General features: G+C 40.5%; 1 protein-coding gene across 4 annotated transcripts; it reads left to right on the top strand.

Annotated features, from left to right (window-relative positions):
• The first annotated feature begins 18386 nt into the window (after nucleotides 1-18386).
• Nucleotides 18387-71596, top strand: CDK1 (cyclin dependent kinase 1). 4 transcript variants are annotated; one of them, XM_004323921.4, is made up of 8 exons: nucleotides 18388-18490; nucleotides 20577-20638; nucleotides 22958-23114; nucleotides 23927-24050; nucleotides 26787-26957; nucleotides 28136-28299; nucleotides 28410-28551; nucleotides 31288-35674. In XM_004323921.4, exons 2-8 carry the CDS (start codon nucleotides 20602-20604, stop codon nucleotides 31384-31386), a joined length of 894 nt encoding a protein of 297 aa, XP_004323969.1. In that variant the 5' UTR covers nucleotides 18388-18490; nucleotides 20577-20601; the 3' UTR covers nucleotides 31387-35674. The 4 variants fall into 4 exon arrangements, with proteins under 4 accessions (XP_073649668.1, XP_004323969.1, XP_073649666.1 ...); XM_073793565.1 differs by lacking the exons at nucleotides 26787-26957; nucleotides 31288-35674 and adding an exon at nucleotides 35686-36455 and having other exon boundaries at nucleotides 18389-18490; XM_073793566.1 differs by lacking the exons at nucleotides 26787-26957; nucleotides 31288-35674 and adding an exon at nucleotides 71540-71596 and having other exon boundaries at nucleotides 18390-18490.
• Nucleotides 71597-72089: the final 493 nt, after the last annotated feature.

Below are 72089 nucleotides of genomic sequence, written 5' to 3'. Positions count from 1 at the left end.
TGAACTTCTCCATGACCTTGTGTGGTGTGAGATCCAAGAGGCTAGTATTTTGCACTTAATGTGTTCCAAGAATGCACCGTGTATTCAACATAAAGATCTATCTACTTCCTGTCCAGAATCACCCAAAGCCACCAGATGTTCAGTTAGGAGACCTTTGGAGCTTCCCTGGTGGCGTAGTGGTTGAGAGTGCGCCTGCCGTTGCAGGGGACACGGGTTCGTGCCCCGGTCCGGAAGGATCCCACATGCCGCGGAGCGGCTGGGCCCGTGAGCCATGGCCACTGAGCTTGCGCGTCCTGAGCCTGTGCTCCGCAGCGCTAAAAAAAAAAAAAAAAAAGAGAGAGCTTTGAATACAATTCACTAAAGGTACAGAAGAAATAGAAATCTGATTTTACTCATCTCTGGTATCTCTCCCACAAATTGTTCATGCTCAAATATAATCCCTTCCCTCCCCCGCCCCCTGTTTTTTTGGTCCACTTAATTAGGTGATGTATAAGTTTGCAGGTAAAATATAGGTTTATTGGATGACTTTGTTGATTTTTACTGCTCTTCTAAGTAGAGCTGGGTAACATTTCTAAGTTTGTCTTAATTAGTTTTTAACCCCTTAATTAAATTGCCTGGATTTTAATTGACTTCTAATTAATTCCTCTACTTCCTCCACTTCACAAGCAAAGTGGTTGAGATGAAGAAATCTGGGGTACAGTTTTCAATATATAAGTTGAAATTAAAGCAGTTGTCTTTTTTTTTTTTTTAATTGGGTGATTTGACTATATAAGCTCAGTCTTCTTTCAGGACATTTTTCCTGGGTCCCCACCTAGTTACCTATTGAAGTACCTGGAGAAATTTTGCTTTGGCCTCTGGGCTTCTGGAGATCATGAAGGATGAGCCCGCTTACTTTCCTAGTCTTTAAAAAAGTTTTTAGAGTTAGAAAGAAGAAATGCCATGAATATATTTGGCCATTTATTTATTTGGGCTGATAAAATCATAAGAGTTAAAATTCTCTCTGGATAAAAAATTGACATACTTTGAAGCTTGTTAATTTCTTCCTAGTCACCGAGTTACCAGTAATAATGAGGAAATCACTCTGACTCTGCCTCAGGCTACTGGAATCAGAGAAAGGAATTCACAGTGCTCAAGCCAAGGTACAGGAGACTGGCCTAGTCACAATTACTGCAGTTACTGTTGAGAATGTCAGAAAACAGAGATGTGATCTGAAACAAGATCTAGTTTTCTCCTAAATGTAAACTCCCTTTCACCCTGATCTTGCACAATCACACAGGCTCGCCTGTGCACACACACGCACACATACACTTCTCCTTGCACGCAATTTCTAAATCTCCACTCTTCCTACTTTAATTGACACATCCACATATAAATTATTAGTATTCTTATCAGAGAAGTCTTTTCTCAAAATTGTAAAAGGGCTTGCCTTAACATCAAGCTCCTGTTAAAAGTATTGCCCAGGGCTTCCCTGGTGGCGCAGTGGTTGAGAGTCTGCCTGCCGATGCAGGGGACACGGGTTCGTGCCCCGGTCCGGGAGGATCCCACATGCCACGGAGCGGCTGGGCCCGTGAGCCATGGCCGCTGAGCCTGCGCGTCCGGAGCCTGTGCTCCGCAACCGGAGAGGCCACGACAGTGAGAGGCCCGCATACCGCAAAAACAAACAAACAAACAAAAAAACCAGTATTGCCCATCCACTCCTTACTGTTAGCCTCATTCCCACTCATCCTGTAAAACTCAGCTCAGTCGCTGCCACCTCCTCTGGGAAGTCTTCCGGGATGCTCCACTCCCAGTTGGAGGGAGCTGTTCTTCCTCTGGGCTGTCTGGTTTTGTGTGCTTTCCTCTCTATTGTAAAGGTGTGATGACTGGGGAAACCCCTCCCCCACCGTCTGCCTCTGCCTATGAGTTCATTACAACTGAGTTTTTTGTTTGTTTAAGTATAGTTAATTTACAAAGTTGTGTTATTTTCAAGTGTACAGCAAAGTGATTCAGATATACACATATATTCTTTTACAGATTCTTTTCATTATAGGTTATTACAGGATATTGACTATAGTTCCCTGTGCTATACAGTAGGTCCTTATTGTTTACCTATTTTATATATGGCAGTGTGTATATGTTAATCCCAAACTCCTAATTTATCCCTCCTCTCCCACTCCTTTGAAAACCATAAGTTTGTTTTCTATGTCTGTGAGTCTATTTCTGTTTTATAAATAAGTTCATTTGTATCATATTTTTAGATTCCACATATAAGTGATATCATATGATGTTTGTCTTTCTCTGACAGCAGACTTTCTTATTATCTTTGTACATCTGGTGCGCAGGACCAAGCCTGTTACATACTAGGTACCCGGTACATGTTTTATCAATTTTCCTCGACAGGCTTATTGATAGAACGAAAAAATTACTCCTCAGCTACACAGTACAGGAATGCATGACTATCAGAAACATGGAATTCACAGTGATGTGTCTGGATAGAGAGATATTCCTGAGAAGCAACCAACCAATATGATTAGGAACCACCACACTCTGTAATACCCAGAGACGTGCTAAGCTGAACGACTTCTACTCTGGCTTAAAACCAATTCATTCATTCAGCCAACAAACACTTAGTTGTGTGTTAAAATCCTGGCGGTGAGCTGCTTTGTAGGGACAGAAAGGTAAAAGAAATCTTGGGGAGCCAAGATTGTACGGTTATAACAAAGTGAGATAAGAGCCCAACAAAGGTATAGATAATGTAATAGTACAATGATGAGGTCATAAGCTCTAGAGTCAGACTAAGTTCAAGACCCTCACCACTGATTATTATCAATGTGACTTGGGCTAGGGACTTACCCTCACTAAGCCTCAGGATCCTTGCCTGTAGAATGGAAATATAATAACTCATACTTCAGAACCTTATAATGATGTTTTGACTATTAACTTATATAATCCTTATGAAGCCCTTACAGCAATGCCTGGGACTTGGGGAACACCCAGTAAATGTCAGCACTTCTACTACCACTTCTTTAATAGTACAAAATATGGAAGAATGCCCTACTTAATGAGTAGAGAGAGGGACAGTGAGAGGTGGTATTTTTTAAACTTTTATTTATTTAATACATAATAAAATGTTTTTATTTGTCAACTTTACTTATTTAAATTGAAGTATACTTAATCTATAATATTTTGTTAGTGTACAGCAAAGTGATTCAGTTATACATATGTATGTATCTATTCTTTTTCAGATTCTTTTCCATTATCGGTTATTACAAGATATTGAGTAGAGTTCCCTGTGCTATACAGTACGCCCTTGTTGTTTACCTATTTTATATATGGTAGTGTGTATATGTTAATCCCAAATTCCCAATTTATCTCTCCCCCCCCTCTTTAATACATAAAAAATTAACTCATTACTTAACCACATTAGAAAACAGAGATTAAACATAACTCACCTGTATTCTCAAATGAACACTTTGGTGCATATCGTTCCAGTTTTTTATTTGCATATAGAGAGATCATACTACACATACTATTTGGTATCATATTTTCCCACTATTACTCTCAATAATGCATCTATATCATAATTTATAGCTCCCTGTATTCATTACATAATTGCATGCTATTGTGTTTGGTCGATTGCCTGTCAGAGTTCTTTTGCTTCTATTAGAATCGACACTGTGATGAACATCTCTCCCTCTCTATCTCTCCCTGTCAATTGTCTAATAATCATCTGATAATTTCTTTCTGACTCATTTCTAGAAGGTAGCAAAAACTCATCAACAGTTAAACTTAGATATTTTTTTTTTAATGAGAAAATTCTTAAATATAATGACGAGTACAGAGGTGGGCAGAGGCAGAAGCAAAATTGTGTTCGGCATTTGATCTTTTTTTTTTTTTTTGCTGGAACCAAATTGTGAGTTCTTTATTATATCTTTTATTCTCTTTTATTTTATTTTATGTTTTTTATAATTTTTCAATTTATTTTTGTTACAATAGGTTCTTGTTGGTTATCTATTTTAAATATAGCAGTGGGTACATGTCAATCCCAAATTTCCAGTCTATCCCTTCCGCCCTCTTCCCCCCGTGGTAACCATAAGTTCCATAAACTTACTTTTATCATCTTTTATTTTCAGTAGATAAAACATTTGCATATTTCAAATATCAAAACAATATAAAAAATCATAATTAAGATACCTTGCTAACACTCTCCATCTTGTTTCCTAATTTCTCCCACCATAGAAAACCATTTTTATTAGGTTATTGTGTAAGTTTATAGTGTTGTTATGCAAATATTAACAAATGCTCCATGTATATTCTTATTTTTCCCATTTCTTACCCAAAAGCTAGCATAGTATACTCATGTTCTGCATCTTATTTTTTTAAATTTATTTGTATATTGGGGATGATACCATTTTGATACATAAGAAACTATCTCTTTTCCACACCCTTCCCTCCTAGGCTTCTTTTTATTTATTTATTTATTTATTTATTTTGATACGCGGGCCTCTCACTGTTGTGGCCTCTCCCGTTGCGGAGCACAGGCTCCGGACGCTCAGGCTCAGCGGCCATGGCTCACGGGCCCAGCCGCTCCGCGGCATGTGGGATCTTCCCGGACCGGGGCACGAACCCGTGTCCCCTGCATCGACAGGTGGACTCTCAACCAACCATTGCGCCACCAGGGAAGCCCTAGGCTTCTTTTTTCTTAATAGTTTAGGATTACAATTTGGGGAGATATCATTTATTTAACAAGTTCCTTATAGATTGTCTCCTTGCTCTAATCCCCAGGATAGGTTTGGATAAATTTGTCTCTGCCCTCTACACCCCTCCCCACCTTCCTCATTTAGTAATGGCAGGACCAGAAGGGCAAGCCAATGCCCAAACTGCCTAAATTGTTCCAAACCTTTGGGAGACAGCAAGTGTCCACCATTTCTCCAGTCTAGCTTCTTGATTTCTAGGGTTTCCTTCCAAACAGAAACAGGTGAATAGACTATGAGAGACATTTATAACCACATGCTTTATTCCTTTACACTGACTGACAAAAACAGTGGGGAAAACACAGATGTATGGTACCAGGAAGCTCTCCCAAGCACAGGCTCAGGTTAATCCTGTAAATACATAAACATTTCCCTCCCCTCCATGACTTCATTCTTTCTTTATAGCACAGACACCTCCCCAAATCATCCCCTGACTTTCTTCCAAGGAATGCTTACTAGGCCAAGATCCCTAATGACTATTTACTTTATTTGCACATAGGTTTTCTCGTTATGGTATAATGACCGTAAAATGATGATCCCACAGCCAAGGTAAACCAGAACCTGATAATGGACAATGAAACTTTAGCTAATAGTTCTGTTTCCTCGTTTTGCTTTCCACTCTCTAAGGCTGCTGCCTCTTGTGTTCTGGTTGACCTTCAATTTCTCTTGAAATTACTGAATTCATTCCTTCACTACCAGCTAAAATTGAGGCCTTTCTCTTCCTCTTAGCCAGAAAATTACAGACCAATTCACTCAACAAAGTACAGATAAAGCAGATAGTCATTCCAGAGAGAGAGAATGCAATATGATGTGACTGAAGAATCACAAGTTGCTTGAAGCTACTGGGTGTAGCACAGAATGAAGCGTCAGGGCTATAAGGAGGTGTGATAGGTTAGGTAGACTGGAATTGTACTGTAAAGAAAGGAGAAAGCCATGCTAATCGGTTTAGGCCCTATCATCTCTGTGATGGAGAGCGACTGAATAATTTTAAAGAAAGTACTAACCTGGCTGTAGAGATTGAGAAGACACTGAAGGGAGGACAACCAGGTAGGCAGTTATTGAAACCGTAACCAAGAAGTGATGATGACAAACTACAGGAGTAGCAGTTGGAATGGAGAGAAAAGAAAAGGTAGAATGGACGTATCAGATTAAGAGTGGTTGGGGAGAACAGTGGACCAGTGCAACTCCGGGAGTGGGTGAAATGGAGAGACTATATTTGGTTGGGGAAGGTATTAGAGGTTAAGATGCCAGTGGGAAATCCAGGAGGAGTAACCCTGGAGCTCGAAAGAGAGGTGAGGATTGGAATAAGCATTTAGTCATCACCGTTCTGTAGATGGTAGCTATCACCTTGGGGTTCAATGAGACGGTCTATGCAAGGAAAGAGAACAGAGTGAGAAGTGAACACCCAGGGTGGAATCTTGGCAATCATGATGGAGAGAAAGGAAATCAGCCAGTGAAGGAGACTGGGAAGCAGAAACCAGTGGTAAGAGGAAAACCACAAGACAGGCTGGTGTGAGAAAGATGTGCCTTTTATTTTTTTATTTTATTTCATTTATTTCTGAAAGATGTGTCTTCTAAAACAGAGTTTCAAAAGCCAAAGTTTTTTGCAAAAATACTGAATGCCTCATAGAGTTCATACAAACTTATGTACGTATAGCAAATAAATGCTTCTTGTCTGACTTTTCTATCTGTATGAATAACAAACCAAATAATTTTTACTTCTGTAAAATAACCCAATGAACTTACCTTTTTTTTCAAATTCTTTATATACCCTTACCTTTGATATTGTTAAATAGCCAATATGTGTTTGTCATCAATATGTAAATACCATTGTTGTCCCACCCTCATCTCATTTATCACTATTTCACTACAGAATTATTTATTGGTCCATTACCATGTGCTAAACCCTGTCCAGTTCCTGTGGGGCCAGAGGTAACCAGTCTCTGCCTCCAGGCCCTCATAGTTTGCATTCTTGTCATCTTAAACTAAACAACTGGAAGTCACTAGGAGACTGACAGAAATTGCTGGACCAGGGGGCGGCACGGGAAAGCTGTGCAGGTGAAGGGCAGGGAAAACAACCGCAGACCAACAAGTCTTCTTTTTTTGGCATGCAGGATCCTAGTTTCCCGACCAGGGATTGAACCTGTGCCCCTGCAGTGAGTGGAAGCTCAGAGTCTTAACTACTGGACCACCAGGGAAGTCCCCAGACCAGCAAGTCTTGACTGGTGCTTCCCTACTCCTTCCCTTGACATTTCCTGGGCTCAGTTACATAGTCTAAGGATGGAGGGAGGTAGGGGTGAAGGGAGGGAGAAGACAAGATAAAACAAGTTTGGCAAAATGGTGATCATCAGTGAATCTAGGTGAAGGCATAGTGGTTTTACTGTTATTACTGTCAACTTTTTGGTCGGTTAAAAATTTTTTTAATAAAAAGTCGCGGGGAAACATATACACACACACACTTTAAGACTGTACAGGCAAGGTAAAATTACACAAAAATACAAGCAAAGGAATGATGATTCAGGATAGCAGTTACCCGAGGCTGGGGGTGATTGTGGAATGATATGGTACAAAAAGGATCACACACATGTAAGCCATTGTTAAGGTCCCAGTTTTGATGTCGGGTTATGGTTTCGTGGGTGCTTATTATATTATTTCTATAAACTAATAATTGTATGAATAAAGGGGGTCAAAAATGCACCAATGATGAAAGTGTGTCACAAACCATTAATTCACTTCTGTGTTCTTAAGGCACCACCAGCCTACACCCACAAAAACAGTGAAAATAACCAGATATCCTGAGTGGAAAATTCTAGTACTGAGAGAAAAGCTGGACCAACAGCTATTTGAGAATGAGTTCTGAATTTTTTCATCCCTTTCATCTGAAGCTAATTATGTGGTGTTCCAAGAATAATGAACAACTATTTTAAATACTCTACTATTAACCTATGATTCAACCTTGTTTAATCATATTCTTATTTAAAGAAAATGATACACTTCTACTGTTCTTTAAGGAGACACTAGTGAGAATGAAATTGTCCTTAAGATATGCAGTATAAGGGATAAACGTATAATTCCTATTTACCAAAATTAGTGTTAATAACATTTCCAATAATTTATCATCTTAGAGGGTCAGATTTATTTGATCACACATAAGTGGAAGATTGCATGGTAGTGGAGAAGCTGGGCTTTGGAGTCAGAAAATCCTGGGTTCAAGGCTCCATTCTACCTCTTGTCAGCTGACACTGGACAAATTATTTACCCTCTCTAGATCTTAGTTTCCTCCTTCGAAGCTGAATCTGCGCCAATAGGACTGTTGCATTTTTAAAGATAGACCATGTAAAGTTCTTAGCGCAATTTATAACGTAAGTCTAAATGGTCTAAAAGGTAGCTATTATTATCGTCCCAAAACATTTAAACTGATTTATTTTATCTATTTTACTATGCACACATATACATATATTAATACATGTTTGCATTATTTCCTGCTTACTAACAGAGTTACACTGTTTATTACCTGGAACTTAAATAACAATACAAATAAGTCCGTGGAGCTCTGAAAATAGGGGAAATGTAAAAACTTATCTCCTTAACACTCTCTTCGTTCCTCATAAGATGATCTCTAAGGCTCCACAGCTTTAACATTTTTTATCTTACAAATTCTATGATTATTGCCTTTGCAAGTGTTTAGAAGGCATTGAAATGAAGGTGAGTTTATTTGTAGTTTGGGAGTTTTATCATGTTTTTACCGATGGAAGAGGGTGGTCAACACAGACATTTTCATGACTGAACAAGTTTACGGAAGCATCTACTCCTACACTAGGACGTGCCTATTTGATATTTAGTAACACACAGTACTGCTGCAATACCGACTCATTTCATTTGAAGTTACCGTTTGCTCTGCCGGCTCCTTTGCATTCCTTTTCTTAAGCTGCTGGGGAAGGTATTTATAAATCTTCTCAAATAGTATATTTTACTCCAGAGATATATTGATTGTAGACATATTCATTCTAGATGTCTCAATTTAGTTTCTTCCTTTCCTCCGTACCTTCCTTCCTTTTTTTTTTTTAAACAAGGTGAGGTCATTGAAGAGAGTTATTGTGATGAGAAGTTTAATATATAGTGATATTTGCACCGTGCAGCCTTGAAAAATGTAAGTTAAATGACAAAATCTTGAAATTGTAAGTAAAATGTTAGTGGCAGTACATTCCCTTTTAGTGTGTGGTCATTGTAAAAACACCATAAAACTAGTTGGATGGAAATGTGTTTAAATGACCACACATCCCATCACACTAAGAGAACAATTCTGTGTCTTTTTCATTCTACAATAAATTCATACTTTTATAAACTTGCAATCATAACGTATGTGTTTGGGTGTGTGGTAACTGCTTAAGGGGGGGAATATCATAATTTGCTTATTTAACTATTTGCCTATTAGACTTCTAGGTTGGCTCTAAATTTTTGTTATTATGGAAAATGTTGTAATAAGCTTTTTCAAATATATGACTTTTATTCATTTAAAAAGTTTTACTTATGATAAAATAATGTTGGAGGAAATACTAAGTTTACCAAAAAAAAAAGAGTATGGGTATTATAGCTCTTCAGTGCTATATTAGTTTCCAAAAGGATGTGTGTATGTGTATAAAATATAGCAATATATACAACATAGCAATATATATTTTAAGACATTATCTATAAATGAGTATATTAAAAATATGCTTCTTCCAACTTCAATTATCTAAGAGAACACACCAGAATTAACTTGTACCAAGTTTTCTTTTCTTCTTCTTTTCTCCTCTTCTTTCTTCTTCCTCTTCTTCTCCTTTTCCTTCTTTTTCCTTTACTATAATCAATAAAAGACTTGGATGAAATATTTTTGGTTCCGTTTTTTTTTAAAAAAAGTTTCTTTTCAAGGTCATAATGAGATATTGGTTGTTGTGAAGAGGCTAACTAAATACCAACTGGTTTTCTGGTCTTCCTAACCCAGCTATATCACCTTCTAAAAATTGGGTACCTTGAATTTACTAACTTATCTAGAGCTACAACCTACTAAATGTACTTGTCATATATTTCTTAGCCACGGAATGACTGAATTAAACTTACAACCATTACAAAATATAGACAAGAAGAAAAACACTTGGCTGGTAACAGGTGGAGATGGAAACAGCTTCATCTACTTTACCAATTTGTCTCTACTACCCTCTAGTGGAACCATAGTCATAATATCCTTACAGCATTGCTTCCAGATTACACACACACACACACACACACACAAACACACACACAGATTTATAAATTTCAGCTTTACAGAGTTGGTCCCAGCCTTAGATATGATGAACTCCTGGAACGAGTTATAAGTTTTAACGTCAGTTTAAATGTCAGTTTAGTTTAGTTTTTTGGGGGTTTTTTTGCGGTACGCGGGCCTCTCACTGTTGTGGCCTCTCCCGTTGCGGAGCACAGGCTCCGGACGCTCAGGCTCAGCGGCCATGGCTCACGGGCCCAGCCGCTCCGCGGCATGTGGGATCCTCCCGGACCGGGACACGAACCCGTGTCCCCTGCATCGGCAGGCGGACTCTCAACCACTGCGCCACCAGGGAAGCCCTAATGTCAGTTTTAACTGACATTCTTGCTCCTCTCTCTTCCCACACTAATCCTTTGTGAAAAATACTGCCAGATTAGTCTGTTTAAAGGGGAAATCCTATCACTCCCCCGCTCAAATGAATGAAAAAACCTTCAGTCCTTCCTTCCCTTTGAGCTGTTTGAAGTGCTGCTGGTAAACTTCCCCACAGTGACTTCCAAAAGTCTTCACAAAATGAATCCAACTCTCCTTTCCCCTCTCCTATCCCTTTACCTCCTGTCACACCCCACCTTCCAGCCAAATCTCACTGCTGCGTGTTCTCCACGCCTGCCCTGTGATTTTCCTTTCTGCCTCCCTTGCCACCCGTGCAGTCATCTCCACCCCACCAACCTTCCTTCTTTCATTTCTATTTGCCAGAATTGTGCTCATATTTCAAGACTTTTTTCAAATGTGCTTTTATTCAGCATCATCAAGCTCCCTTCACCAATTTCACGTAAGCCGGGTACCTCTGACACTATGCCGTCTATTGCATATGCTGTTCCCTTTGCCTGGATGTTCTCCGCAGGCTCCTCCCCTTCAGTTCCCATGTAAACTGACATCAGCTTTCCTCCCCAACCCAATGCAAGGGTCATGTCATTTAATGAAGCCTGATCTGCCTCCCCAGTTTTGTTTTCTCCCGTCTCTCCTGTGACCCCATAGCAATTTACTCAAGTCTCTGTTCCAGTATCTACCACCAGAGCTAATTTTGTGAGAGACGGTGATCAATACAATCAAGGAAAATCCTATGTGTGAAGTCCTTACTGTGGGCGAGGCGTTGATCTAACTAGACGTTTCATGGATTACCTCATGTCACGCTCAAAACGACACAACTGGGTACTATTACTCTCATCATTTGAGTAAATGAGGCACAGAGAATTGAAGTGACTTGCCCAAAGCCGCAGAGAAGTTAAGGGAAGCAGTCAGGATTTAAAAGGATTTGAGCCCAGGTGACCTTTGGACCCTGAGCTTTATTTTTTAATAGAAGTATAGTTAATTTACAAAGTTGTGTTAGTTGCAGATGTACAGCAAAGTGATTCAGTTATACATATACATATCTTTTATTTTTTAGATTCTTTTCCATTATAGATTATTACAAGATATTTAGCGTAGTTCCCTATGCTGTACGGTAGGTCCTTGTTGCTTACCTATTTTGTATATAGTAGTGAGTATATGTAAAGCTCCAGCTTCCCATTTATTTCCCCACCACCACCCCTGCTATCCCTGTTGGTAACCATAAGTTTGTTTTCTAGGTCTGTGAGTCTATTTCTGTCTTGTAAATAAGTTCATTTGTATCTTTTTTTAGATTACACCAATGAGTGATATCATATGATAGTTGTCTTTCTCTTAGTTCACTTAGTATGATAATCTCTAGGTGCACCCATGTTGCTGCAAATGGCAGTATTTCATTCTCCTTTTATGACTGAGTGATGTTCCATTGTAGATATATTCCACATCTTCCCCAGCCATTCACCTATCGGTGGACATTTAGGTTGCTTCCGTGTCTTGCCTATTGTGAATAGTGCTGCTACGGACATTGGGACCCTGAGCTTTTAACTGTGATGGTACAGCTATTCCAGAAGGGCTCTTGGTCAGGACAGTGTCTCTTGAATGGCTTTCCTCCTACTTTTCATTTTGGATGTTTGGTTTGGGATTGGCTGTGGAAGAAATCGAAACTGATTCCTGGGGTAGGAAAAAGGTTTTGTTTTGTCTTGTTGAATAAAAGGCTCTACTTTTCCTCTTTGAAATGTTTTCATTTTGTGTGTTTCCCCATCTGGAGTCTGAATTTCGGGGGCTTGCATTTGATTCTTGTTTGTATATGCCCATTATTTAAGCTAGTGCTTGGGACGCAATAAGGCCTCCATAAAGTTGTCAAATGTTATTGAAACAGTGGATATCTTTCTCTTTTTGCCTTGTTCGAATGTAAATCACTTTACCTTGTATTCCCTCAGTACTCAGCCGGAAGGAAAGTATTTAATTAATTAGCATAAAAGAGTATCATCATTTGGTGCATTTTTCTTATCTCGGCCCCTCCTGTCAAGCTCAATAAGAACAGATATCTAATCCATCTTTGTATCTTTAGTAGCCACCGAATAATTCCAGACAAACAGAAGAAACTCAAATATTTGGTGAGTGGAGCCGATAGAGTTTAATTTGCTGTTGTACTTCACTCTCACATCAGGTAGAAACTGATGCACGAGCAGGAGCCAGACGGCTGATGTCCTTGGGGAGGCCCTCGGGCGCTACAAGGCTCTGAAGTGCCTGTCTTGTTTTTTAAAGATAGAGTAAATTATGTTTCCGTATCATTTTAGCAGTAAGAAAGGGTAACTGTAACTTCGCTCTTTGGAATCTGTCAATGATAGTAAGCATGTCACATGAAGCAGATCACCATGGATCTCATGAAACTTACATATCAGGATCCTGGCTTTGCACAGGCCCCTTCCAGGGCTCTGAGAGAGGTGTTCACATGGTCGTGGCTTTGTAAAATGTATGAAGTAAGATATCTTGAACACAGTTTGTTAAGGCTGCTGTTTCTTTCCACTTCAACTTCCAGTCAGTCACACGTCTCCACCTGTCCAGTGACACTGGCACGACCATGAACACTGTTGAGATTCAGCTCAGGAGATGTTGAATTAAGGATATATTGAGGGCTTCCCTGGTGGCGTGGTGGTTGAGAGTCCGCCTGCCGATGCAGGGGACGCGGGTTCGTGCCCTGGTCCGGGAAGATCCCACATGCCGCGGAGCGGCTGGGCCCGTGAGCCATGGCCGCTGAGCCTGAGCGTCCGGAGCCTGTGCTCCGCAACGGGAGAGGCCACAACAGTGAGAGGCCCGCGTACCGCAGAAAAACAAAAACAAAAACAAACAAACAAAAAAAGGATATATTGAGTTTAGGATGAGTGGTATCTCACACTTCCAAGTTACTCCCAGCAGTCCTAATATAAGAAAAGCTTCTGGGACAACCCCTTCCATCCATTCTGCTCACCCTCCAGGCATCTCGAAATGAAGATATAGGGCAAGAGATGTTATCTGAACTGGAAATAAGTGGGTAGTGGGTAACAGGGGAAAAGCTAATCTGTGGAAAATTCTTCCAATTATCAGATGTGTAAAGTTATATCTACATATCCCATCAGTGCAAAGAGAAAACCTTACCAAAGGAAAACCTTATTATCCTCAGCTCTGTTTCACTCTTTTATTTTCTTAAAGACTTAAGAATGATGTTCAAGAGCAGAAATCTCTCTTAAGGATATAGTGGAAGCAATGAAAGAGAGAGTCTTCGATACTGTAGTATCTCGTTGCCTCCTCTAAAATGAACTTTTCTTGTATTAGGAACACGCTCGTTAACACAGCATGAACAATTATAAATGCATCAGACAGTTTTTGGGATCTGGAATATTTAGAATCCTGTAAATTAGAATCTTCCACAGTTGCTGTGTTTGTAGGGCATAAACTCAGAGTATTAGTACAAACAGCTCATATGTGAAAGAAACTTGATTTAAAAAACCCCCCAAAACAAAAAACAATGCCGTTGAAAAATGGGCAGAGGACCTGAATAGACATCTTTCCAAAGAAGACCTACAGATGGCCAACAGGCACATGAAAAGATGCTCAACATTACTAACCATCAGGGAAATGCAAATCAAAACCACAGTGAGATATCAGAATGAATATTATCAAAATGACAACAAATAACACGTCTTGGTGAGGACCTGGAGAGAAGTGAACCCTCCTGCACGGTTGGTAGGAATGTAAATTGGGGCAGTTACTAAGGAAAACATTTATGGAGGGTCCTCAAAAAATTATAAGTAAAACTGCCATATGGTCCAGCAATTCCACCTCTGGGTAAGTTTCCAAAGAAAACAAAAACACGAATTCGAAAACATATATGCACCCCTATGTTCATGCAGCATTATTCAAAATAGGCAAGATATGGAAGTAACCTAAGTGCCCATCTTGAAATGAGTGGATAAAGAAGATGCGGTATATGTGTACAATGGGATATTAGCCATAAAAAATAAAATCTTGCCATTTGCGACAACATGGATGGACCTACAGGGTATTATGCTAAGTGAAATAAGTCAGACAGAGAAAGAAAAACACTATACAATTTCAGTTGTATGTAAAATCTTAAAAACAAATGAACAAATATAACAAAGCAGAAAGAGTCATAAATACAGAGAACAAGCAGGTGGTTGCCAGAGGGGAGGGAGGTAGGAGGATGAGTGAAATAGGTGAGGGAAATTTTTAAAAATTAAAAATTAAAAAAAATAAAGTACCAAAATGTTAGCAGTGATCCCTCTGTCTGTCTTTTGTTGAGGAAATGAGGGTGGAGGCACGGAGATTGTATGTGACACACCTTTCTTTTTTTTTTTGAATTTATTTTTTTATACAGCAGGTTATTATTAGTTTTCCATTTTATCCACATCAGTGTATACATGTCAATCCCAATCTCCCAATTCATCCCACCACCACCCGTCCCCCGCCACTTTCCCCCCTTGGTGTCCGTACATTTGTTCTCTGCATCTGTGTCTCAATTTCTGCCTTACAAACTGGTTAATCTGTACCGTTTTTCTAGGTTCCACATGTATGCGTTAACATACGATATTTGTTTTTCTCTTTCTGACTTACTTCACTCTGTATGCTATGTGACACACTTTTTTTTATGGAATTGTTTGAAACATTTATTAAAAAAACCCATTATTTTGTTATCAGAGAAATGTCTGAGGAACAGCCATGAGAGTTCAGTGTTTTCAGTTGTGATTAAAAGGTCTTGAAACTATGTGTCTTGCTTTTTTCCACTGTTTTACTTTCTGAATTAATGTAAAAGAACAGTCTTTTCCTTTTGGATATGTTTATTTTAGAAACTTCTGTGAATTTTATCCAGTAGCAAAAGAAGCCTTGGCAAGATTCATTCATGCATGCGTTCCTTCATACATTCATCCATTTACTCTTTCATTCATTTTTGGACTAAGGTGACTAGCTTTTGAGTTTTGAACCATACACTCACATGGTTCAAAATTCAAAAGCTACCAAAGCCTCCCTCCCACCTCTGTGCCCCAGGCACTATTCCACTCCACACAAGCGCATTGTTATTAGTTTGTTGCATCTCCTTCCAGGGTATTTTAGGTATTTAAAAGTACGTTTCTCAAACTTTTTTATCTGAAAAAATACTTGTCTTAGCTCAGGCTGCCATAACAAAAGACCATAGGTCAGGTGGGGTAAACAGATATTTATTTCACACAGTTCTGGAGGCTGGATCGAGGTGTTGGCATGGTCAGAATCTGGTGAGAGCTCTCTTCCTGGCTTGCAGATGGTGCCTCGTTCTAGCAGTGTCCCCCTGTGGAGGAAATAGAGCGACCAAGCTCTTTGGTGTCTCTTCTTAGAAGAACACTAATCCCACAGTGAGGGCTCCACGCTCACGGTCTTATTTAATTTCTTCCCCAAGGCACCATCTCTAAACGACATCACACTGAGCCAGAGGCTGCAAGATATGGATGGGAGGGAAGGGGTAGTGGAGAGAAACATAATTCAGTTCACAGTAACACATATCTCAAAAGAAAACAAAACTTAGGTGCAGTACCAATGGATCTTTTTTTTTTTTCCCCTTCTAAATGGAGGTTGCCAAAATATAAATATGGAACTTTGGGGAGCATATGCCTTTCCATCCTCTCCTCTTTAGTTTTTTTCCACGCCACTTCCAGAATTGGTCTAAGATATTGTGCCAAGGCTGTAGGTCTCCTGAGCAGCCCCTTAGAACAATATTCAGGGCTCTTCAAGATTCTGACTCCAATTTCCCTTCCCTGTTTATCACCTAAAGAGCCCTACACCCTCAGATGCAGGTACCCTGAATAACCTGGGCAGACTTCAGTGCTTTACTCATGCAACTTCCTCTGTGTGGAAGGCTCACTCCACAATTCCTTCTCCAGTGTTCCTTCAAATGTCACATCCTCTGCTTGAATTAGTCATTTCCTGGTCGGTGTTTTCATATCGGCTTATAGTAGAACGTACAACCTCAGTACTAGAAGCAAAGTATAAGTAATGGTTGTGTTCTCCCACCCCCAACACCTAGAGCAGAAGTATCTGACTTATTTTTTGTGACACTGAATAGAAGTTGGCCCAATGTACAATAAACTGTATTTGCTAAGATGATAGCCTGAACTTACAATAACCCCGAAACTTTAAAAAGAAAGACAGCCAAAACAAAAAACAAACAAAAAAAGACAAGTCACACACGCAAAAAAGAGAGATAACGGAGCTAAATTTTTTTTTTGGCTTTGCCACCGGACTTGTAGGGCCTTAGTTCCCCGACCAGGGATTGAACCCAGGTCCACCGTAGTGAAAGTGCAGAGTCCTAACCACTGGATCGGCAAGAAATTCCCCCTGAGTTAAATTTAAATAAAAATCTAGCGTCAGAGCTATGGAAGCTTGTGGTCTTCTTTATGTTGAATGCAAAATGTATATAATGAATTACTAGCTGTTTTTAGATGATATAAATTGAATCCCTTGCTTGGGCCTCCCAGAGAGAAAGCTATATATAAATTTATTTGTTAAAATTAGTTAAAAGTGATATCCTAGACTAGCAGAGAAGAGTCTTCTGTAGAGCACTTCTCTGGGGCAGTTTTTATTTAAAATGTGAATTTGCGATTTTAAAAATAAGCTTTAAAAGTTATTAGGTTCAGGCCAAGATTTCCCAGTCCCCTACTTCCACCCTGAATCCCAAATGCTCTGCTTCTGTTACCCAGTAGCACAAAATTGCCAAGGCTGAGTGTTTGTGCCACATATACGGCCAGATGACAGATGCTGCTCCTTGTGTAACAAGGTATTAAACACTTAAATGCATGTGATATGCTAGTTCCATTGCTTATCCTAATCTGGGTCATCTAATATGTAATTGTAGCGGTCATGGTAATCAATCTTTGTTCTAGGTCCCTTAGAGTCAGTGCAAAGACTCTTATTATCTCCAGTTCTATTTTACTTTTTTCTTTCTTTTCTTTTCTTTTTTGCGGTACGCGGGCCTCTCACTGTTGTGGCCTCTCCCGTTGCGGAGCACAGGTTGAGGACGCGCAGGCTCAGTGGCCGTGGCTCACGGGCCCAGCCGCTCCGCGGCATGTGGGATCCTGGGGACAGGGGCACGAACCCACGTCCCCTGCATCGGCAGGCGGACTCTCAACCACTGCACCACCAGGGAAGCCCTACTTTTTTATTTTCTTAAAGATTTCACAATGATGACCAAGTGCAGTAATCTCTCTTTAGGATACAGTGGAGGGCAACGAAAGAATTTGGGGATACTGGATTAAAGTGTAATTTAGATCTCTTTTTCTTCCCCCGCAGAAGTGCAAATTTTTGTGTTTTAAAGAACATTTAAAATTCTGATGTGAGAAAAATTTTTAGAAAGAAAAATTTTGTTTTTAATTTTTAAATAAAATGTTAAATAGATTAAAAATTTTAAATAAAAAAGTGAGGTAAAAACATAGCACAGCCATATATATATGTGTGTAATGTAGAAAAAAGGTATCTAAGTCCTCTATCTATATATATAGGAAAATTTTCTTTACATTATTGAGGACATCTTTCCTAGCTTTCTGTTATCTCCTCCTTAAGGTAACCGAAATGTGCTCCTTTGGCCCAGCCTGAGAATCATTAATTTAGAAAAAAATAAATATACACTAGCTTTAAGTATTAGAAGTGAAAGTAATGGGATTTGGCTTGCGTGTAGTATCGCTTTTGTGATGAGCTATTTGATTACAATAAATTTTAATTGTGCCAATATTGGGAGGGGGGAAAAAAACCAACCCACAGCGAACAGCAGGTTTCTGATGACTAGAAACAGTAAGACGACACTTTCTTGGAATGAAAGACAGCGCTTGCGCTCAGACTCAGTGGGCGCCCGCCCTCCTGCTTTTTCTCCAGCCGCCGTTTCCTCCGCCTTTCGCGCTCTAGCCACCCGGAAAGCCCATCCTAAGGGAAGCTGGGCACTGATTGGCTTCTTTGAAAGTCTACGGGATACCTGATTGGTGGATCCAGGACCCTTTAGCGCGGTGAGTTTGAAACTGCTCGCACTTCTCTTCAAAGCTGGCGCTTCGAAGTTAGGGGAGAGCGCCGCTGACGTGATAGCCGCCGCCGCTTTCGCCGGGGGATAATAAGCCGGGTAGAGTTGCCGGGGTCAGGGTCATGCCTATGGGGCGTCGACTCGGCAGGCCGGCGTTGACTCGCGGGCCTCGGAGGGGGTGTATTACGGAACCGGGTGATAATTTGGCGGCTGGGGTCTGCGTGCGGCCAGGCCGGGCCTTCACCTGGGGTCCGGGGCCTGGGCGTGGGAGCGACGCCGGCCGGCTCTAGCGGGAGGCTTGTGGGAGCCCAGCCCCGGCGAGGTTACGCCGGCAGGGCTGGGGTTGCCCTGGCCTTGGAGTTGCAGTCTGGGGTCACGCGGGTGGCTGAGGAGGCTCCCGGGTCCTGATTGAAGCCAAATCCGTGCCTTGGTTGGACGACGCCGAGCTCTTGCGGAGTGCCAGGCTCGGCCCTCGGCCCTGCAGCTCCCGCCCGTCCGCGGTGCGTCCTGCCCTCGCCTCCGGGGGTGGAAAGCAAGACCGCCCCTGGGTCAGCTACCCAAGCCCGTTCCCAATCACAGGCTGTCCCGGAAAACCGATCGGATGAACTACCTTGTGGGCCGTCTCAGGCTTGCCTCTGTGCCCATGACCCCAGGCCTCCTAGAGCTTTTAAGAACGCTTAGCCAAGGCATAGAACACTAGAGAACTTGGATTTTTTGTTGTCGTCGTCGTCGTTTTTATTTTATGCTTGGTGGTGGTTACATTCTATGGAATTGGCAAAAAGTGGAAATCTAAGAAATGCCGAGAGTTAGAAACGTGTGTTTTTAAATCCTTTAATCAATTTTTATTTAATACTAAAGTTACCAATGTGCACGTCTTGCTTCCTCTAACGACCTGGAGGTCTCTGGGTGGATTAAGCCGCTGGTATTTTACATCCTGCCACGTACAGGGGGCTTTCAAAAGCTATGCTGAGGCCGCATCCTTTATTTAAAATAGTTACAACCAGGAAAGGGTGGAAGAGTAAGCTTTGAAATTGGGTTGGTTTTCAGTTATTTGTCTAAAGTGAGCTCAGCAGTTTCATTGTGCTTTAGGCATATCACATCTGGATATTGAAGAAAAGATAATTATCCTAATCGTCCACTGTCATTTGTAAAATTAACCATTTTTAAGATGGCCAGGGTAGTGCAATTTTGTTCATTTAAAAAGATTTATCTCTACTTATTTCTGGAATGATTTTGAAGAAGAATGTGAGAAACATAACTTAAGGGTCAATATAACCTCAGGCTCAGTGACCTTTATATATGGTTTCATCGGTGATGTATTATAAAATGATGCTTTGGGCTGCTGGAGCTATTGTTTCATTGCAAACTTACCAGCCAAGACTTACCAGGAAGTCTTGAGTAACTGGTTGTCATTTCAGCTCTTTTTTTTTTTTTTTTTTTTTTTTACCATTCTTTGTGATTCAAGTATATGGCTTTTTACTTTGTTCTTGACATTTCTGTGGGGTATAATTAGATTTTATGTGTGGAATTGCACTTTTTCTTTTAGAGTGCTTAGTGATCTTTCCTACCTTACAAAAAGTACCTTGAAACTTTTTGTCATGTTTGTGTTATGTGACTGCTGACAACAGGAGAAAGATTAAAACTGTCACTTGAGCAAGTTGAAACACGTATACTTTTCGCTGCTTTAAACCCTCTAATGGGTGAGCAGTGTGACCACATTTTAGCTCCCTACTCATGTCTTTTAAAAATTTTTTTTTTAAATTATCTTCATAAAAATATAAAGCTGTACAAATTCAGTCAAATAACCTTGTTAAAATATTTGGGTATAACTGGCACACACTGGTGCTCCCTTAGAAGTGTTACATAAAGAGAACATCTGGGATGTGTTTGGGAAGAATAGGTAAGTCCATGTGTGAATTTGAGGGTTAATTTGGAAGAGGCTAAATGTTACACTGGTATAGGATATACGAATATTTCCAATGTTTCAGAAACTAAGAAGGGTGGGAGAGTCTTTGAGTTCTTTCCCTTCTAACTATTGTTCCAATATAATAGCTAATATTCATGGAAAATTAATACTGCACTAGGCACTGTGGGAAATGCTTTACTTATAGTATCTCATTAATAACGTAAAAGCACGCTTTGAGTTAGTGACATGTAATCAAATCAGCTTTTCCTCTCATTTTAGGATCTACCATACCCATTGATTAACTATGGAAGACTATACCAAAATAGAGAAAATTGGAGAAGGTGAGTGGTTTTAATAATATAAAAGGCTTTTTTAAAAATGATTTAATGATGCTGTAATGTCCTTGACATGAAGACATGTAAATATTCATTAAAATCTAATCTTTGGGACTTCCCTGGTGACGCAGTGGTTAAGAATCCACCTGCCAATGCAGGGGACATGGGTTCGAGCCCTGGTCTGGGATGATCCCACATGCCATGGAGCAACTAAGCCCGTGCGCCACTACTGAGCCTGCGCTCTAGAGCCCGTGAGCCACAACTACTGAAGCCCGTGCGCTGCAACAAGAGAAGCCACTGCAATGAGAAGCCTGCGCACTGCAACGAAGAGCAGCCCCTGCTCGCCCCAACTAGAGAGAAAGCTTGTGCACAGCAACGAAGACCCAATGTAGCTAAAAATAAAAAAATTAATTAACTAGTTAGTTTTTTAAAATCCAATCTCTCAGGTACGTCTAACAGTGTATTAGTGCATTAATACATATGTTCTCTACATAATAAAACACAAAAATGTTCACATTTCAAGAGAATTGAAATTATTCTGACATGTCTCCCCAACAGCCCCCTTCCAATAATCTTACATCCTTCTAATACTAAATGCTTAAAGCAATATTTGTATTTTGAAAACACTATTGATATCTTGTAGGGAAGGGTGTTAGGGCAGTGGAATTATGTGCTTTACTTCTAAATACTTCTGCATATATACTTGAAGTTCTAGTCAGGGTCATGCATTTCATTTGGTGGTTAATGTCTCCTTAATGTCTTCTGATTTAGAATTGTCCCCCTGACTTTTCCCCTTTGACATTGAGTTTTTGACAGCCCAATTCATTTCTTAAATATATCCAGACTTTTCTTATTTCAATTATTACAAAGTTGTTCTCTGGTTTCTTCTGAATAACAAAAAATCTGAGTGTTGTTACATTAGTCTTGGAACTCCTTCCTGTCTTAAGGAAATGTCTTTTTAGATTGTAGAGAACATAGCTATATCCATGATGTGGAACCTTAGTTGGCATTTAGTAGGCACTCTGTAAACATTTGTTGATCAAAGGTTTTTCTCTTTACCGTTCAGTCTCCATAACTTGTCCATATCGAACATTTTAAAATTTTATAATGCTTAGTTCATTTCAGAGCCCATACCTTGTATGTCACAAATAATTTTTGGTAATTAACCAGTAGAATCACTGTGCTCTGTTTAACTAGCGTTCTATTCCAGTAGTTCATTGAGAAGTGATATGGTTCAAAAAGAGTCAGAAGAGAGACATAGAGCACTTGTGATGTCTAAAACTCAATTCAGTACATATCAAGGAACCTAACCGGTGGCACAGTGGTTAAGACTCTGCGCTCCCAATGCGGGGGGCCTGGGTTCGATCCCTGGTCAGGGGACTAGATCACACATGCATGCCTCAACTGAGAGTTTGCAAGCCACAACTAAGGAGCCCGCGTGCCGCAACTAAGGAACCAGCAAGCTAAAACTAAGACCCAGCGCAACCAAATAAATAAATATATATTTTAAAATGCATATCTAGTGTTTGCTATAAGTTTATCAGTGGTTGTTATGAGTAAATTTTAGGACCAGGTGAATGTTGTACACTTGAGGAGAGGTAAGCATACTTAAAAAAAGCTCTGAATTTACCATTAACAGTTTATTTGACTATATTATGCAAATGACTGATCTTCCTGAGTGGGGTCTGCTCCAGGATGGATCCCTGTCAGTGTCAATATTGACATTGTTGCTCATTATCTGAAGCCCATATCTCAGAATCAGTGTTCTCAACTTCCAAATGGATGTGAGGCTTTCTGCTATATAGTAGATAATATGAGCTTGAATAGATCAAATATTTAACAAAATATTTTATCCTCATTCTTTTCTAGATGAGGATTGTTGACTGTATATTTGAAATGTACGAAGCACTCTATATGAAGTTTTCTGAAAGTGTCACAGTGACTCCTGTTAGTAATATTTCCTGAGCCCAAATCTTTGCACTGTATTTTATGCCTACCTTGTTGCCAGGTAGGATATTTGACAGGAGATACATTCCAATCTGCAAACGATCCTTTTTCTCTAAAATGTGCTGGAAAATTACTGGTAATTTAGATGTATGGGAAACCTGTGATGACTATATGAATTCTCTAAACTACAGCCATGATAGGTTTTAGTTACCTTCAGTGTTGTTTTGGAAGTGATGAGGGTATAATTATGACTAAGATGCTTCCTCTCTGGCCACAGCAGACATTTCTATCATGTGACACCTTATGGGATTCAGTCATTTTTAAAATCTTTTTTAGTTTGTGGAGGTTGTCACATAGCAGACACTTTGTCTATTTCAGGTACCTATGGAGTTGTGTATAAGGGTAGACACAAAACTACAGGTCAAGTGGTAGCCATGAAGAAAATCAGACTAGAAAGTGAAGAGGAAGGAGTTCCTAGTACTGCAATTCGGGAAATATCTCTATTAAAAGAACTTCGTCATCCAAATATAGTCAGGTATGGTGTAGTATCTGAATTTGAATCATTTTCCGCATACTATTTCAAAATGTGAATTTCATTGTGGAAACTTTTACATTTGCTTAATTTCTGGTGTAACCTTGCTGAGCTGACTAGAACCCTACTATTTTTGTTCATTGAGAATGCTGGGCATAGAAAAAAAGGCTGGTAAAGCAGGAACAGAGTTAGAGGAGCTTGGTGATGAAGATTAGTAGTGGGGGCTGGAAAATCAGGGTAAACTGGTCAAGGGAGAAAAGGAAGTCTTTTTCACAGAGCTTTGACACTGCTCCCACTCTGAGAGCTCTGATCCTTAAAGACTCCTTAATCAGAGACCTGAGACAGGTAGATAGGTCAGATGAAGAAAAACTTTTTCTTTCCAAGTATTTGGACTGGCATCTTTCCAAATCAGGATTTAACTGCATTTTTCTGGGGCTAGAGATAGTGAGCAACTAGTAAAGTCAGATACTATTGTTTCTATTATTTACCTCAATGGAAAGACAAGCTCTGAGCAACAAGCAGTCAACCTAGAAACGTTCTTCTGGAGTAGAAGCCGCTTGCCAGTTAGCGCCTAATATAATATGACTTAATTTTCAATTGCTGCCCTGAGGTTCCTTTCTCAAATTCTAGGTTAGTGCTATGGTTTTCACAACTAGGGAAGCTACCACCTCTTCTTTCCCAAAACAGTATAGTAAAATTTCTTATGGCCCTACTTTTTGTAATAGCAACTGTGAAATGTATAGAAATAGTTTTATTTTGTGAGAGGTCAAAAATGTTAGTGTTTTAAATTTTCATATAATTATTTTATTCTTCAGTCTTCAAGATGTGCTTATGCAGGATTCCAGGTTATATCTCATCTTTGAATTCCTTTCCATGGATCTCAAGAAATACTTGGATTCTATCCCTCCTGGTCAGTTCATGGATCCTTCACTTGTTAAGGTAAGAATCTTGCCTAATTTTATTAGTATTTTTCCACTGTGAATGTAAAGTGTTTACTCTGTAGAAGTCCCTGTGTTTCATGAAAATGTGCTTGGAAAAAGTGTTAGAAAGTAGAACAAGGAAGAAAAGAATATTTTGTTTTCTCCCACACAGTTAGTCTATGGGTTAGGTTGTTAATGGTTACCCATTTTATTACTAGATAGTGCTTCTAGCTGTAAAGTGAAAAGTAGTGCCTGAGATAACAAAAGTAATAAGTACATATTACATTGTTGGAAGCTAGGATATTCTGGTCTTTATTTGGCAGTCAGGTACATGTAAAACAAAGTAGCAAAAGCCTGGGGCAGGGTGATGGTGGCAGGCGGTTTCATTTTATTCTGGTTTTAAATATATTTTGGTTGATTTATTTTAGACATTAAATTTCATTTAAATTTTAAATGTGTAATTGTCCTTACACCATCTCTACCAAACCTCTCCTTAGAGGTAGGCATTCTTTTTTTTTTTTATTTATCTTTATTGGATTATAATTGCTTTACATTGCTGTGTTAGTTTCTGCTGTATAACAAAGTGAATCAGCTATACGTATACATATATCCCTATATCCCCTCCCTCTTGCGTCTCCCTCCTGTCCTACCCCTCTAGCTGGTCACAAAGCACGGAGCTGATCTCCCTGTGTAGCCATTGTTTTATTAGTAATCTTAGAGATACTTATATGTCAACTTTGTATGTGTATATACATATACTGTTTTTATAAAAATGGGATTATATATTTATATATATATATATATGCATTACTTTCCCTTTTCTGTGTAAAACATTATTCGACCATAGGTCTACCTGTCTTTCTAATTTTTTTTTTTTTACTCAGAAACATTATTTATTTTTGACATCCATCTATATCTTAACGTAACTGTAATGAGTATTCCTTGTAATATCACCTCGTAGGGAAATCCCCACTATGATTTTTTCTTCAATTCCATTTTGTTCAAGAGTCTTCCTAATTTTTGATACAGTTATGTAAACCAGTTCCACACTGGTGGACATTGAAATTGTTTTCCAGCTTGGTGATTCATGCCTTTATGGTCAGTGCTGCAGTGAATATCTTTATATCTTCATATACATCTTCATAGGATGGATTCTCACAGGTGGAATCAATGGGTTGAAGATGTTTATTTACACTTAAAATCTTGATAGAGAGTGCCATTTGCCCTCTAAAAAATTAGAGCAATTTACTCTTAAACATCATGGTGTGTATTTTCTTTTAATACCTCACTGTTGAAACTTGTTTTTATCAATCTTTTTGATAATAATCTATTATGTGAAAAAGACTAATATCATTTTGCATGTCATTTAACATTTTTTCATTTCTTAGCCATTTTATAAACAGCCTATACATATTCTTCACTGATGATCCTGTTAGGATATTTTTTCCACTGGTTTCTAAGAGCCTCTTATCAGTAACATGTTGATAATAGTTCTTTTATTCCTTTTTTTTGTCTTTTGATTTGTTAATGGAGTACACCGTTAGTAATTTTTATAATTTAACAATCTTATACATGACTTTTGGACTTTGAGATTTTTTATGTCTTATTTAAGTCTTCCTCACTCAAAGATCACATGTATTAGAACAATACATGGCAATGTTTTTCTAGTAGTTCTAGTAGATTACCCCCACCCCCTCCTTTTGTCTTAAATTCTAGATGGATCAAAGGTTTATTTTGGTGTAAGAACGAGGGTTCTTAATTTTTTTCCAAATGGCTAGCCAGTTGTTCCAACTGATTGATTTTATGTATTTTATAATTTTGAACTTTATAAGTCAATACTATAACTATGTATATTTTCTATTTCTGTAATATCCATGTTGCTTCAAATGTCAATTACATTGTCTTGGCAACAAGTATCTTATAAAACACTTCTCTGAACTTACCAAACAGGATTTTGCGATAATTGTATCTCTTTAAATACACAGTCATAATATTCTCTTTGTTGTTTCTTTTGGAGTCTGTGACCAATGTCTCCAAAGAGGAAATGAATATGTAAAGATAAAAGGCTGAAATGGAAAAGACTAACCTTATTCAAGGTAGAAATAGAGTTGCTATAATTATATAAAACAAAAGTTTAAGAAAATTTCTATATAGAAAACTAACTTAAGAATTAGGGGCCAAAATAAGTAAAAGAAGAATAAGTGAGTTCATAAACATGTGCCCATAAGGTGAATATCTTTGTCATAGGTATACAAACATGAATACCTTATGTAAATGGGCTTCCCACCCCCAAATACTTCCTGTTAGTCTCAAATTGCCTGAGAACTTTTTTTTTTTTAATTTTTATTTACTTATTTTTGCTGTGTTGGGTCTTCCTTTCTGTGTGAGGGCTTTCTCTAGTTGTGGCAAGCGGGGTCCACTCTTCATCGCGGTGCACAGGCCTCTCACTATCGCAGCCTCTCTTGTTGCGGAGCACAGGCTCCAGACGCGCAGGCTCAGTAGTTGTGGCTCACGGGCCTAGTCGCTCCGCGGCATGTGGGATCCTCCCAGACCAGGGCTCGAACCCGTGTCCCCTGCATTAGCAGGCAGACTCTCAACCACTGCGCCACCAGGGAAGCCCCTGAGAACTTTTTTTGTAAATTGTTTATTTCTCTGCATTATCATTTCTCATGTCTTTGAAAGAAAGCCACCAAGATTATTTAGAAAATTGTTAAATGGTATGGTTAAGTTTCTAACTTATGGTTCCTTCTTCCAGAGTTATTTGTACCAAATCCTACAAGGGATTGTGTTTTGTCACTCTAGAAGAGTTCTACACAGAGACTTAAAACCTCAAAATCTATTGATTGATGATAAAGGAACAATTAAACTGGCAGATTTTGGCCTTGCCAGAGCTTTTGGAATACCTATTAGAGTATATACACATGAGGTATGTTTTTTGGTGCTTTTGTTAAGTGTGATTGCTGGATTGTTTTCTATATTCTTTAAGTCAAGAAAGAAATACTCAATCAGAAAGATTTCCACTCTGTGCCAGTATCAGTTTATTGCCTCTCTGCTCCAAAGTCATCCTTCATTGCCTGCTATGTGAAAATGTATCTGGAACCTTTTGAGTATTTTTCTTTTGCCAGTTGCTGTGATGTTACGCTTTGACAGTAGAGGGTGCTGGAGAGGCATTACAGGAAGGAGTCGTTATTCTTACTAGTCAATCTAAATCTTCCAATCCTCTGTTATAGTTACTAATCTTTTACAGTAGACTTTCCCCATTCAAATTACCATGAGATTTCTGTCTGTTGATTGGATCCTCTCTTGAAACAATAAGATTGGTTAAAAGACAGGTTTTGTTGCTTAAGTGCTACTGTTTCAGATGTATTTAGAAGCTTCTAAATATAACCAAGTTTTGTTTGTGTTATATTGATGACTTGGCATTTTGTTTGCTGTTTCTGGAGGGAAAGGGAATGTTGACTCACATAGTTAAGGATTATTGGGAAACCTTGTCTTCTGTGGAGTTGTCTACCCTTCTGCCCAAAGACTTCCTCCAGATCAAAACTTAATGACAGTGCTGAGCTGGTCAGATGTCTTGGCTTCTTTTAATTATTCCTTTTTATCATTTTTCCCATGGCTCTATAAATAAAGATTATTTGGTTTCCATTGGCATAAACATATGCCACTGATCTCCAATGTGATAAATTAGATATGCTAAAATAGTAGATTGGTGCTAGACTACTAATAAACTGTTGTTTGACTTCGTTTTGATTTTAGCATGTAATCGCTACATGCACTTGTACAGTGTCAACCCCAAATCCGTTATCATTGGGCTTTTTTTTTTTTGTAAGTGAAGGCTATCTTGACTCTTTTGTTCCTCGCATTTTAATGATTTGAAAAGACTTGGTATGCTTTTTTCTTTTTCCCCCTAATGAATATAACTTAGAAATACTTCCTTATTTATCTAACATTTAGTATTGTGTATAGTTAATTGACTTTTAAACACTATTATCAGAGGCAATCAAGCAGCATTCTAAAGGACAGTCCTAATGAAATAGAAATGTTTACATTTAGGTAATTTAACGTGCCACATTTATTCCAAGTAAGATATTTTCTTTGTAATAGGTAGTAACACTCTGGTATAGATCTCCAGAAGTATTGCTGGGGTCAGCTCGCTACTCAACTCCAGTTGACATTTGGAGTATAGGTACCATATTTGCTGAATTAGCAACTAAGAAACCACTTTTCCATGGGGATTCAGAAATCGACCAACTCTTCAGAATTTTCAGGTATTTTTGTTTTATACTTGAGCTACTAAGAACTTTTATATTAACATGTATATAACAAGAGTTATGTTTATACTTTAACCATAAGTTTTTGTTTTGCTGTGGCTGTTTAGAGCTTTGGGTACTCCCAATAATGAAGTGTGGCCAGAAGTGGAATCTTTACAGGACTATAAGAATACATTTCCCAAATGGAAACCAGGAAGCTTAGCATCCCATGTCAAAAACTTGGATGAGAATGGCTTGGATCTGCTCTCGGTAAGGAATGCCCTTTATATTGACTTCAACACTGTGCATGATTCTGAATGTACTTAATTCTTTCTTTCATGTAGGAAATAGGAAGAAAACCACCATATACTGAGCCAGGCACATAACTATTATGTCTGTTATGTTTATTGCTGAAGTGAGCACATTACTAGCTCCATTTTAGATACAAAAACCACTAGTGGTTTCAAGAGGAGGATGTGGCATTTGTTCACTTTTTTTCATATATAGATTTATTTATTTATTTATTTATTTGGTTGCGTTGGGTCTTCGTTGCTGCACGTGGGCTATCTTTAGTTGCGGCGCGCGGGGGCTACTCTTTGTTGCAGTGCGCGGGCTTCTCATTGTGGTGGATTCTCTTGTTGCAGAACTCGGGCTCTAGGCGCACGGGTTTCAGTAGTTGTGGCTCACGAGCTCTAGAGTGCAGGCTCAGTAGTGGTGGCACACGGGCTTAGTTGCTCCACAGCATGTGGGATCTTCCTGGACCAGGGCTCGAACCCGTGTTCCCTAAATTGGCAGGCAGATTCTTAACCACTGCGCCACCAGGGAAGCCCTTGTTCACTTGTTTTTAATCTGATAGGTAGCTGTAGATACTCTGAAGGAGAGGATGAGGTTAATAAACCTTTAAGTTGTGGACTTGGAGTGGCCTTCCTCTCCGGGTTTTTTGTCTCAGTATTTACTGCTTTTTAGTTTAGACACAGTCATTTTAATTTTTAAAGTCTTTACTGCATGAATTCCCATTTCTCACTTTGCCTTGTTTCCCCATCAGACAGGTTAGCAGAAGGACAAATGTAGTTCTTAAAACCTTTCCCCTCTGTTATGTTGCTGTTCCCAACTAAACAGTTGTGTTCTTTAAAAACAAGATAAAAAACAAATTTGTTAGGATAATAGACCTGCCTCAGGAAATTTGTTTTAGAACAGTATTTAAATACTGAGATTTTCTTTTCTTTTCTTTTTAAACTTATTTTTATATTTATTTATTATTTGGCTGCATTGGGTCTTTGTTGCTGCACGCGGGCTTTCTCTAGTTGCAGTGAGCGGGAGTTACTTTTCATTGCAGTGCGCGGGCTTCTCATTGCAGCGGCTTCTTGTTGCAGAGCACGGGCTCTAGGTGCACGGGCTTCAGTAGCTGTGGCGCGCAGGCTCAGTAGTTGTGGCTCGCGGGCTCTAGAGCACAGGCTCAGTAGTTGTGGGGCACGGGCTTAGTTGCTCTGTGGCATGTGGGATCTTCCCGGACCAGGGATCGAACCTGTGTCCCCTGCATTGGCAGGCGGATTCTTAGCCACTGCGCCACCAGGGAAGTCCAATACTGGGATTTTAGAAGGGACTAGTTTTTATGAATCTCAGGTAATGTGATTGCAAAAAAAAAAAAAAAAAAAAGATTTTGACAGGTTACTAAACAAAGGAAAAAATCTACTGCTATATCATCATACACATGTTCTAACTGATCTTTGAGCCCCTTCACAATTTATAAATCATGCCACCAAATTCAGCTTAGAGTTCCCAAATGCTTACAAGTGCAGTCCAAGATCCTTTACTGCCACTCAGATATTTTGTACATTAATATTGATGATATGATGTAAAAGGCCTTCTATATTCCTGGCCCAGTCTGTCTTTTTAACTTCCGTGATTCTTGAACATGAAGAATTTCACTTTAGTTAATGAAATGAAAAATCATACTGTCAATCATGGTTCCTTAATCTAGCCAGTATTGACATCTTGGACTCGCTCATTCTTTGCTGCTGGAGGCTGTCCTGTACATTGTAAGATATTTAACAGCATCCCATTCCTCTGTCCTATAGATGCCATTAACACATTCCTCCCAGTTGTACAACCCCAGATGTCTCCACACATTGCCCAATGTCCCCTGAGGGGCAAAGTCTCACCCAGTTGACAATCACTGCTGTAAATCCTAAGTCAGTCTTGGTTTCAAATTTCAGCTTTATCACTCCTAAACTCTATGAACTTGGGCAGGTTCCTTAACCTCTTTGAGCCTCAAAGTTCTTATTTGTAAAGTGGGACTAATTCCTACCTTTTTTTGTGAGGATTAAGTAACATGAAACGTACAAAGCACTTAATAGAGTGCTAGCTATATAATAAGAGCTCAAATGGTAACTAGATAGTAAAAGTATCTCTGGGTCTGCTTATTGATTTAGTTTTCTTTAAGATTAATAATATTTCTTTAAGATAAATTTTAACTTTATTCAGCCTTTTCTGTTAATGTGTAAATAGACTTTAGTACTAGGTTGTCTGACCATAATTCATTTAGTGACTCATTTAAACTATGTTTATAACACATTGGTTTTGTTTTTATTTGGAACTTGCTGGAAGCTACATTAGAAACCTCTATAGTTAATTGCCACCACTTCAGCAATGCTGTAAATAACTCAGAGGGCCATTTAATTCTCAAAGTAAATATAATTAACTAGATAATCTTTCTTCAATTTATGCCTTGGTTTTAAAACTATCTGAATGCTTGTGTCTTAAACCATAATTTATAGCAAAAAGAGGTTATCGAGATATCTGTGATTTAAGGAATAGATTATTTAGAGCTAGGGGGTGAAGTAAGACATTTATGTGCTTTGGTATTAAACTAACAGAAATGTTCATTTAGTAGTTTTTCATTAAAATTATTAGCTTAGGGCTTATTGGTAGAAAAGTAAGGCTTTTTGGAGATTTTTTTAAATGGTTTATTTCTTAACCTTTTAAAAAATCTTTTTCCTCCCACAGAAAATGTTAGTCTATGATCCTGCCAAACGAATTTCTGGCAAAATGGCACTGAATCATCCATACTTTAATGATTTGGACAATCAGATTAAGAAGATGTAGCTTTCTGACAGAGTTTCCATGTGTTGTGTCGAGAACAGATAGCTGTATTTTTACTGTTAACTGTTTTTGTGTTGTGTATTTTTCTTTTCTTTGTTGTAAAATTTAAGCTGTGCCTCATCTTCTGATTTCAAAAGTGTAACTTAAAAATGTAAATACTGTTCTATATGAATTTAAATATAATAATTCTGTATATGTTTGTAGATCCCACCGTAACAACTATTTGTTACTATAATAAAACTATATAAATCTAGTACTGATGTCAGGAATTGGGAAAAATTTGAGTTAGCTTAAATCATCTAAAATCCTATAGCAGTCTGCTTTTCCTGTAGTTGGAAATACTAAACTTTACGAAAGTGTGCTAAGTTGAAAATTCATAATGCTTTGAAGTATTTTTATGCTCTGAATGTTTAAATTTTCTTGTCAGTTTCTTGCCATGTGGTAACTCTACAACCTGCCCAAAGATGAATATTTTTCTACTGGTATTTCAATTTGTGACCTAAATGTTTAGGCATTCAGATGAGAAAACTATCCAGATTTGAGAACTGATGCTTAATTTAGAGAGGTTTTTAGTAACTTATAAAACTAACATTAGCGTATGCCAAAGTTTGCTAAGTTTTACAGTCAGAGATTAAGGGCTGTCCACAGCAGGGAAGAACAGTTTAGAAAATTTATGGGCTATCCTATTTTTAGGTAGGTTATGAAAGTTATTTGTCTGAGTGAATTCTTGTGCCTTGGTCAGAGGTAATAACTATACAAAGGAGTAGTGGCTTATCTTGGCTTTCAAGCCTGACTTTAAAACTCGGTCTGTAAATTTTGACATAGTTTAGTTTATTAGCAGCCTTCTTCTAGTTTATTAGCAGCCTTCTTAGAAGGTTCTAATGTAAAATTATTTAGCTAAAATCACTAGCTTTGGGAATTGTTTAATTAATAATGCTGCTCGTTGTGATTTTTACCTGTAAGCAGGCTAATTTATTTGTTATAGCCTAGAGAAATGTCTCTGAAAATAGTTTTATCATTTTTAGTGTACATCTATCCATTGTCTGCCCATAGACTCTATTTTTCCTCCTGGTTACCTATGGCTAGAATGGGCATTCTTGTGTGACTGATCCAGTTGATTGAACATGTAATGGGTGATCTACCTAATCTTGTTGTCTTAGAATTTTTGCACTTGAGGAGAAAGGATGGGTCACTTTCTTTGGCAACAGGGCTTATAAGTTGGGAGTTTTGGTGGCCTTGTCCTAGGTGCTTTGGTGGAAGCCCGCCTGCAGTAAGGGAATGCAGAGCTTGGAAGTCATTTGAGGTCATACTGTGGAGAGATTTCATGGCGGGAATTTGTTAAATGAGAGGTCACACCAAAGATTGAATTGAGATGGTGACGTGGTGTATCTGCAGAATTGTGTTTTCTTACCTATGAAGTGAAGTATTGAAGTGAGTCTACTTTTCAAATTGTGCATTGCAGCCCTTTAGCGGTTCAGGATCAGCATTAATCAATGATACCCTCCCCCCACGCTGAAACTACCGGTGTATCTTATATAATTATTTCTTGGTGTTTTTGTTTCAATAATATATAGATGCACTGATGTCACCAATGTTTGGGGCCTTGTGGACTTGGTAGAAGCAGCATGCATCCTCACTACTATTGTTCCATGCAGTCTAATTGTTTGAAAAGTCAGTAATTCATCAATTGAGAACCTACTTAGTGGACCAGGGAAATGAGACGGTAGAACACTGCCAACAGTTGCTGTAATGAGTGACCACCCTTCTGTCCTGCTCCAGCTATCTGTGTAGTCCCATGTGAAGTGTTTATGTCAGCTTCAGTGACTGGGTGAAGAGCTACTGAATTGGGTCCTCATCTCGTGCATATTTTTACATTGGCTTGTGCCATGGTGCTTCTGATTAATTTTAAAGTGGATCTTTTCTCTGAGCCAATAGTTCTTATATTTGTTGTGTGCTAGAAACACCTGAGACTAATGCTGGTCCCACCCTGAACAATTCTGAAATTGAAAATTTGTCTCTTTTCAAAATTTCCCCAGGGTGATTCTGACGTAGCCAGTTATCACCAGTTGGTGGTGAGTTTAACAACTTTGGACCGACATTCAGTTTTAGTTGTCTCAAAACTTCATGTCACCTTGCATTATATTTAACTTGTTCTATTTCTGTTTCAGGCTGTACTCTTTAGTGAGGAGAGGGGCTTGTATATTTCATCACCAATAGAAGACTTCCACATACTATGACAATTGCTCTACCTCTCAATGTCCGTAGGCTTTAGAGAAGGGTTTTTTTTGTTGTTGCTGTTAAAGTTAAAATATATAGGCAGTAATGGTGCAAAGAAGTTAATACGTAATTTGTAGTAAAATCTTACTAATTTATGTGTGGACATGGCGTATGTGAATTAAATGTTTGAAAAAAAATGATAGTGTTTTAGAGTTAATAAAAGGTCTTTTGGGGACTCGGATTAACATACTAAAATAATTTTTAATTAGTAAAAAGTAATTTTTAAAGTACTTAAGGAGACTTGAAAGTTCTACGAGGTGGAATACACTTCCACTTTAGTGCCTTTAGCAAACTGTAGTTCATAATAGGTCAACTTCAGTTCCACGCCTTTTAAATGTTGCCATATTCAAACTGAAGTCGGTGAGGTTCCATAGGACCCTAGGATCATTTTACATTTTGCGGACAGAGTAGAGACAATTAGAGGTGTTTGTGGGCTATGGAGTTAAGAGAGTAGTGGGCATTGTTTAAATAAGTCTGGGACAAGATGGATAGAGTATTGAGTGATTAAAGGGAAAGCGAGGGATGGAGGGATCAAGGGTGAAAGTCCCTGAAGAGGGAGGTACTTCCGACCTAAAAATAGCATCTAGTAGAAGGCTCAGGTGGGATATTAATGGTACTGACAAGGATTGTAACTTTAGACCCTTTGGAGAAAGGAGTGAAGTTTAATGAAGTATTTGGAAGCAAGACTAGACGTTTTTAGTCCCATGCTGTCATGTAAATATCAAGTTTCTAAGATGCCTTAAAAGCTTAAGAAGAGATGCATTGAGAGTCATAGACTTGTTGAGGAGGAAAGAAGTTATCACAATACCAGCATTCCTGAGAATGCTGAATTAGGGTCTCCTGGAGAGCTTGTTAAGAGATTTCTGGACCATCCCCAGCATGTGATTCAGTACATCCTGCGTAGCCACGAATATACTTTCTTAACAAGTTCCCAGGTGATGTTGCTGGTGGCCCAGGGACCACACTTTGAGAATCACTGCCTGGGTGGTTCTCAGAACTCTAGAGAACTGAACAGAAACCTAGCTATTTGGTCAGCTTATTTGTAGAGGAAACAGAAGTGCAGAAGGAGAAACTGGCCTAGAGCCAGGCATACATTTCGAGGTTGAACTGGAATTCGAACCTAAATCTTCCATTGTCATTGAGAATTGAGAAAAGTGAACGGTGTAATGTGAAGATTCCAGTTTTAGAGCCATATTGGAACTTGGTTCCCAGTTCTGCCAATTCTGTCTGTAGCCTCGGATAAGTCACTCAACATCTCTGAATCTATTTCCTCAATTGCACAATGGAGGTAATAAATGGGATTTATTTATATAAATACATAGGTAGGACTGTAGGATTGTTGTGAGGGATGTAGATAGGGCTGCCAGGCATCTTGCATGTATTATATAGTACATGTCTTGTCAGAATGCCCTAAATGTTCTTTTTTCAATACCTTACAAAAGTTGGGCAGTTAGAGCTATTTTTCTGCCACAGTAATTGGTGCTTAAATCTGTTAAATGGCAACACAAGGTGCCCTAGATGGGGAATATGGGTAAAGTTCCTGGCACACGGTAATTCCTTTCTCCTTTGAAGTGTCAGCACTTTTTTCTTATATTACCTCTTCTGGCACTTTTACTTTCTCCCTTACTAAATTCTAAGTCCAGTGAGGGCTGGGGCCATGTCTTGTTCTTTCATCCTCACAGCCTTTGGTCTAGAACCTCAAGCACTAGACACGATCCCAGCCCTTTAAGGTTGCTCAAAGGTTATGGCACCTCCCCTTCAATAACAACTGAACATCTATAGTGAGCAGCCACTGTGCTTTACACACATTCCCTGTCTTTCCCAGCAACCTTGTAAGGGAGTGGGCAACTGTACCTTACAGAGATGGTGAAACTAAGATTCGTTGAGCATAAATAATTTGCCAAAGGTCTCGATGCTAGTAAACGCTGGAGCGAGGATCTGGGGGCTTTCTGGCTTCACATTGTTCTCTTTCCATGGCATCATGTTGTTTCCCACAATAAACCGATAAAGTGAACATGTGTTTAGTTTCTAAAGCTTAAGAAGAAAGAACCTGAAGAAGGCAGGCAAATGCTAAAGCCAGCGCAGCCCAGATGCCAAGGAGCACCCAGCTCAGGGTTGTGCAAACCAGCCCTCACAGGCCTGCAAGCCCCTCATTAGCGCCGAAGCTCCTGAGACCTCTACCTCAAGGCTGAAAGGACCAAGGTGAGGATCGCTTCCAGTCCAGTTCATTTGCTATCCCATTTTAGGCAGCACTGTCTCCTTTTATCACGTTGCACGTGGCCCTCTTGCGCTGCTTAATTCCGGCTCCTTTTTCATACGGATGACCCAGATTGGATCAGTGCAGTAAACCGTGACCCGACCTTTATAAACAAACGAACAAGTAAACCATAACCCAGCAGCAGTAATTGGTCCAGGGGTGGGCAAACGATCTAAGCAAGGCCCATGAGGGTCCTTTTTGCTGTAGAAACCTCGAGAGAATGAAGTCGTCTTTCTGCTGATAGTGCTAAGCTGGGATGACATGGCTGGAAGCCTGAGGCATCTCCCCCATTCTGCCGAACTGGCTGAGCCAAGAAAGTGGTGAATAGAGAAAGATTCTCAGGAGTTTGATGTCCCTGGTTCCGGCGGTGCTGCCTTAACATTTGGAGCTACCCACTATCCCTTGTAGGGGTAGGAGTTGTGGGTTGTTTATTCTTTTTTGCTTAATCTTGTTTGAGTTGGGGTTCTGTCATTTCAACCCCCAAGAGCCACAGCTGTCAATACCAAGATAACACTTGGATGAATAATCCTAAAGGAACCCCGAATTTTAAGCACCCTCATAGTTATAAATCCTTACATAAATATCTTCCTTTAAAAGCACTTTATTTCTCATAATCATTGTTTTCATTGTTTCTAGTATTGGTTGTGTAGAATGGTACTGATATAGATGTATTCCTATTGACCTTTCAGAGAACCTACAAACTTTTGAGGAATGCTTACATACGTGTACCTACTCTTTACCAGTCAGGAGTAAAAATCTGCAGCATTTATTTCTATGGGCAGTCATGCCTTTCCTTGAGATAGGATTTCAAAACCATGCTCTACTTTTCTGCTAAGGAAATAATGCAATGACAAAAGCAGAATGTTTGGGGAGAATTTGTTTCCTAATGAGTATTAGTAGTTTTTTGTATTTGTAAAGAGCTTTGTAGTAATTAAGTGGCCTATGCTATTTCAATAGCCAGAAGCTTCCTATACTATAAAAATGCCCTTAACTATAAAACCTCAAGAATAATTATACCATAAAACATACTTTATAATATGGACAGAAAAGATACATTTCCCAACCGACCATAGCCATTTGTCTCTGGTTCTGGTATCATGACAGACATATTTATGTGCAAGAAAATACAAATCTATTCTTCATGAACTGCATTCACTGCTTCAAAGATCCAAGTGGGCAGCAGAACATTTGCTCCATCTTAAATCTTCTTGCTAGAATTTGAACATAGTTTTAGAAATGCTTTTTGGCTTCTTGTTTGAATTGCTTCTCATGCATAGGCACTAATGGAAAATGGTTCAGAACATAGAAAGATTGCAATTTCCCCCGTGGGCACAAAACATTTTAGACCAGTCAACATCAATCTGAAGCCACATGGACTGGATGACAAATGCAATGTTATTTATATGTTCAGAGCTCTTAGTTACCCATGCCAACAGAAGGTTCTAGCGGCTTGGATAACCTTAAAGAGCCAACATCTCACCTCCCTCCCCCCAGATTTTGGCACTCTGTGACCCACCCACTTGCAACAAATCTCATTTCCAAGTTAGTGAAATAAAATTTTGAATTGAATGGGATCTTGGACATTGTTCGGTTCAATCCTTATTTTCCCAAGGAGGAACCTACAGATTTCAGCAACAGAGTGAGAAACAGAACCTAGGTTTTCTGACTTCCAATTTAAAGAGACTTCTACTCTGTTTTAGATTGCCTCTGACAGTGAAGCTGGGAGTCAATAATGGCTTCAAGAAAGAAATTATGTATTTTAAGGATAAAATGTGCAGACAGGAGAGAACCCAAGTAATCAGTGAGGAGAAAATAGAAGTCAGATCAGAGAACGTTGCGTAGATTTTCAGTTGCTAGAAATTAAAAGTGAAATAGCCAACAATGCAAGTAGCACGTGCAAGCCAAGCACATTGTCAGTGAGAGGTACTGAGCGTGTTCTTTGCACGAGTAATAGCGATTTTCATTCTCTACTTCCCTTCAGAGGGTAATGGGGGGTTTAACTCAGATGTTACAGGTATTTGTAAATAGTCACATTCTAAAAAAAAAACCGAAAAAAGAAACTGTCCAACTGCAATTTAAGTATGTATCATGTAATAAACATTGTGATGTTAATATTACATATTCATATGGTCTCTGGCACTGGAATAGCTGGCGTATGTATAATAAAGGAAAAGGCAAAGAACTCAGCTTTATCTCTTTTATCCCTTTTCAAGAGAAATATCTCATGTGTTTCCATGTTTGGAATATTTCCTAGCATGGCTGAAAAAGCAAGGAATAAACAGCAATCATTCAGTGTGCCTGATGGTACAAAATAAAGCAGTTATTCACAAACAGAAAACTGGACTTTTGAGCAGATGTTTATTTAAATACAAACATCAACTCCTACTTTTCCTGTTATCTCCAATTATGTGATGCAATATTTTTACCAGAAGAAGCTCTTTTTAAAAACAGCCTTCCAGGGAGTGAATAAACAATACTATATTTGGCTAACAGCTGCTTTTGGAAAATGAGATGTCAGCAAAGCTGAATGTTGTTTAAAGAAAACTAATTATCCAGCTACCTTTGACTTGGATCAGAGTAAATCACTTCCCTATTTGCACTGAAATGTTTTGTCTAGGAATTAAATATTAGGTATTAGTCAGATATTTCACTTCTTCCATCATTTGCCATGTGGAGCAAATTACATTTAAGAAGTATCCCTGTGTTTGATTTTGCTGCCCAAACCACTTCAGGTCATCTGGTGCTGCAGAGCCGCTGCTGCTGTGCTGCCTCACCCTCCACTAGTTCTTCTGTTTAGTGTAAAGCGGTGTGTTTATGGACACATTGAAACACAGGTGACCTAGTGACACACAGTATGGTGGCATTTGTGTGGATTTAATTATGCAAATGTCAGTATAAGTGTATGTGTCAGATCACGTATAGAGTCTGAAATAATGGAAATACCACCAGTGTTTGAAAGTTCGTTTGAAGTTTGGCAAGCCAAGAGGACTGTAAAACTGGTGTATGCCATTGCCGACTGGCACTTTGACAGAAAACATACCTGCAGCCCTTTGTCAGCATTGTGTCAGCCAGGCTGTGGCTTCCCTGAATTAGAGCTCATGCAGGTGCCTGTGATGATAAATCTCCTTACTTCCTTTTCTTTTTTTTTTGGCCACACCACTGGGCATGTGGGATCCCAGTTCCCCGACCAGGGATCGAACCCGCGCCACCTGCCTTGGAAGCGCAGAGTCTTAACCACTGGACTGCCAGGAAAGTCCTGACTCTCCTTATTTTCACATCGACTGTTTTATAATTTGAAGTATTTTTACCTTCTGAGGCAATCTCACCTGAGCACTCATTAAATGGGGGTGACAATGCTAGAGCTGAAAATTTGGCATTTTGGAATGAACTTCAGATTGGCTTTAATGTCATGAAGGCCAAACAAACAGTTCCCGTGGCACATTTTAGAGCGAGGACCCTGTAAAATGTTAGTGATAATCTTGAGAAAATAAAAAGCAGCATGAAAGCAAAAATGTACAATAGTTGTGGATTTTGAGGAAGCATCTCCCATTAACTTCTGTGGAAAAATCAGTATTGAGTTATGCACATTCTTCAAGGATATATCCTCTGTCTAAAATCTGGTATATGATTTTCATATAAACTATTGTTCGGAAACAATTCTGGGACAAGCACAGGTTTAATGATTCTGTAAATGTTTGTTCTTCCAATGAGTATTTATTGAAAACGTTTTATTAGCCAAATAACTAGGTCGTGAGGACAGTGTTCAACTCGTCTTGTCGTCATGGACTTTACAACTCCTTGTTGGGAACACAGATTATAAGCAAGTAAATAAATGTAATGGGATGTTCCTGCCTCTTTTGACCAGTAAGGTAGCTGTCAGAGCAGTTATCAGAATTCCATACCTGATACGCAGACTTACAAGGAAATGGCTCTAAGAACCTGTCCCACAAGTCTTGGGCCCAGGATAAAGGTACAGCCTTTCCAGGGCCCGGGGCAAAGTGAAAGTATTAAATTCCAGACGGCAACAACAGAGCGTTAAACCAGGCCCGAGGCCCTTCCAAGTGTGGAGGCCCCTGTGACTGCACAGGTCACATGCCTGTGAAGCTGGCCCTGCTTAGATCCTTTAGCCAAAAAAGCAAAACAAAACAAAGTGAAAAAGCTTAGAGTAGAGAAGAGAGATTTGGGGGATGGTGATCTTTGGAGAGCTGGGCTATGCTTGGGAATGCTACCGTCTAACTAACCCAAGTCTAGTGGCGGGGACGGTTCACAGGGACCCTTGAAGAGGGACCCTTGAAGAGCTCTGACACGTGTTTCCTGCCATGGTGAGACACAGAACCAGTGCCCGCCGGAGGGGCTGAGAAGCTAACACTGAAGACTTACCGGGAGTGTAGCTCCTACCCACGATATCTGCAGGACAGTCAGGAGGGTGCCGCTGGGATGGGACCAAAGCGCATGGCTAGAGCTCGCGGGGTCGAGGGTTGTTTGCCTAATTGGATTGGGTCCAAGGGGAGAGAGCTGGAAGGGGTTTCTGGGGCCAGTCTGCATTCGCCAAATGGCATCAAGCTCTGCCTCCAATCAAAGCTAGTGGAGTCTCTTCCTGCCATGTAGAACAGCCACTCAGACTCACGCTCCTCCAGGCCCCTTTGTAAAGTCAAGGTAACTGTCAATGGCAATACACAGCGGCCCCGTGTACCCATTACCCAGTGTCATTATTATTACATGTGAAACCCACAGCATATCTCTTTCTGTCCACATCTCCCTTTCTTTTTCAAAAAGATGTATTTCCTTACACTTTTTCAACTTTTCTTTATACTTTTACAACATATCTATCTTAATCATCATCATCATATTGCATGCTTTTATGCCTTACATAAATATTAAAGATTCTGACATTTATTTATTTTGTTTGGCTTTGTGAGATTCATCCATGTTGATAAATGTAGCTATATTTCATTTGCTTTTACTACAGCATTCCATTGTATGACTCTACTATAATTTATTCATCTCTTCTATTAATAGACACTTGTTTCTCCTGTTTTGGTGTTATGAACAGCGCTGCTATAAGTTTTATTATATATGTCTCCATCTGCTAGTGTGCAAGGGCTTTTTTTGTAGGGGTTACAGACCCATTCCGTGTCCTTCCCCTGCTCTGTTCTGTATCTCAGGGACCTGACCCCCATAGGTTGCATTTCCCAGATTCCCGTGTCCCCTGGCTTGCTTCTGGGCTTAGCCAATGGGAGGCGCTGGCGGGAGAGAGAAGTCAGAGTACATATCTGCCTCTTGCTCAGATGATGTCGCTTCTGCACCTCCGGCTCCCATCCCACAGGTCCACCCTGGTTCTAGCTTCTGCCCAGAGACCCCAACTAACTCCTGGTCTTCTGTAGCCTCAGTCTTTTGTCTCAATAGACTGAGATGGGAGTGAGTTCCTGAAATGGCTGGTCCCTGGTTGCCTCACTGTTTGCTGTTTGACTTCCCAGCTCTTTCAATCCACAGGTCACCATTCCTTTGATTAAATTCCTTCTGTTTCAAGACCTGGAATGGATTTTCTTTTCCAGTTACATCCTAATATATAGGTTGTGCATATCTTCAACTCCAAATTGCTCTCCAAAGTGGGTACACCTACTAACGCTTCTAGCAACAGTGTATGTGTTCCCATTGTTTTAATAACCAATATTAAGAATTGTCATGGCTTCCCTGGTGACACAGTGGTTAAGAATCCGCCTGCCAATGCAGGGGACACGGGTTCGAGCCCTGGTCCGGGAAGATCCCACATGCCACAGAGCAACTAAGCCTGTGTGCCACAACTACTGTACTGAAGCCTGCGCTCTAGAGCCCGCGAGCCACAACTACAGAAGCCTGCGTGCCTAGAGCCCGTGCTCTGAAACAAGAGAAGCCACCGGCAATGAGAAGCCAGCGCACCGCAACGAAGAGTAACCCCCGCTCACTGCAACTAGAGAAAGTCCGCGCGCAGCAGTGAAGACCCAACACAGCCATAAATAAATAAATAAGATTGTCAGACTTTTACAATTTTGCTAATCTAATTAGTCCGAAACAATATTTCACTGAAGTTTTAGTTTTCTTTCCTTGAGACTGAGGGTCTTTCTATATATTATTGACCATCCAGGTTTTCCTTTGGTAAATTGCTTGCTTGGCTTTAGAAATAAAACTGTCTTTATTTGCATACAACATGATCATCAACATAGATAATCCTATGGAATCTACAAAAAAACCTAGAACTAATAAATGAGTTTTACAAGACTACAGAATATAATATCAGTATGAAAAATATATTGCATTTCTGCATACTAGCAACCATTTTTCAGAAAATTTTGTTGGTTCCTTAAAAACGGAAATATACCACAAAGTATGACCGAGCCATTCCACCTCTAACTACCTAAGAGGTATAAAATTGTTTGCCTTTTTTTTTTCCTGCAAAAAACTTTATTGTTTCCACTTGGTCCAGGGCTTGGGAGAGGGCTCCAGGGTAGTTAAAAAGCTGCCTACTGGCTGCAGAGAAGGGCTTCAGGCAGAAGCCCTGACACCAGAGGGCTCCTCAAAGGTCGCTGGGCTTTGGTCGGCTCCTAGTGGTACTTGAGGGTGAGCCTTTCGAAGAGATAATCGCCCAGCCCAGCCTGGCGCCAGCCAGCCTGCGGTAGTTGGTCAGGTGGTCGCCCATGTTCTTGATAAGTTTCACCTGCTCATCTAGGACGTGTGCTCTCCTGGAAGTCACACAGGTGGGAGTCTGCGTGGGCAGAAGCCAGGGCACGCAGGTCCAAAATGGCCTAGCTCAGGTTCTTCTCCATGAGCATGGCGGCTTCCATAGCGTCCTGGGTTTTACCCCACTCATCTTGGGGTGCCTTCTGCACGTCTGGAAGAGGGCGCAGCCACTGCGCTGGTTTTGCATTTTCAAGAGACACCGGGAGCCTTCCCGCTTCTCGTTGGCTGATTTGCGGAAAACGTGGCCCACGCCCTCCAGAGCCACATCCTTGCGGTGGAAATAGAAGCCCTGAGAGAGGTAGGTGTAGGAGGTCCGCAGATGCAGGTTGACCAGGCGGTGGACAATGGCCTCCACCTCGGTGGAATCATTCTGACCAATTTGGGAGCTCACGGTTGGTTCGTAACAAGGAGTTAAGCTCAAAAAAGGGTGTTGGCGGGTCCCGAGGCCAAGGATCCTGAACTGCTGATTCTGAGGGTTGCGACTGGAAGAAACGTTGGAGGGTAGTCGGAGGCTGGAGCGAGGGGCGTCCCTGGGTCTGTGGCCTCCAAACGCCGTTGCAGCAAGAGAGATCCGTGGGACCACGGAGCGTACTGCTTGTTTGCCTATTTTTTGATTGTTTGGTTCTTACTGATTTATAGGAGTTACTTATGTTCTACATACTAATTCTTTGTTGGCTATACGTGTGGTAAATACCTTCTCCCATTCCTTGTCTCGTCTTGCCATTTTTTTCAATAGTATGTTCTCGTGGACAGACGTTTCTAATTGTAATGTAGTTTTCACAAAGTTTTCATGTTTCCCTGAGTTTTACAGAACATTGCTGATCACATGAGGGCCACCAGATGTGACCAGCCTACCTGTATTGGCAAAATTCTGCAACCCACATCCCCTCGACAGAGCATGTGCAGAAGGCAGCTTGCAGTTGGCTAGTCAGGAACCCTATGTCAGCATTTCCCATTAGAGTAAATAGACTCCCGGGAGGAAGTCTGAGGCTCTATTTGCTGCAGATCCGTCCTACGTGGGAGCATGGAGGGGGCCTGGCCGCACTGGGGGCACCTCCCAGGCTTTTCTAGCCCAACTGTATCTCAGACTCAGCTGAACGCAAGCCTATAAAGGGAACGTGTTTTTTTTGTTTGTTTGTTTTTTAATTTGTACTGAGCCTGGCGTGGAAAGTGTATTGAACAGGGTGAGTCCCTGAAACATAGCCAGCTACGTTCAATGTGACCAACTGGCAACCAAGAGCCATGCTGGGCTGGAGCAGAGAACAGAGGCAGTGTGCGGCCGGGGCCTCGCGCTGCCACAGGAAGCAGATAAATCTTAAGCACGACTACACAGCAGGCTGAGGAGGGCCAGCCCAGGACCAGCCTGGCGCCTGCACGCCGCCCAGGCCCGCACATCCATCTCTCCACTGGGGACGGCAGCCTGTAGCACAGACGCACTGTGAGGCCTGACTCCCCAGAACAAAGGTCAGGAGCTCTTCTAACATGTGCATTTTAGGCTGGTTATTACTTGCACATGATATTTTAAAAATTCAAGCAGTATAACGAAAAGTACACAAAGCCCTGCTTCTTTCTTGCCCTCGTCATCTGGGTTCCCACCTCTCCTTCCCCCCGATATTTTCTTTATGCAAGTAAATATGAATGTATATTGTTATACCTCTCTGTTTTTACCCCAAAACAGCATATACAGACAGATTAGGCGTGGTGTCCTGACCACTGGACCGCCAGGGAATTCCCTCCTTATCTTATCATTTGCAAATTTCCTTACAAAAGTCTGTGGTCACCCACCAGTCCAAGACAGATGTAAGTCAGGTATAAAAGGGTGATTTTTTTTTCTTTTTAAATACTTCAGAATCAGAAAAAAAAAGTTGTGTGATGTGTTTATTAAAGAAAAATTGGAAAATAGAGAAAAGCACAAAGAAGAAAATAAAATGTAAGAGTAATTCTACTAGCAGAAAGATTCCAGTGATCACCATTATGGTGTTTAGGATACAATACTTTATAATGGGTATATAGCATGTCCCAATAAAACACATATACAATTAACATATATATATATATTTTTTTTTTAAATTTTTTTTTTGCGGTACGCGGGCCTCTCACTGTTGTGGCCTCTCCCGTTGCGGAGCACAGGCTCCGGACGCGCAGGCTCAGCGGCCATGGCTCACGGGCCCAGCCGCTCCGCGGCATGTGGGATCTTCCCGGACCGGGGCACGAACCCGTGTCCCCTGCATCGGCAGGCAGACCCTCAACCACTGCGCCACCAGGGAAGCCCTAACATAGATTTTAAACTGTAAAATGGAAAAACATTAATCAATGCTTGTTTATTTACCATAAAATCACAAGTGTTCGATATTTCCAATTCATTGGTGACAATAATGTGATGTGTTGATGTATGCATTAGTTTGCTCTCTCTCTATATATATGTATATTTAAATTTTTTTCTATGTGTATATATATATTCTCTATACGTGTTATTTTTAAAAGGAGTCTTAAGTAGAGGCACATATTGATTTTTTGCCTAGTGTAAAGAATTGCATCACCTCTCTACTCAGTTCAAGGCGTTTCAACACGTATTTATTCTCTACTTTAATTATAGTAGTAATTCCTTACATTTGTATACAGTACCACAGTTTGCAAAAGTCTTCTTTGCTCTTTTGAACAGCCCGTTGAGTGAGGTAGTACTATTCTTATTGGCTGGATAAGGAAACTGAGGATCACAGAGGTTAAGTGTCTTGTCTAAGGCCATCTAGCTACTTGGGTAGGAGACTTGTAGGTTTGGATTCCAAGTCTAGTTCTCATTCCACCAGACCATGGAGGGGACGGAAGAAAGAAGAAACACCCTATGTCCCCAGACCTGTTTAGGTTTGCAATGTAGCTGATGAGACGAGTCACAAAACCATTAGACACCCAGAGAAGAAAACACCTGGCCTAACAGAGGCAAATACGATCACCCTCATCAGGCCCTATGCATCATCCTTCATTTAGCCAGTTTCCATCACTTCTCCCTGTTGCCTTACTTGGTCTTCTTCTGGCCTCTGTGGCACCCACCTAGACCTCAAAGGCCTTCGAAGAAAAACTCCTGATGAGAAATTGGAAAGAACCTTAGCTGATTTCTGGTCCTGGGAATTCCAGACTGTAGGCCAGGCAGATGTGCACTCCTCCAGCAATAGAAATTTTTCATTGACAAGTGAGAATTACGCCTTAAATATTGTGTTTCTCCTGTAGCTTAAAAATGTTTGTCATGCATTCGTTCGATTGTTCAGTCATTTACTCGATCATGTTTGAATTCAACAAGCATCACTGAGGACCCAGCATGTCCTTGGTGTCCTAGGGCGCCCTGCTAGCCCTAGAAATGAAACCTGAGTTAGCTCCTTAAGGAGTTCCATTTCCACGTGACTCTTTTAGTTACTTGGGCAACAGACTTGAGTGCGGCATTATTCTCTTTTTCATACCATAGTCACCCCTGTGAAGATAAGGGCTCTGTTCCAGGACCAAGATTGAAGGTGGTAGAGTCCAACATGTACAAGACAGCCCACATGGGGTGCAAAAAGAAAATATTTTGATGTATCCTTGTAACATTTCTTTTATTGGGAATGTGTTTTCCATAATGTACAATATGTTAGTGTTACATGCAGTAGTGCACATATATACTTTCTGAATCCATAACTACACATATGTCATGTGCTCAATAGTGTTTTATCGATGGGGGGGCAGTCAAGAATTTGGGTTTCCCTGCTCTACAGCCACAGCTACACTGCCTCTTCTTTCTCAGCAGTATATAAAACCCTGCTGAAAGGCTCATCTGGGGAGCTTTCCAAAGTCACTGGGTTCAGATTTGGCCTGATGGCTGAGGAGAGACTTATACAAAGTTTCTAGAGCAGTAGAGTTTGAGTGAGGTCTTACAGTCTGTGCCAGACCTTCTCTCTTACACAGAGGAAGGATAGATTTCTTCTTAGCTCAGTAATCCCTTCCTTCCTGCCAGGATCTTGAATCTTAAGAGCGTACTTTTTCCCCTTATACTTGGAGAACTCGCTTTCTGTTTATTTGATGTTGGAGCTCTTCTGCAGACTGAGTCTTCACCTCTTTTCCCAAGTAAGCACCGTGCTTTATCAACCCCCTTCCCTCCTGCCCCTGATCTGGAGTTGGAAGGGAATTGGTTGGGGCCCGAGTTCCCCTCTCTTCTATTGCCAGACATTTACGTTTGGCAATGGATACCAAGCAAGCATCCTCTATCATTAGCATTCTATCTCTGGAATGGAATTCTAGAGCATTCTACCAACTTCACCAACGAGTTCTGCTCACTTATCCAGTGTCTGGGCATCGAACACTCTTTGCCTACTTTCTTGCCCAGGAATCCTTTCTGCTGTACCGTAGTGGATTTCTGGGCTGAGGACTATTTTCACTTTCATCTAAGTGTTCTATTTTCTTCTTTCTCCACTCCACCTCCGCTCTCGCTTCAGTGATATCGTGGAAATCATTACAGCTTCTGAAAAATAGAGGTTGTTTCACTAAAAGAATTACTAGTCTATGATATTTCAAAAAGTACTTAGGTGGGGAATGTGATTATTTGAATTGCAAAAAGGTCTTAAAAAATTCTTTTTTATTTTCTTGACATATGATCAGTTTGATCAAAATTTCAATTTTGATCAACTGTTCCAGAGACCCATCTGTTGTGCAATGTGAATTTTACTTGAAGTATCCCTTTCTTCCAGTTCAGGCCTTTGCTAAAGTCCTTGCATGGAGTGTCTGTGTTTTGAGATGAAATTTGGAAAAATTGCTCATCCACGTTAGAGGTAAGCCAGATGATCCCTGCAAACATCCCCATCTGGTTTCAGACAAGAATTCTGAGCTTATCAACTCCCAGGGCCACGTGGGGGCAAAGGCAGTCTGGCAGAATTGTTTTGAGTAAGCCATTCTGTGGGGATCTTTTCTTCCAAAGCAAATGAGGGCTTCCTGTCCTTGATGCTAAAGTGTAATGACACGTTCATGACATCTATAATTAGGTAGGGAAGGCTCACTGCCTATAGTGTAAAATGGCACAAACACAAGAGAAGTTTTATTTTATTTTATTTTTTTTGGCTACGCCGCGTGGCTTGTGGGATCTTAGTTCCCCGACCAGGGATTGAACTTGTGCCCCCTGCAGTGGAGGCGTCAAGTCCTAACCACTGGACCGCCAGGGAATTTCCAAGAAGTGTATTTCTTGCTCTGATGAGAGCACTGGGTAATGAAAAGGATGACAGGATGACTCTCCTATAGGCAGTCGTTCAGGGACCCAGACCGGCGACGCTCTAGCATCTTCATCCCATGGCTTCCAGAATTGCCCTAGCAGGCGTCTCCACACCAGCCATCCAGAAGGCGGATGAAAACATGGAGCAATGTGCCTGGCCAGGTGTGGACACGGCACACCTCACTTGTCACATTCCATCGTCTAAGACACGGTCACATGGCCATGCCTAACTGCAAGCCAGGATGGGAAATGAGGGCTAGTTGGGCGTTGAAGAAGAAAAGGAGAATGTGGGTGCCCATCTCTGCCACCACATCCTTACGCTTTGGCTCATGGAAACATTTATTCCAAAGTCCCCCTTTATTAACCAGTGAGAATCAATTGTGTATTCAGAAGTAGCTCAGGGATCCCTTTCCTAGGCAGGCGAGGTACCTTATCTTTTTTTTTTTTTTTTTTTTTTTTTGCGCTACTTGGGTCTCTCAGTGTTGTGGCCTCTCCCGTTGCGAAGCACAGGCTCCGGGCACGCAGGCCCAGCGGCCATGGCTCACGGGCCCAGCCGCTCCGCGGCATGTGGGATCTTCCCGGACCGGGGCACGAACCCGCGTCCCCAGCATCGGCAGGCAGACTCCCAACCACTGTGCCACCAGGGAAGCCCACCTTATCATTTTATAGAGGATGACAAACCCATTCTAAATGGCGCACAGTGGATTCGAGTGTCTCACCAAAGGATTTCAGATGATCGGCAAATCTCTACGGGAACAAGCAGGGGTGACCTCTCCGGAACTGTACACACGAGTGTGGCATATCTACCTTCTCACTGGAGGCTATGATCCAGTGTTCCCAAGTGTCTGAAAAGCTGATATACACGGCCTTTTCACTTGATCAGGGGAAATTCTGGTCTTATCTTTGCAAATAAAAATAATTCTTCTGCTGAAATTGCCTACTTGTTATCTGGAAAGACAGCAGGAATTCCTTATCAAGACAGGCCCTGGCAACCGGCCTCAAACCTGGGCAATGGAAATAGATGGTCTGGGCAAATGCCAGAGACTTTCATCTTTTGGAGAAACTAATACATAGGGCATCAGCTGAGTTTCCATTTCAGTGCAACTTAAGCCTGAGTGATAAAGGCAGCCTGTTCTGTGAACCTTATATTACATAACCCTCATGTGATTCAGGGCTGCTATTTATAGTTTTCCATTGTGTGGAAATGGAGCGGGTTACAGGGATGCAGCTTCCTCCTTCTCCAGCGCCCCAGAAGGAGATCAAAATGACTCTGCATTTATGACCTAGCCTAGGGCTTTCAGAACTGCTCTTGCTTTATTGTCAAAAACAATTTTGGCTCCTACCTTACCCGGAAGTTTGTTCGTTCGTTCGTTCCTTCCTTCCTTCTTTCATTCATTCATCATCTATTCATTCATTCATTTAACAAATATTTAGTGAGTGCCTACTAGGCACTGGGGATGCAAAGTTGAATAAAACACACATGGAGTGGAGGAAGGGGTTGAAGACACTGATTCCTAGATCCCATCCCAGACCAATGAAAACAAAGTATCTGTGGGTGAGTTCTGGTGGGTATGTTTTAATATCTCTCCGAGAGAGTCCAATGTGCAGCTCGGATTGAGAACCACTAGAATTTGTAGACATTGAAGCCAGAGGAGCGTATAAGGTTTAACATGTCATAGAGGACCACTAGAAAGAGAACCAAATAAAGAAGGCATTAAGGAACAGTGCAGGGCTTCCCTCGTGGCGCAGTGGTTAAATCCGCCTGCCAATGCAGGGGACACGTGTTCAAGTCCTGTTCCGGGAAGATCCCACATGCTGCGGAGCAACTAAGCCCGTGCGCCACAACTACTGAGCCTGTGCTCTAGAGCCTGTGAGCCACAACTACTGAGCCCACGTGCCACAACTACTGAAGCCCGTGCGCCTAGAGCCCATGCTCCACAACAAGAGAAGCCATCACATTGAGAAGCCTATGCACTGCAATGAAGACCCAACACAGCCAAAAATAAATTAAAAAAAAAAAAACCCAAAAAATAACAGTGCAGAGAGAATTGAAAGTTGCTTGATACAGTTAAAGAGAAATAACTTTGTCATCCGATCCATCTGTGGTGGAACTTCAGCCTTTCTGCTTTTTAGCTTGTGTGATGCTGTGCAAGCGTTTAACCCTCTGAGCCTCAGCTTCCGCGTTTTTATTTTTTTTTTAATTTTAATTTTTTATTTTTGGCTGCGTTGGGTCTCCGCTGCTGCGCGCAGGCTTTCTCTAGTTGCGGTGAGCAGGGGCTACTCTTCGTTGCGGTGCGCGGGCTTCTCATTGCGGCGGCTTCTCTTGTGAAGCACGGGATCTAGGCGCGTGGTCTTCAGTAGTTGTGGCACGCGGGCTCAGTCGTCGTGGCTCGTGGCCTCTAGAGCACAGGCTCAGTAGTTGTGGCGCACAGGCTTAGTTGCTCTGCAGCCTGTGAGATCTTCCCGGACCAGGGCTTGAACCCGTGTGCCCTGCATTGGCAGACGGATTCTTAACCACTGCGCCACCAGGGAAGTCCAGCTTCCGTGTTTTTAAAGTGAGGATAATAATGATCTTCACATCCTAGGATTGCCGTGAGCATCTAATCAAAATGCCTGGCGTGCAAAAAATCTGTTATTTTTGTTATTATTTGGAAGTCAGGAGGAAAGATCAAGCATAAAATGTTGGGTAGTTAAAGATGTGAGCATGGATCCCAAGTGATTCTCTCTTGCTGCCAAAACTGGGTGAAGACCACCATATATCTGTGAGTATCTGAGACCTCAGCCCCATATGGTGCATCTTCCTTGGGGAAAAATAAATCGTTATTTTTATCTTAAAACGAGTGTAAATATGTTGTTGACGAGAATGTATCAATGTATCAGATTTGTATCAATTAATTAAGAAAAAAGTGTCCGCATGGTTTGAAAAGATCCCCCCATTCTGGGGAGGACACGGTAGTTGGAGTGCTCGGGCCTCCCCGAGGGTACTGTTCACGCCTCAGCTATTGGTCTCCCCTGACCTTTGGGTGGAGAGCATAGCCCTGACCATCACGAAGGTCTCACCATGTTGAGTGAGTTTGAGACATTCAGAGGTCATTCTTTCTGGCTATTTAACTAAACACAGTTAGCACTTCTTCAAGCGAGAGATTATGTAAACATCAGCAGATATGTATATTCAGTGCGTTCCTTTTTTTTTTTTTTTTTTTTTTTGCGTTCCTTTTTTGATTTGTAACACAAGATGATAGCACAGTCTATGCACTTTTAAGCCCTGGATTTTACCTTAACAATATCTCATGGAGATGATCTATATCCACACATAACGAATGTCATCCTTTTCTTCTTTTATAGCTGCGTGGTAGCCTTTTAGGTGGGTGTATTATAACTTACTTAACCAATATTCGGTTGATGTTTTCAGCTTTTTGGTGTTTAAACATTGCCGCAATGAATGACCGTGTACCTAAGTCATTTTACATACGGGAGCATCTTTTGTTCTATAAATTCCTGGGAGTGGAATGGCTGTGTCAAAGGATATGGGCATTCACAGACTGCCCTTCACAGGGGCTGTTCTAATTTCCACTTCTACCAGCAGTGTAGGAGCAGGCCTCTTTCCTCACAACCTCACCAGCACAGTCTCCTACCAAAGTCTCAGGTCTGCCAACGGGCCGGGTGCAAAACGACGCTCCCTGATAGTTGTAAAGTACGTCTCTCCAATTGTGAGTGACGTTGAACCCCTTTTCAGATGTTTTAAGAAACTTCTGTCTTTTCTTTTTTCTTTTTTTTTTTTTTATAAATTTATTTATTTATTTTATTTTTGGCTGCGTTGAGTCTTTGTTGCTGCACACGGGCTTTCTCTAGTTGCAGCAAGCAGGGCTACTCTTTGTTGTGGTGCATGGGTTTCTCATTGCGGTGGCTTCTCTTGTTGCGGAGCACGGGCTCTAGGCGCGCAAGCTTCAGTAGTTGTGGCACACGGGCTCAGTAGTTGTGGCTCGTGGGCTTAGTTGCTCCACGGCATGTGGGATCTTCCCAGACCAGGGCTCGAACCCGTGTCCCCTGCATTGGCAGGCGGATTCTTAACCACTGCGCAACCAGGGAAGCCCGAAACTTCTGTCTTTTCTGTGCTGGGAAGAGTTGGTTCATATCATTTGCCTATTTTAAAATTTATTTATGTATTTACTTATATTGACGTATAGTTGATTTATAATGTTGTGTTAGTTTCTGGTGTACAGCAAATTGATCCACTTATACATATGTGTGTGTGTATATATATATATATAAATATATATATATATATACACATTCTTTTTCAGATTCTTTTCCATTATAGGTTATTACAAGATATTGAATATACAGTAGGTCCTTGTTGTTTATCTATTTTGTATATAGTAGTGTGTATCTGTTAATCCCCAGGTCCTAATTTATCCCTCCCCACTTGCCACTTTGGTAACTTTAAGTTTGTTTTCTATGTCTGTGAGTCGATTTCTGTTTTGTAGATCAGTTCATTTGTATCATTTTTTTAGATTTCACATATAAGTGATATATTTGTCTTTCTCTTTCTGACTTACATCACTTAGTATGATAATCTCTAGGTCCATCCATGTTGCTGCAAATCATTTGTCTAGTTTTTAATTGGGCCATTGGTTTGTTCCTTGTTGATTTTTAGGAATTCTTTATATATTTAGAAAAATTAGCATTGTGCCTATTACAAATATTTTTTCCTTCCAGTTTTGTCATTTGTCTTTGATTTTTTCTGCGGAATGTTGTGACTTCTGTGTTTCGTGTGTGTCATAAATGCAAAGATATGCTGCCCTCTGAGATTATTAAATAATTCTCCCATGGTTTCTTATGTCACTTGTCATATGCTATTCTTTTTTACATTTAAATTTTTGTACCACTCGGAATTTTTCCTGGTGAAGTTGTGAGGTATGGGATCCAACTTTATTTTAGATAGCCATCTAGTTGTCCTAAAGCCTTTAATTGAAAAATGTATCTTTTCTCCATGGATTTGAGATGCTGTTCTTTAAGCTATACTAAATTTATCACATACTAAACTTCCACATGCTCTTAGGTCTATTTATGGACTTTTAATTCTCTTTCATTGATCTCTTGGTCTATTCATGTATCAGCACTATACACTTTTAATCACTATAGCTTTATAATATGCTTTGATTTCTGGTTTGGAAAAAATCTGGTAATTATTCTTTTTCAGAATTTTCTCGACTACTTTTGCCTGTTTGTTTTTCCAACTAAACTTTAGAATTAACTTATTTAATGTGAAAAGTTAATATTTTATTGGCTTTGTATAACACATTGGTTAACAAAGAGGGGACTGTTGGCTGTATGTGTTACCTTTACAGTCAGGGGTCCTGCCCCTTGGTTCATGTGATCCAAAGGCTGTTAGACTCTCAAAAGTATCACCACTGAAATATCACACTCCTCTTCCTAGGGGGTCGAGTGAGTGATGAGGAAGAGAGGCAACCAGAAGGATTTACCACTCTTTTTTGGGGGGAGTGGAGAAGAAAACCTCTTCTCCTATGGAAACATGAGGAGGACGTGGATAAAGGTGTTCACCGTAACAGTGGAATTTGAGGGGCACCTGCCAGGGGTTCTTCTCAGGATATATTTCAATGGCTTCTAAAGGAATTTGCTTTTATGATTCTGGAGATCTGAGACACTAAAGGTGTGTGTAAAGTATTTCATCTGCTGAAAAGGGCAGTGAGAGCCAGGTGTAGTGTATAGAGGAGGGGCTTTAGAGCCCACTGAGAATTCAAATCCCAGTCCGACCAGTTGTGTGATTTGGGGCACTTAATTTCTCCAACTCTCACTTTTCTCACTTTTATAGATACCTTGGAGAATTGTCAATCTTAGTACTAACATATGTCAAGATTCTAGCAAAGCACCTGGTATACATTAGGTACGAAAAAAGAGATGCACATTTTGCACCAAAGACAAACTTGAACTGTTTCACAGTTTCTCTGGAGGCCTTGGCAAACCTCTCCTGCAGAGAGTGGCCCCCTACACCAGAGAGACCCCGTATCCTCAGCTCCACAGGGAAGGCACCTAAGAGACAGGACAGACCTTTAGGTTTCTGGAATGCCAAGTATTTTAGCTCTCCCTGAGTGACTTTGATCTTGGTCTATGATTCACTCCGGTTCCCTCATCTCAGTGCATTGCTATGCGTCTCACTTTGCAGGAATTTTTTTCATGTTTCTGTGTCATCCTGAAATGGAGATATTTTACATATGAACAAACAGAACATTGATCCTTAAAAAAAAAGTACCAAGTATTTTTCCTGATTATGATTTTAATATATGTTCAGTCAAGAAAACATAGATAATCGAGAACAGCATAAGAAAGTAAATATTAGTTATAATACTATGAAACAGAAAATGTTTGTTAGTATATATGTTTTTTTCTGGGCTTGTTTCTGCATCTATGCCCTCCTCCACATGGACCTTGACATTGACATTTACATCCACACTTGTGTAGACTTCTACACCCACGCTGATTTTCACATTGATATGTATATAGGACCTCAACTGATATATAACTTGGTGTTTTGCTCTTTTAACATTACATCATATCTTCTACGTTTTACAAAATTTCTGGTAAACATAATTTTTTAAATTTCTGCATAATATTTGCTACATTTTTCTTTTAAAAGTCAAGACTTATGCAAGCAGATTTTTATCTCCATTGACACTAGTTAGGGAGAGGAAATAAAGATTGGAGGGTTATTATTTATATGCTTTCATCTAAATACTAAAAAGTGAAGTAAACACACCGCCTGTTAGTTTCTGAAAGCTGAGAATTAGAATAAAGAATGAGAGCTTATTTAGAATCACTCTTTCCTGTCCCCTTTTAGGGAAAAGATTTGGGTATTTTTCAGAGTTATTATTGAATAACTTGTGCAACATTGTTTTCATGAGGGCGTCCAACAAAAAGCCAAAAGTAAGAGTTATGTCCTTCTTTCCCCTTCCAGAACACAGCATGTTTATCCTTCCTATGGGGGTAAAGTTCAATACTTTCCGTAAAGCAAAACAACCTGGAAATCTAGGGTGATTTGAGCCAACTGGTAAATAAAAAGCAAATAAAATAAATCAAGAAATACTTGTGGGAGAATGAACAGATCACTTCTGTCATCCCACCATGACCACTGTTTGCTGTGTCTCTGGCAGCTGACCACAAGATGTCACTATGGCATCTTTAATCCTAATAATCATGTAGCTGGCTGGGGGTGGGGAAAGCACAAGGAAAGAAAATCTTACAGTTTTATGCAAAATGGAACAGTTTCCCCACCTACCCCTGGCAGGCAGCCAGGCTAATAAAATAAAAAATTTTTTTTTTTAACCAACACTATGAATTGAAAAGGCTTTCAAGAAACATCTGCACAGTGAAACTGTTAACTCCAAAGAAGTCCAACATCATATTTATACTGTATAAATTAAAATGAAAAATAAAACCCCATTTGGGCCAATGTGCAAAGTCTCCAAAGCAAGAGAAAAATACTTCTGAAGTCAATCCATTTTCAAAACGACGGCATTAAATATGGAGGATGTAATAGCAGAAAACAACTGAAATCTTGCCCAGTGAAGCTTTAAACAACCAGTTTCCCAAAACAAATATTGCTTTAATTAACCAAATTTCCCTCCATGGACTCAAATTTTAGGGGAAAGAAACAAATCATTCTTTAAAAAATGCAAGCTCCTCTCATGTTACTTGGGTGAAATGATTTTCAGAAATGGCTAGCACAGTCTGCAGCGTCCCTTCCACAGGAGACATCTACAGGTCAGGGGAGGAGAGCCACTGTTCTGCATCATGATTCTGAAGAACTGAAAGTTCCCGAGTCATCAAAAAAAAAAAAAAATCGTATTTCTTTATGTACATAGAAGGTGAGAAAGTGCTTTTACAAAGCAGCTGTACACAGGATGGATCCTTGTTCCAAAAGATGGGTGATCTTTCGGGTGATCTGCCCAGCTCCCCACCTGGATGTGGGCATCCATACTGCACCCCTCCCCCAACACGGTCACGGTGTGACTGTGGCATGCGCTGTGACCCACCCAGTGTTCTCACCAGTGGCTAGCAGCCTGACCAATATCCCTTTTTCAGGAATTGGGATTAAGTCAGTTGAGTCTCACTCCTCATGACTGGACAGTGACACATAAACTCTGGAACTGCTGGTAACTTGTATTTTCCATCTTGCCAGCCAAGAAGCAAAAACATAGGTCTCCTGAGAGACTGAAGGATGAAGGGGGCACTTAGGACAGAGAGGGAGCCTTGGTGGCATCCAGGTGTCCAGTTCCAACTTGTCCTTGAGTCCCAGAGTCCACTCTTTGGCTGTGGGAGAAAGCCCTGCATCCTCATAGTAAATAATCATTTTGTTCAACCAGACCACTCTTACAACTTTTCAGGATAATCTGGAACTCAAGTCATTGTAATTTTTTCTACTCGCACCCTAACCTTCCCCTGCTCCCCAGTTGTCCTCTGTGCCCCCCCAGCCCCATCATTTATCCAGACATTTAGGTTATGGGATATTTTATTTAGTCATTTGAACCAGCTCTTATGGCTTGTCGAGGGACAGTGAGAGTAACCTAGAAAGGCCTCAGGGAATGCTTTGAAAGATGACTTTTGGTCTCCATTATTTTTGGGTGAATTGGATCTATAAATTAGGATTCTACAATAGCACTTCCCAAAATTTGTTCCTTAGAACATTAATCCTGAAAATGTTAAGAAAACAAAGTATTCCATAGTAAAATAAGTTTGGGGAAAAAAATACAAAATATATCTCCCTTTTGGAGACTTAGAGGTCATGTTACTATACTAAAGGCTCTGACAAGTCCTGCAGCAAAGAAAGGGATCAAAATTTGTTTAGCCTAGGATTTTCCAAATTTATGTGACAGTAGATTTCTTTGGGGGGGGGGCAGTTAATCCTTATTGGCAACATTTTAAATGTTACTTAAAATGTCTGTTTAACTCTGCTTTACAGCCAAACTTGAGTCTGAGGTGGGCTGACCTTGGGAATTTTGATAGGAAAGTCCCTAGAAAATTCCACTTCCTCACCTCCTACTTCACAGCCCTTTATTAGTCAGGCAGTTAGTCAGAAAGCTAGACATCCAGTGCTGTGGGAGAGACTGCCTTATGGCCTCTCTCGAAGCCCCTGCATTTCCCAGAATCCTGCCTTTATGCCTTAATTTTATGCCTTTTTCAAAATATACACAAAGAAAAGCGCATAAATCACAAGTGTATAGTGATGAATTTTTCCAAACTGTTTCACACACTACTGTAACCAGCACTAGGTCAACAAATGACATTACAGGCTCCCAGAAGCCCGTTCACACTCTTTTAGTCACTTTACCACACACGGGTAACCACTATCCAACTTTATGCCTTTTCTTTCCACATAAATGGCTACATCCTGGAGGATAAGGCGCGATCCTTGACCTCCTTGTATCCCTGTGGTGTCTAGAATAGGACTTAGTAAAGGATAGATAGTTGGGCTCATCTATAAAGCAAAACCCATAAATGCACAAGTGCCCATCAGACTCCTGTACAGGGTAGTGGAGGGGCCCTGGAGTCAGACTGCCTGGATTCAAACCTGTGTCTATGAGACCCCTACCTGTCTGACCATGGGCAGTCACTTAATCTTTAGGAACCTCAATTTCCTGATATGCAAAGAGACTAGCTTGGATTATCTGGGTGGGCCGTGAACACCATCACAAGTAACCTTATGAGAAAGGCAGAGAGAGATTTGAAGGTGGCCTTGAAGACTGGAGTGATACAGCCACAAGCTCAGAATTGCCAGCAGCCGCCAGAAACTGCAAGAAGCAATGAACCGATTCTCCCCTACAGGCCCTGGAGGGAGTGTGGCCTTTGCTAACACCTTGATTCTGGCTCGATGAAACTGATTTCAGACTTCTCGCCCCCAGAAATGTAAAAGAATAACTTTCCGTTGTGTTAAGCCACCAGGTTTGTGGCGACTTGTTAGGTCAGTCATGGGAATCTAATAGACGTATCAGGCGATCGGTGTTGAGGAGAGAGCAAGAAAGAAAAAGCAGCCTTCCTGGAGCTTATATTGTATAGTGGAAGACAGACGATGAACAGATACATGGATACACAGTCTAATGCCAGAGAGTGCTGCTGGCTACACGGTAAAAATAAAGCAGTTGGTGGAAGCCCATAGAGCTTGGGAGCAGGTTAGAAAGGAAGTTGGGCGGGGTGTGCACGGCTTGCAGGCCTTGAGTGATAAGGAGATAAGGTCTCTGTATTTTCTTCTAAGTATGGCTTTGGGGATTCTCCGTGTGTGCCAGTGGGTCCCTCTTCAAGTTTTCCTGGGACGGGTACGCGGGCCTCTCAGTGGTGTGGCCGCTCCCATTGCGGAGCACAGGCTCCGGACGCGCAGGCTCAGCGGGCATGGCTCACGGGCCCAGCCGCTCCGCGGCATGTGGGATCTTCCCGGACCGGGCCACGAACCCGCGTCCCCTGCATCGGCAGGCGGACTCTCAACCACTGCACCACCAGGGAAGCGGGGCTCTGGCTCTTAAAACAAGAAACCAATGCTCACGACCCTTGTCCGAACAAGGAAGCCACGGTCAAAACAATGGCTCCTTCGGCTGTGACGATCCTCCTCGGGGCCGCTAGAGGGAGGCGGGCGAGGCGACCTGTGCAGAATTGAATTGTTAAGAAAAGACGGAGGGCGTGTTGTTTTAAAAAGAAAAAAACACAAACACAAAACCTTCCCTCACTCCAGGATCTGCTTCTAATTATCCGCAGGGCTAGACTCCTAACCACACACGTTTTCAGCCAATCCTAGATGCCCCAAGCTCCTTTTTTACCCTCAAAGCAGTCAAGCCACAAGCGGTGCACTTCCAGACCAGAGGAGTGGAACGAAGATTCACGGATCCGGCGTCCCACCCACTGGCCCTGCGGTCCAGAGCCTCCTGGAACTGAGAGCCGCTGAGGTTAAGCTTCCCTGCCGGCTGTCCTAATTCCTGATGGCCAAAGCTAAGATGGGACGCAAGCGCCTTTCTAAATTCTTCCAACAGTAATTCTCTAATTACTCTTTCCTCTTCATGTTGCCTTAGAGACTGGCAAAGGATCCTCTTTCCTGCCACATCAAAGTAGGAACAAAATAATTTGCAGTGCATGTAATGAAAACCTCAATTTCTGGGGTTTAAAGGCCCTTTTAAGAAAAATGACGGGGGAGGTAAATTTTGGAGGCACTTTAAGCACCTATTGTTAAAGCAATGTAAGGATATAATAATAACCTTAAGAGACTTTTTGGTTTTGTTTTTTAAAAAAATTTTATTGAAGTATAATTGATTTGCAATGTTGTGTTCATTTCTGCTATACAGCAAAGTGACTCATATATATATTCATTTTCATTTTATTTTCCATATGGCTTATCACAGGGTATTGAATATATCGATAGTTCCCTGTGCTATACAGTAGGACCTTATTGTTTAGCCATCCTATATATAATAGTTTGCATCTGCTAATCCCAAACTCCCAATCCATTCCTCCCCCACCTCCCCTCCCCCTTGGCAGCCACAAGTCTGTTCTCTATGTCTGTAAGAGACTTTTCGTTTTCCTCCGTTTAATCCTTCTTACATCTAAATCCAGAAGCTGAAAAAAGTGGAGTATCTAGAAAAAGATTCACTCGTGTATTTGTTGAGTAAACTTTCTCCCTTTTAACTCCTTATTTTGACAATTTCGGACTAACAGAAAAATTGCACTAATAATGCGAGGAATTTCTGAACTTCCTTTTACAAAATTCCAAATATTATTTTACCATGTTTGCTCTTTTCTCTCCGACCTCCTCTCTCTCATATTGTTTTCTGAAACATCCGAGTCAATAACAGAAATGATACCTTTCCCCTATTCACGGTGTATTTCCTAAAAACAAGAACATTCTCTGACATAACCGCTGTACAATGATCCAGATCAAGAAATTAACAGTGACTATTATTTTCTAATCTACAGACTTTATTCAGATTTTTCCAATTGCCATTAATATTTTTTGTATTTATTTTATTTATTATCATTTATTTATGGCTGCATTGGGTCTTTGTTGCTGCGTGCGGGCTGTCTCTAGTTGTGGCGAGCGTGGGCGGCTCTTCATTGGGGTGTGAGGGCTTCTCATTGCGGTGGCTTCTCTTGTTGCAGAGCACGGGCTCTAGGCACGCAGGCTTCAGTAGCTGTGGCACGCGGGCCCAGTAGTTGTGGCTCGCGGGCTCTAGAGCGCAGGCTCAGTAGTTGTGGTGCACGGGCTTAGTCGCTCTGTGGCATGTGGGAATCTTCCCGGACCAAGGCTCAAACCCATGTCCCCTGCACTGGCAGGCGGATTCTTAACCACTGTGCCACCAGGGAAGCCCAATATTATTTTATTGTAAAAAACCCCCAGACGATAGGTGGCATTCCATTGTCATATCTTTTTAGTCTAGTTTAAACTGAAACCATTTCTTGGTCTTGCTTTGTTTTTATTTGTATTTAAAAAAAATAATATTGTCTAATTGCCTTCTTTTTTAGTACTTATTTTTATTTTCTTTATTTTTTGGCTGCATCGGGTCTTAGTTGCAACACTCGGGATCTTCGCTGAGGCAACTGGGATCTTTTGTTGTGGTGCGCTGGCTCTTCATTGTGCCGCGCAGGCTTCTCTCTCGTTGTGGCGCGCAGGTTCCAGAGCGCATGGGTTCTGTAGTTTTCAGCACACGGGCTCTCTCATTGAGGCGCGCGAGCTCAGTAGTTGTGGCACGCAGGCTTAGTTGCCCCGCGGCATGGGGATCTTAGTTTCTTGACCAGGGAGCGAACCCTCGTCCCCTGCATTGGAAGGCGAATTCTTTACCACTGGGCCACCAGGGAAGTCCCTGTTTGTACATATTTTTTAATTTTTTTTGAAATTTATTTACTTCTATTTATTTCTGGCTGTGTTGGGTCTTCGTTGCTGCACGCGGGCTTTCTCTAGTTGCAGCGAGCAGGGGCTACTCTTCGTTGTAGTGTGCCAGGCGGATTCTTAACCACTGCGCCGCCAGGGAAGTCCTGTATTTTTTTCATATATTGACATTTTTTAAAAGTACAAGTAAAATATTTGGTAGATGTCAGTGTTTGGGTTTATCTGAAGTTACTTTACGATTAGATTCAGGATGTACATTTTTGTTAAGAATACCATAGAAAAGATGTTGTGTCTATCTCAGTACATTATATGGGACGCACATGATGTTGACTTGTCCCATCACCGGTGATGTTGACTTTGATCACTTTTTAAGATAATAGTAAAATATTATGAAAGCTATAAAATATATTCTATATTAACACATATAATATGTAAGCAAAATATAATATACAAGTAAAATATAATATGTAAGCACAATACAATGTGTAAGCAAAATAGAATAGAATAGAATAGAATAGAATAGAATAGAATAGAATAGAATAGAATAGGAAATGTGCTAGACTGGTGGTTCTTAAACTTCTGGTCTCATCTCAGAAATACGTTACACTCTTAAAAATTATTGAGGGTCTCAGAGCTTTATTTTAGTTATATTTATCAATACTTACTATATTAGAAATTAAAACAGAAATTAAAAATTTTTAACTTATTAATTTATTTAAAAATAACAGGGCTTCCCTGGTGGCACAGTGCTTAAGAATCCACCTGCCAATGCAGGGGACACGGGTTTGAGCCCTGGTCTGGGAAGATCCCACATGCCGCGGAGCAACTAAGCCCGTGTGCCACAACTACCGAGCCTATACTCTAGAGCCTGCGAGCCACAACTACTGAAGCCCACATGCCTAGATCCTGTGCTCCGCAACAAGAGAAGCCACCACAATGAGAAGCCCGCGCACTGCAACGAAGAGTAGCCCCCACTCTCCACAGCTAGAGAAAGCCCGCGCACAGTAATGAAGACCCAAGGCAGCCATAAGTAAATAAATAAATAAGTAAATAAACTTATTTAAAAAAACAATAAAATAACAATACTGAACTTGTTACATAGAAACATGAATAATATACGTTTTATGAAAAATAACTATATTTTCCCAAACAAAAGTGAATAGAATGTCATTGTTTTACATTTTTGCAAACCTCTTTAATTTTGGCTTAATAGAGAGCAGCTGAATCCTCATATCTGCTTGCAATATGGATTCAATCTATTGCAATATGTTTTTTGCTCAAAGTATATGAAGGAAAAGAAAGAAAACACGTACGCATTTGGGAAAGGGAGGGATATCTTGGTAGCGTTTTCAAATGATTGTGGATAATCTTTGATACTATAGCAAAATTCAGTAAGTATAACTTCCTAAAAGTTAGTTGCAGCATAAAATTTGAAACCACATCAGTGAACACTTTGTTCTCTCTTACATTAAAATCCACTGTTTCCTCCTGCACTTTGAGTGGATCTTTTATCCGTGAGTGATTTTGTTAACATTATACACTGGCCATTTGGGAAATACTGGCTCCCTGAGCTATACGTATCTTCCAAATGTTGTCACTTCTTTACGTAACAACCAAAACATTTTTCACATTTGTTAATATCACCACCAACTTCTCCGGAAAATTGTTTAGATATTGAGAAGCTGTGAAATTCACAGTGGTAGATATACATTTTCCAAAATTTGAGTCTTCACTTGAAAGCTCAAATTTTTATTATTGTCAATAAATATTGTGAGTTGTTTTCTTTGAAGTGACAGGTTTACTTTGTTTATTTTGAGAAAATGTCCACTAAATTCCCACCTCGGGATAATCATGGTTTGTCTGTCAGTTGTTCTTTCAAGTAAAAACAGTATCACATGAAAAAAGCCACTGGCTCAGCTCACAGCTCAAACAATGGCACAAATGCTTTTCTGGGACAACACTTGCACGTCGATGTGCAGCAGAAGTGCTTTATGTGTGTCCCCATTTATCATGCAGAATATTAAAAAGATGAGCATTCAAGGGTCAAGATTTAATAAAATTAATACATTTTAATGCTTAATCAAGGACTTTTTTTTTTTTTTTTTGTGGTATGCGGGCCGCTCACTGTTGTGGCCTCTCCCGTTGGCGGAGCACAGGCTCCGGACACGCAGGCTCAGCGGCCATGGCTCACGGGCCCAGCCGCTCCGTGGCACGTGGGATCTTCCCGGACCGGGGCACGAACCCACGTCCCCTGCATCGGCAGGCGGACTCTCAACCACTGCGCCACCAGGGAAGCCCAATCAAGGACTTTTTAAGTGCAACTTTCTTTTTTAAAAAAACCGAAAGTGCATGGCATTGACGATTACAATGACTACCAGTGCTGTATGGGGCTACTACCTTGATTTGTGGTAAGGTGCCAGCGGTTTTACACACCATTGCTTTTGTGATTTGTGCAGATGTCAGCCTATGAAAAAGGCAAACGACGGCTTAATAGTATTATAAGAAACACTTTGAAATAAAAGTGTCTCAGGGACTCGCAGCATCTAGGGACCACACTTTGAGAAGATAATGAAACATAAACATCTATATAATATACATCTTCTGTCCTCCATGAACTTGACCTCTAGTTGGGCCAACAGAGCAGATGATAAGAAGCAGGATGAGGGAAGCATCTATAGGTAGACATAAGTTATTGGTAGTATTTTAGTTCTTGTTTTTGGTCATGTGTGCATGGAGTTTGGCTGTATTATAAATCTGTGCTGTCCAGTATGGTAGCCACTGGCCACATAAGACTATTGATCATCTGAAATGTGACTAGACCCAATCAATATATGCTCTAAATGTAAAATATATGACCAGATTTTGAAGGCTTCATATGGAAAAAAATGAATGTAAATATCTCATTAATAATGTTTATATTATTTATTGACATAATAATCTTTTGGCTATATTGGGTTAAATAAAATATATTGTTAAAATTAATTCCATACGTTGCTTTATACTTTTTAAAAGGGGTCTACTAGAAAATTTAAAGCTACATATGAGTCTTCCATTATATTTCTACTGGGCAATATGGTTACAAATAAATACAGAGGTAAAAGAAAACACTTAACTATAAAACAGGGCCAAGCATAGGCCAGCAACGATAATGCATTACAAACCAAGGATTATTTTTCAACCAATTCTGTGCCTATGAAGTCAAGGGCAAAAAAAGAACTTTATTTAAACAGTGTGGTAAAGATTATTTAAATCATTTGCTAAAGACTCAGGTTGCTGAAAGAGCACAGAGGAGGGGCAACTAACCCACTTTGGGGGAGAGCACAGGAAGATCTCTTCCCAGAGAAAGGGTTGTCTCGGTTGTAACTGAAAGAAAATTAGAAAATTTTCAGGCGAATTAGGTACAAGTAGGGAGGAAGGGAGAGGGTACTCCAGGGAGAAGGAACAGAATTTGCAAAGACTCAGAGCCTTTGTTCAGAGCACACTTGGAAAACTCCAAGAATTGATAGGGGCTATTGTAATACTGTTACATCACCACCTGCAGCTATTTACATAAAATTCTGTTTTCCCTGAGGCATGTGTATATAAAAGAGCAGATTTATTTTACTTTCCTGAATTTTTTCTCAAGAGGATCATGGATTTTAAATTATATATTTTAAAACCTGGGTAACATCCCAGGCTCATACTAGGAGATACTTTGGAATTACTATTTAGTTTTATAGACACACATGGGGTTTTGCTTATCCACATCTTGCCAGAAATGTGGCCTTTCACATTCAGGATAGTAAAAACCTGACTCCATGACACTTACAGCTGCACATGGCTCTCAGCAAGAGGAAAAGTAAAACAGTAAAGTCTGCAAAGACATAAAAATCATATTATGCAATGACATCACATAGATATTATGGTTGATGTCAAATCGAGCAGCGGATCCTGGTGTCAGGACCTGGAGAATCAGCTGCCTTCCAGCCCAACTGCTACTCCATCAATTGAGAGAACAGGCCCAGGTGAATGGTGGAAACAGGATTTAAACTGCCTCCTATTTTGAAGTCTCCCCTCCTTCTCCTTAGATGAATATCGTGTCTGAAGTCCTCAATCTTTCAAAAAACTGGAGACCAGGACATCTTCAATCTGCAAAAAGCATAGTCAAACCCTAAACCAACCCCTGGAGCTCTCCAATTTACCTTTATAACTATCTCACTCAGGCAGCAGCCCACACACATGATCCTAATTCTCTGTGCTCGCTTGTTTATGGTCCACAGGAGTGTAGATGCTTGGAGAGCTGGGGTCTCATCTGCCTTGTTTGCATATTGAGAATGATTACGTGTCCTCTTAACCCAGACGCTCTCTCTCCCCCAGGAGGCTAAAGAGGGCAAGACTTAGCACCCGGCCTTCAGCAGTGAAGGCACCGACAACACTGGGAGAGCGGGAGCTGGGAACAAATGCCATTCCCCATCTCTCCCAGCCCCTCCTGCCCTCCGTGTCACAGTCACTTCCACGGACACAGCGCCTCCTCTGTGCTAAGCTGTGTGTCACAAACACCATGTTTAGTTCTTACCGTCACCCTACAAGATGGAGACACTGTCACTGTCTTCAGTTTACAAATGAGGAAACCGAGGCCACTTGCTCAAGTCCATGCTGTTGGTAATAATCCACTTAGCTGGGATTTGAACCCTGCTCTGATTTCATCCCAGAGCCTGGCCTTCCTCTCCCATCCCCAGGTAATCTCGTCTCAGGTTCTGGAATGCCAGCAGCTGGAGGAGGAGAATCAGTGTCTTTGGGGGCACCTGGAAGAAAGTGACGTGAAGAGCAAATGGAGTCAGGGGCCTTTAACACTTCCTGAGCACGTGCCATGGGCCCGCCCTACACCAGACATGTTACTGGTGCATCTCAATTACTGGTGGATATGATTTTTATGCAGAAAGAAATCTCAGCCTCAGAGAAGTCATAAATTTTGTGCCAGGCTTTGGAGCTCGTGAGTGGTAGAGTCAGAGTTCAGACTGTCATGAATCTGAGGTTCATACTTCTTTTTTTTTTTGGTACGCGGGCCTCTCACTGTTGTGGCCTCTCCCGTTGCGGAGCACAGGCTCTGGTCGCGCAGGCCCAGTGGCCATGGCTCACGGGCCCAGCCGCTCCGTGGCATGTGGGATCTTCCCGGACCGGGGCACGAACCCATGTCCCCTGCATCGGCAGGCGGACTCTCAACCACTGCGCCACCAGGGAAGCCCCATACTTCTTTTTTTAAAAAACTAACAATATATATATATTTTTGAAAAGGCATTAAATCCATGTGGCTCAAAAAGTTGAAAGGACATTCAAAGAAATGCACTTAAAAAGTTTCTCCTATCTATGTCTGGCACTACACCCCCTCCTCCTGTAAGTATTTTTGTAATGCTGTTCTGTGCAAAGAAAAGCAAACACAAATAGGGGTGCTTATTTTCTCCCATTTCTTACACAAAACGTAGCATATTATACACCTCCAAACTTTGCTCTTTTCACTTCATGGAATATAAAAGTAACTAACATTTATATGGTTCTTCTCTGCTGTGTGCCACACCCAGTTCTAAGCATTTGATGCATATTAACTCACTTAATACTCTCATCAACGCTATGAGATAAGTGCTATTATTATCTCCATTTTATAGATGATTATATCAAGGCACAGAGAGGTTAAGTGAGTTGCCCAAGATCACACAGATGGGAAGAGGTGGGGTCAGGCTTCTGACTTAGGTAGTCTGGCTCCAGACTCTGTGCTCTTAACCTCTCTCCAAGCTGCCTTTCTCAGATATATATATATATATATGGTATTATACATCATGAATATATAATATAGATCACATATTATAAAAAATCTATTCACTTTCATATAATATGAATTATGTATCTTCTGTATATAAAATTAAATATCTACTATATCAGTACATAGAGGGCTTTCAGACTTTTCTGTTTGGTTGGTTTTGGGTTTTTTTGGCTGTGCCCTGCAGCTTGCGAGATCTGAGTTCCTCGACCAGGGACTGAGCCCAGGTCATGGCAGTGAGAGCGCCATATCCCAACCACTAGACCACCAGGGAACTCCCACTTTCTCACTTTTTAAACATCTCTACAGCACTCCATTATGCTGATGTTCTGTAATATTTAACCATCCGTCTTTTACTGATGGATATTTTGTTGTTTCTAAATCTTTTGCTAGAGTAATAATAATAATATAGAATAGAATAATATACACTTATATACAACATACCATAATATAATATACCATTATCATGTATGATTATAACAAAGTAATATAATAATAATATGAATGCTACAATAAATATCAATAATAGTATCAATAGAATATAGAGTGTAATATATACTTATATTATTATATTGTAATATACAATTATACTATTGTACTATAATATATAATTATAATAAATAACATAATAATCGTATAAATGCTACAATAAGGATGAAGCTCACATTCATTTCCTCTGTGTGCAGGTCTGTCTGTGGGATACATTCCCAGAAATGGGATTACCGAATTGAAGGCTGTATGCATTTGTAATTTTGATAGCTAGTGCCAAATTACCTTCCAAGAGACCTGGATCCTTTACCATCCCCACCAGCTAGGTACCAAAGTGCCTATTTCACCATTGCAGCGCTCACACAGCGTGCTGTCATAAGACTCACACTCACACTCACACAACCACTGCACCGTGCTGTGTCCCAAGGACAAATGAGTTTGAAAGCTGTCTGAGTCCAAGGAAAACTAAGTTATGTAAGAAAAGGTCAGAGAGATTAGGACTGACATATACACACTATTATATATAAAATAGATAACTAATAAGGGTCTACTGTATAGCACAGGGAACTCTACTCAATACTCTGTAATGACCTATATGGGAAAAGAATCTAAAAAAGAATGGATATATGTATATGTATAACTGATTCCCTTTGCTGTACAGCAGAAACTAACACAACATTGTAAATCAACTATATTCCAATAAAAGTGTAAAAAAAACAGAAAAAAGGAAAAGGTCAGAAACTTGACCTGAGTCAAACGTCTGACATGAAGTACTACAAACCGGAAGCAAAACAGAAGGTACTTGATAATTACACTCGTGGGAAGCAGTATAAAGACATTTATGCCAATAACTGAGCTCCCATTCTGGAGAGCCTAGGTTTCTAAACTGTTCACTTCCTCTGTAGAGAGAGGAAGGCAGTTGAATTCCAGGAAATGCCACTGGATTCGAGACAGACGGGAGGCGTGGTACCCTGTAAGTGATGAGGGGGTGGAAATATAAATCTGGGCTTCCAAAAGCCCTCTGAGCTTACACGAGATAAAACTGCTTTTTCTAGTGCCAACTCTGGTGACCTGGTTGAGTACAAATTTCTGGGAGCTGATCAAAAAGGACCAGGCAGGACCCAGCTTCTCCCGTGGGCTACAGATGCTACGGGAGCTCCAGCTGAGGGTACAGAGGCTTCTAAGTAAATGCCCTGAGCTGGTGATGCAATCCCGGTGATTTGGTTTCTTTCTTTTTTCTTTTTCTTTTTTTTTTTTTTTGCAGTACACGGGCCTCTCACTGTTGTGGCCTCAAAAAAGAATTGTTTTGGAGGAAAAAAAAAAGAAAAAAAAGAACTGTTTTCGTTTCAATGACCTTTATTTATCCTGATTGTAAAAGTAATATATGCTCCCTATTAAAAATCAGGAAAATACTAACTCCAAAAGAATTAAGAAAGAAACCAGGGCTTCCCTGGTGGAGCAGTGGTTGAGAGTCCGCCTGCCGATGCAGGGGACACGGGTTCAAGCCCTGGCCTGGGAGGATCCCACATGCCGCGGAGCAACTAGGCCTGTGAGCCACAACTACTGAGCCTGCGCGTCTGGAGCTTGTGCTCCGCAGCAAGAGAAGCCGCGATAGTGAGAGGCCCGTGCACCGCGATGAGAAGTGGCCCCCGCTTTCCACAACTAGAGAAAGCCCTCGCACAGAAACGAAGACCCAACACAGCAAAAATAAATTAATTAATTAATAAACTCCTACCCCCAACATCTTCTAAAAAAAAAAAAAGGAAAAAAGAAATAATAGAGTCGATAAAGCCCTTAATTTTTTTCTTTCCTGCTAAGTAGGTTAAACAAACTCCTACAAGTTTTGTTTATGCTGTTATTTTGCTTGGCAAAATATACCCTCAGAGAAAATTCATAGGTCAGTTTCAGACTGGACCATTTCAGTCTTCACTGGATAATCGAAATTAATAAGGTCTTAGTGTTCATATGTACGTACCTTTTTTTTTTCTTTTGGCTGTATTGGGTCTTCATTGCAGTGCACAGGTTTCTCATTGTGGTGGCTTCTCTTGTTATGGAGCACGGGCTCTAGGTGCGCAGGCTTCAGTAGCTGCAGCACGTGGGCTCAGTAGTTGTGGCACACGGGCTTAGTTGCTCCACGACATGTGGGATCTTCCCGGAGCAGGGATCGAACCCGTGTCCCCTACATTGGCAGGCGGATTCCCAACCACTGTACCAGCAGGGAAGCCCCTGAGCATTGTTTTAATAGCAGCTATTGATAGATAATTCATATACCATATAATTCACTCATTTGAAGTACACAATTCAGTGGCTTTTAGTATGTTCATAGAGTTGTGCAATCATCACCACAATCAATTTTAGAGCATTTTCGTTACCCCCCCCCCAAAAGTAAGTCTGTATGCATTAGCGATCACTTCCCATTTCCCCCAACCCCTCCATCCCTAGGCAGCCGCTAATATACTTTCTGTCTCTATAGATTTGCCTATTCTGGACATTTAGCGTAAATGGAATCATACAATATGTGGTCCTTTGTATCTGGCTTCTTTCATTTAGCATAATGTTTTCAAGATTCATCCATGTCATAGCATGTGTTACTACTTCATTCCTTTTTAGTACCAAATAATATTCCATTGTATGGGTACACCCTATTTCGTTTATCTATTTATCAGTTGATGGACAATTGGGTTGTTTTCACTTTTTGGCTATTATGAATAAAGCTGCTAGGAACATTGATGTGTGTATACCTGGGAGAGGAATTGCATGGCTACGCACGGTTTCGAAAGATTAGGGTTTTAGGTTGAAGAGGCAGGGAGGGTCAGAGGAGGGAGGAAGAAGGAGGGTGAGAATTAGAAGGTATTTTGCATTTTGAGCAAAACCATGGAAGTATGGAATAAAAAGGCATGTGCAGGAAACTTGAAGTGGTTCTGTATGGGGAGTGGTAATAAATAAGGTTAAAGAGCAAAGAAGAATTCAGGTCTTGGAGGGCCTTGCTGGTCTACCCTTTCTTCTGAAGGTACTGGAGAGCCACTGAATGGCTAAAAGCAAGGCAGGGGCAGGAACCTTCTGGAGGTCACGAGGAGGATCGGATTTGGTTTCACAGCTGGGATCCTACCTGTCAGGCAGCTCTGGTCCACATGTTGTTACCTGCAGAGAATTCTGCTCTTCAGAACTATCCACATTAAATATTTGGACTGGCTTATTGGAATCAAAATAATGTAATATGGATTGGTGATATGCGATATATTCATAATATGGTTAAGGGAGTTTTAAGATAAGCCGTTTTGTTGTCTTGAAAGACACTGCAAAATTGGGTGAGGTTTATTTCTGTTGGTAGCAAAATGTGTTTGGATTAAGTTTTCAACAGTGAGTGGGCCAATTTGCTTAGATACTATTCCTTTTCCCCTGCAGTAAGAAATATTCATTTTAGCTAATAAAAAGTATACCAGAATTGTGATTGAGATGGAGAAGATGACTCATGATTTGAACTTGAAGCTTCGGAAATTAAAATCCCTTCTGCATTTGTCGCTCTTAAAAATAGGACATTCAGAGGGTGCTCCTTGTTTATTCCAGGTTGAAGGACAAGAAGCTGAATTGACATGTTGTCATTCAGAATGAATATTTTTTTGTGTCCCTGTGCTATGAGAATTATTAGACATTATTAAGAATGTTGTTATTTCCTCTTTCAAAGCTGCAGATATCAAGCTACGATTGATTCTGAGTTTTATTTATTTTCCATTCCTTTTCAGTTAAGGACCTTCAAAAATAATACATCTTTGTGTTGATTCCAAATTGAATTTGTCTGACTATTTAAACAGCCTGCCGCTGCTTTTTAATTTCCTTATTCACTCAGTAAACAGCAGAAGTGGAACAATATGAAAGGATTTGGAAAAGTTGTATAAAACCTTCTAGTCTCCGTTTTCTAGCATTTAATTTATTGGATTTACTTCTTCTTTTTGAAATTAAATACAGGTTGGGAAAGTTTAAAATGCTATCAATATGCATTAAGTCCACAAATATTTATTGAATACCTACTGTGTGTCAGATACTGTGAGAGACTTGGGGGATAAAATGATTAAAATGAAGTTCCCTTTAGAGGTTTTCATGACTTACTGGAGGAGATAAGAAGGATACACAAATGTCTCTGCTAGGATGCAGAGGGGATAGGGCCCAGGAGTGGTGCAACTTAGGTGCATGGGGTGTAGCCTATTTTTATGGGTGAATTAATAAGAGTTGTGCAGAGAGCGGGCCTGTTGATTAAATTTGTTAGGAAGCCCCGCTTAAACAAAAGGAAATGAGCAGTATAGTAAAATGGCTAAGAGTGTCTGAGCTGAAAACCAGGATCTTTCTCTTATCTGTAGTGCAATTTTGGTCAAATTATTTAACCCTAGAGTGTCCTCATCAGGAAAATCAATGTATTCTGTAGAGTAAGTAGTGAGGGTTAAATAGGATAAGACATGTACAGCAATGAGAACAGCCTGGTACAGAGTGAGCTCTCAGTAATGATTATTCTTGTAGAGCGGAGCTTCTCAAGCCCCAAAGTACTCACAGGCATATTGACAGAGGAATGAAGAAGATGTGGTATGTGCATACAATGGAATATCACTCAGCCACAAAAAAGAAGAAAATAATGCCATTTGCAGCAACGTGGATGGACCTGGAGATTATCATACTAAGTGAGGTAAGCCAGACAAAGACAAAATCATATGATATCACTTATATGTGGAATCTGAAAAAAATGATACAAATGAATTTATTTGTAGACTCAGGGACATAGAAAACAAACTTGGTTACCAAAGGGGATGGGGGGAGGAGAGAGAAATTAGGATTTGGGGATTAACATATACACACTACTATATATATAAAATAGATTACCAACAAGGACCTACTATACAGCACAGGGAGCTATACTCAGTACTTTGTAATAAGCTATTAGGGAAAAGAATCTGAAAAAGAATATATATATATATACACATATCTGAATCACTTTGCTGTACACCTGAAACTGACACCACATTGTAAATCAACTATACTTCAAATTTTTAGAAAAAGAAAATAATAAAATTCA

The sequence above is a fragment of the Tursiops truncatus genome, chromosome 16 (assembly GCF_011762595.2).
Source record: "Tursiops truncatus isolate mTurTru1 chromosome 16, mTurTru1.mat.Y, whole genome shotgun sequence".
In the NCBI taxonomy this organism is placed as follows: Eukaryota; Metazoa; Chordata; class Mammalia; order Artiodactyla; family Delphinidae; genus Tursiops; species Tursiops truncatus.
Note: the sequence above shows the minus strand (reverse complement) of the source record. Positions and strands in the feature narration are given on the sequence as shown.

Excerpts from the sequence above, each read along its gene's own strand:
- CDK1 (XM_004323921.4), top strand. The coding sequence starts at position 20,602 with ATGGAAGACTATACCAAAATAGAGAAAATTGGAGAAG. Across the intron at positions 20,639-22,957 it reads AATAGAGAAAATTGGAGAAG|GTACCTATGGAGTTGTGTAT; the intron begins GTGAGTGGTTTT and ends TGTCTATTTCAG. Across the intron at positions 24,051-26,786 it reads TGGATCCTTCACTTGTTAAG|AGTTATTTGTACCAAATCCT; the intron begins GTAAGAATCTTG and ends TCCTTCTTCCAG.